At 39.5% G+C, this 72089-nt stretch overlaps 3 protein-coding genes and 1 pseudogene across 8 annotated transcripts in view; 1 reads left to right on the top strand and 3 right to left on the bottom strand.

Moving 5' to 3' along the window:
• The window catches only part of LOC147856224 (uncharacterized), an 8137-nt gene extending 271 nt beyond the window's left edge, over positions 1 to 7866 (top strand). Inside the window, exons 1-14 of one of the 5 annotated variants that reach the window (XR_015530695.1) lie at positions 1 to 157; positions 659 to 854; positions 965 to 1051; positions 1255 to 1345; positions 1615 to 1696; positions 2205 to 2247; positions 2507 to 2678; positions 2750 to 2848; positions 3436 to 3516; positions 4668 to 4806; positions 5875 to 6061; positions 6166 to 6319; positions 6457 to 6487; positions 7454 to 7562. The exon at positions 1 to 157 is cut by the window's left edge and continues 95 nt beyond it. Coding sequence is in view for 3 of the 5 variants with exons in the window: in XM_087329377.1 (XP_087185503.1) it covers positions 23 to 157; positions 659 to 854; positions 965 to 1051; positions 1255 to 1345; positions 1615 to 1696; positions 2205 to 2247; positions 2507 to 2678; positions 2750 to 2848; positions 3436 to 3516; positions 4668 to 4806; positions 5875 to 6061; positions 6159 to 6319; positions 6457 to 6487; positions 7454 to 7632 (1683 nt within the window). In the remaining 2 variants the exon portion in view is untranslated. Of the gene's footprint in view, positions 158 to 658; positions 855 to 964; positions 1052 to 1254; positions 1346 to 1614; positions 1697 to 2204; positions 2248 to 2506; positions 2679 to 2749; positions 2849 to 3435; positions 3517 to 4667; positions 4807 to 5874; positions 6062 to 6158; positions 6320 to 6456; positions 6488 to 7453 lie in introns of all 5 variants that reach the window. The other 4 variants (XM_087329377.1, XR_015530696.1, XM_087329378.1 and 1 more) reach the window with 4 other exon arrangements.
• Positions 7867 to 9743: 1877 nt separating this feature from the next.
• On the bottom strand, positions 9744 to 11666 carry LOC147856225 (putative pentatricopeptide repeat-containing protein At1g69350, mitochondrial). Its single transcript, XM_087329107.1, has one exon. It carries the CDS (start codon positions 11664 to 11666, stop codon positions 9744 to 9746), a length of 1923 nt encoding a protein of 640 aa, XP_087185233.1.
• A 10097-nt stretch (positions 11667 to 21763) lies between these two features.
• Positions 21764 to 27763, bottom strand: LOC147856226 (uncharacterized; annotated as a pseudogene). The gene is made up of 8 exons (XR_015530671.1): positions 27494 to 27763; positions 26691 to 26865; positions 24629 to 24707; positions 24378 to 24457; positions 23650 to 23716; positions 23041 to 23112; positions 22307 to 22546; positions 21764 to 21936 (listed from the first exon to the last, which is right to left on the bottom strand). The product of XR_015530671.1 is annotated as an uncharacterized LOC147856226 (transcript).
• A 6786-nt stretch (positions 27764 to 34549) lies between these two features.
• Positions 34550 to 37475, bottom strand: LOC147856227 (exocyst complex component EXO70B1-like). Its single transcript, XM_087329326.1, has one exon. It carries the CDS (start codon positions 37422 to 37424, stop codon positions 34794 to 34796), a length of 2631 nt encoding a protein of 876 aa, XP_087185452.1. The 5' UTR covers positions 37425 to 37475; the 3' UTR covers positions 34550 to 34793.
• Positions 37476 to 72089: the final 34614 nt, after the last annotated feature.

Below are 72089 nucleotides of genomic sequence, written 5' to 3' on the forward strand. Positions count from 1 at the left end.
TCGAAATCAGTTTGCAGGATTGATGGGTTTCATTGAAAATGGAAGAATCCAGGGTCTTATACCTGAAAAGACACTATTTGCAGTGAACTATCCTGGATATCCTTCTTCTCTCGATAGAGCTGTCGAGACATTGGGAGGCCAAGAAGCCATCTCGAAGGTTTGAATACTACATTCTCCATTATTCAATGAATTAGTCTGGGAAAATAGAGGTTGTTCAGGGATACCTACAGTATCATGTTGATATGAATTAGTATGGAAAAAAAAACAAGGGTATCATGTTGAGCTTTTAATAATCATTCAAGTGCCTTTTTCACAAACACAGATGCATACATTTTCATGTATCTTAACCACACTTATATGCCTGTGTCGGGAAAAAGGTGCTCACATTCACTAAAACATGGGTTAAATTTTGAGCTTCTTGACTGGAAATGTTTGGAAAGGGAAGGAAATCTGGTATTAAAATTTGTGGTGTTTTCTTTGGCATTCCATGTTATCTCCATAAACTAAAAGATGAAATCTATATCAAACTGTGTGGGAAAACATCAGTGTGCAACTCAAAGTAAACTGTGAGATCAGCCTTGTGATAATATCCTGTTATAAATCTGAAAAATTCGGATGTGAATAACCCAATGTTATTTACTAATGTAATTCGTTGTAGGCACGGTCATCTGAATCAAACTATCTAGAGCTCAGGTTTCGTCCTGAAGATCCCTTTGCTCATCCAGTCTTTGGAGAGCTCCGTGGTATATCAGGATTAGTTCTTGAACTCTCTAGGGATAAAGAGAATGAGAATTCAAGCCAAGAGGTCAGGGCTGACATTATTGCTAGAGTTGATCAATGTTATGAATTTAGTGGTCAGTTTCGAACCATCAGTTTCAGCTATCAAATGTCAATGCAAATCATTGATGAATTCATATTTAAAAAATTCATATCTGTAATGGTCCTTGAATAGTGTCAATTTCAGGAATGGCAGATTATCAATATGTTGCACCCATTCATGTGAAGCTTGAAAAGGGGAGGAAACGTCAGCGAATGCAGAGTCTTCATACTGGTCAGTTGTGGAAGTATTTCTATATAAGACACCTAGTCTCTAAAGGCTTTCCATATAATATAAACTTTTTGCAGAAAAGAACGCTTAAATGAGACCTTTTTGTCTAAAATAGACAATCATGATCTTGAAAGATGCTAATTTGAGAAGAAAGATTTAGTTATTCTTTTAATGGAACAATGTTTAAATTGGTGCTCCTGATTCAGATCCTGGGGGGTTTATGGATGTGGAGCAAGAGGAGATATTGTTACTTCCACCACCTTTATTCTCTGTAAAGGACATGCCTGAAGAACTTGTGTAAGTTTTGAAAGCCAGAATATGCTTCACATTATTGAAAAATAAGGCAACAATGTCGATAATGTAGTATAGAGCAAGGTAAGAGTGATGCTAAGGATTGTGCTTTTATTATAAATGTGTCGCAATTTTTTGTGGTTATCCTTTCCCTCACTTCCTCTTCATCCCTTACCTTGATGCTTGGCCGTTAGCTGTTTCGTGCTGAAAGCATCATGTCGTTTTATATATTTAGTTAAAAAATCGTTCAACAAATAAAACATTGGTTCTTGCAGTTTGCAACCATCTGATGTCTCAAGAGCATGTCATCGCCAAGCATTGCTTACTCAACAACCTTGGGAAATACAAGATTCTCAAGTATAAACTTCTATCTATTTAGAAATCATTTTATCATTTAACCAACAATTGTATTGTGTAAGCATTTTATCGAGAATTGAGTATCTTCTATCATCTAGTTTCCTGATAAATGCATAAATGAATAAGTGTAGTTTCTCTGATGAATTTGTTAAATATATCTCATCACCGTTGACAATGTCCTTACTCCGGAATAAGTTTCCCACAAGAATAAAAAGTTCTGTCATGACCTTTATGATTAGCAATCTATTGAAAATGTGAGATTAATTAAGTGTCTTTATAAATACATAGAAGATGAAAGCTGATCATTAATCAACTGGCCTCAGGAGTTTTAGTGTAACTCCTAATCCACGTCAATGCTCAAATCTAGGAGTGATTTGAAGCTGAAGTGTCTATAAAACACTTTATGCATGCTATAAAAGCATCAAAGCATCAATTTGATCAGGATTATATCATCATCCAACACCATAGACATACTGCAATTCCAACTGACAAATTAATTTGTGTGCAGACGGAGATTGTTCCTTGTTTCAACCTCGACTTCAAGATTAAAGATATCCAAAAAGTCTCAAATGGACAAGATTATGCGTTGTTTGCTTCTAATGGAAGTTGATTTATTATATATATATATATATATATACACACACATACATATATACATACATACATATATATATATATATATATATATATATATATATAGATATATATTTGGTTGGATACAGTCAAGGATGGAAGTTAATTTATTATATATATATATATATATATATTTGGTTTGATACAATCTATTGTTCAACCTTTACATAAGCTCACAGATACCCCCCAAGATAGACTGGGAAAACCGTCTTGATAAGAATTCTAGTGAATGGCACACACAATCAACTCTTTCAAACCTGTTTGAAGAGAGACCAATATGGGCAAAATCTACAATCAATGACCGGTTGATAGGAAAGGGGATTTGTATCACAGATGTGCAGTTACGAAGGTATATGTTTTTACACTTAAAAATTTATTTCTCTAAGCATTGGGGCTAATCTATGCAGAATTGTATTTCAGGTTTTTATTCAGGTTATCATATTACTTTGCCTATGGTCCTTTTCGAACATTATGGATAAGAAATGGATATGACCCTCGGAAAGATCCAGAATCAAGGATGTAAGTAATTTATGTGATATTTTTGTACATCCTCTACTAGCCCTTCCTTGCGTACCTTACATGTAAACTCAGGGGAGAAGGGGAAGGAGAGGTGGCCATCAGAATTTTCTTGGCATATGCATTGGATGCATGCAATTCTTTTTCTTTGCCTTTTCTCTCTTTTAGGAATTTTATTTGTGTTGCTCACTCATTCACGGAGGTATCCTCATTGTCACATTTTGCTTGGAGAGATATAAATGTTGATAAATATGTTCTATTCTGGAACCATACCATACACATTGCACATCTACCTTAGAATGTGTCGTATCCAGATTATTTGTGCTGTTGAATCATAATATCCAAGGATCTATTCTGGATTAAAGGTAGGTGCCTAAATATTTTTATCATGTACAGTGAAAGAACTACCTTGCATTTAGCATTTACTATACTTGCTCAAAAATGTTGCAATGGTTGGAATGTATAAGATATGTAACCTTCTACAAGAAAAGCTATTAGATTAGGTCTCTACGTAAAGGTTATGAATGGATGCCCTTGTGTCATATATTATTTATCTTTTGTGAATATATTTTTCTGATTTGGAATGATAGGTTTCAAATGGTTGACTTTCGTGTGCCCAAATCTGTGAGAAAGGAAGCCCAAGCATATTTGATTGAGAAGGGAGAGGCAGCGTGAGTATTTTCAAAATCTATCTTCATTAGATCATGAGCTTAAAAAGGGTCACAAATATTATTGAAGTCAAGAATGTTACTTGAAAATATAAATGGATAGAAACAATAATGCAAGCTAATATTCTTCTACAGTATGTAAATATCCTGCCTTTTTGTTTACTTACATTTTGGAATGCAATCATTTTCTTGCTCCACTACTATACTGTCAAAGTTGATTAATTCTTACATTGCTATTACTTTAGTGCAACCTTTAAGTAAATTACTTTCTCATCTACTAAAAGTCCATCTCACATTATTGTTGACACTATAGCCACCTTTTTTATGATAATAATAATATGACTGAGTTCATATGGGTAAGTGTGAGCTTCATATTACAACAATTTGGGGACTAGCATTGCATGTGTCCCCTGTGTAGAGCCCTATGGCCAAGAGTCAAGCAAATGTGAAATGTGAACATTGTTTCTGTGGCAAGTGAACAGTCAATAATGGAAGCCGATGAGCTTCCATCTTGTAGCTTATATAAAGGCATCCCTCTACGTCATAATCTCATTGTTCACTTTCTTGCCAATCTTCTCATGAAAGGCTCTAAGGTATACCCCCAAGTTCACATTGATACTAATGGAAACTTCTAAAGGATCAATGGTTTGTTAAAGGTAGCGATTTCTTCCCTAGATCATTTTCGTCACAAACTTGAGACAATTAGCTTAACCATGTATTGTGTCCAAATTCAATCTTAGCCTGATTATTGAGAGAATGATATGGTTGAGGCGAAGTTGTGATGAAGAATGGAGGTTGCAACATTGGTGGATTAAGTGGCAAGGGATTGGACTAATAATGGAGCAATGTTTAGGTAGGAGAAGGAGCAATAAGTGAATCAGGGAGTTAAGTAGATGCTATAATGACGATTATAATAATATCAAATGTGGGCTTCAGCATTTTCTACTCTTGATTTCCGTTCTTGAATTTTTAATGATAAATTTTCATAGTTTTTCTTCTTCAAAGGTTAATTAACTATATTGGTGAACTAATGGCTAATTACAGCACGCCACACCTCTCTATAGCTTACTTGCCACCATGCTTATCCCGTTGGCGTTCTAGAAATCATAGCTTAACTTGTGAAAATTTTAAGCATTCCCATTTTTCTTGTGCAGGGCATCCATCACTTGGAGTGATATTTGCTGTTTTAAGGAAGCTCCATTAAAAAAGTTTTCGTATTTGCAATTGTATGATCTTGATGATGAGTACATCCAAAGTCAGATCAGAATGCCTGCAGAGCAATCTACATGCAATGTAAGAGAGATTATCCTAATAATTGTCTCTTGACTAAAGGTTCAAATTTTGGGTACTTGATGACATAAGTTGATCTTTGAGATATGTTTCTTGGCCTGGAAACCAAACCAAACCGAGCATTTATTCATAACAAAACAAAACAAAACGAAACCGTTTAAGAACTACCAACCTAGTTAAACCAAATTGCTTAAGTAAAAGTGAAACCAAATGGAACCATTAAATCACAAATCTAAACCAAATCATTCAAGTCAATTAATTAATCCATCGATTTAATTAAACCATTGGAAAATAAAAAAAGTAAAGTAAAAAACTGATAAACCGAGTTTTAGAACCAACGCAGACTGAAACCAAACTGTTTGATGATATTTAAAAACCAAACCAAACCGTTTAATATTCCAATCAGTAAACCATTCAACCATGGCTTAACAGTTTGATTGGGTTTGAGTCGAACCAAGGCCCATAGCTACGTTGAGAGAACCTTAATGTCAAATCTAATTATGTAGAGAATATGTGTGAAAGTCATTGAGCTTCACAAGGCTTGATTGATCAGCCAATGGAAGAGGGTATTTTCTTGGGTTGAATCTCTCCTACAGTCTGCCAAAAAAAAGGAAAGGAAATTTTGACTTTGACTGAAATCACATGTCTATGTTTTGGTGGGCTTCTGATTCTAGTTATCAACATTAGCAGTATGCATAACCAATAGCTTCATCAAAAGCAGCAGATTTGAAAGCATAACATTGGAAGCCCCAATACAGCTCCTTGTTGAATGTGATCAACAAGATCGCATGCAAGAGGTGCTATTGATGAGGAGTTATATTTTCTTTAAATATCGATTTTTTGCAATAATTCTTAAGGTCATTTTACTAACATGAAGGATGTATTGAAGTCTATAGAACTGAGTTTATTATAGAACATTCCTTTGTTGGAAACAAATATCACATTCTTATATGTAAGATTTCGTATGTTACCTAATTCTTAGAAGTAATCAACCTAATGTATATTTTGATTGATTCTGTCAAAACATGTCTACATCAAAAAGAGGTTCATTTTATAGTCTGTTGCAAATAGGAATATACTGGGTGGTTTAGCCGTGCAACAATTATCAGGTTACGACATCATATAAGAGTACGTTTTCTCAGTCTGATACCAGGAGATACGGCAAAAGAACTTGAGCAGATGGAATCCAGAAAATTAGCCATACTGAAACGTCTAGCCATGATTCCAAGTAATCTTCCCAAAGCAAAAGCCGATGATGGTATGCTCAATACAATACCAACTGGAAGTGAATGCTCCCCAATAAGAGTCTAATGTTCAAATCCACCTTAATGATAATGAAAGTGTTTACTGCTTAGGTAACAGTGAATTACCACAAGAGGATGAATTACTTGCTGCCAATGTTGTTGGGATTGTTCCATCTGGAGCCGATCTACAAAATATGAATTTCATTGATAATGAAGAAGAGGATGAGGAGGAAGAAGAAGAGGAAGAGGAAGATGAATATCAGCCATTTGAGGTAAATTTCACATGTTTTTTGTTCTCTATCTCTGTTTCCATAAAAATGATACGTCTATGCTGGATGGAAACAATATAAATTTCTTTATAGATAATGCTGAACCCTAAATATAATACTCAAATCTTAAATATTTGCAGGAACTGCATTTTCAGAACAGTACAGACAGCTGTATCCTTTTCTATTGCTATGCATCAAAATCATAGATTACAAATTGGGTTCAGATTAAACGTCATATGTGATTGATGTGTACATACTATTTTCATGTAGTAGACCAAAAGTTGTATCATCCTGTCTAAAAGTTGTTGGTGCAACCTGATCTTGAAGTGTCATGGATATGAACACTTCTGTGCATGTACCGTCTGTCTGTGTAGCTGGTGGATTTATGCCCCAATAATTATCATAGATCCTGCTTTGGATTGGGAGTGCGTGTGTATATGATGTATTGTTGTGTCTATAAGTTGTAGGCTTGATGTGACTTGTCTAAATATGTCATAGCATCCTGTCTAAAAGTTGTTGGCGCAACCTGATCTTGATGCATCATGGATATGAACACTGATGTGCCTGTACTGTCTGTGTAGCTGGTGGATTTATACCCATGGTCATCATAGATCCTGCTTTGGATTGGGAGTGCGTGTGAAAATGTGATGTATTGTTGTGTCTATAACCTGTAGGAGATGTGACCTTTGATGTGTCAAGAATGGGAACATGTATGTGGATAGTGTCTTTGTGTAGTTGTGGCCTTAATGGTATGTGTGCTTTTATGTGATGTAGTGTTCTCCTCTGAAGTGGTGGACTCCATCCTCGATCTAGTGGCATCATGGATAGGAACATCATATGTGCACATAATGTCTGCTTGTAGTTGTGCCATAAAGCCTTATGAACGACCATTAGGACTAGGTGGGAAATAAATCCCAGTTACGTAGGGGGTGTGTACTTGTATGTAATGTAACATTTCTGTCAAGAAGTCATGGGGTTAATGTGCACCCCATGATCAACTACTGAACTAGGGAACCAGATCCCACTTTCTCAGTATGGTGCTCATAAATATATGTGATGTAGCATTGAAGGGTATTATCTATCATGTATGCATTTGATAAATCTGTCAACAATGTTGAATCTTTGATTGCATTTTAGATATGGATTCATTCGACAACATTCCGAAGAACTATCTGCAAGAGCTTTTAGAGAAGTTTCCTTTGAATAAAGGTGAGAATTTAGAGAGTATGAGAGACGTTGATCTCAGTGATGTAGAGACAGGTTATCCTATCTTTGAGCAAGATGATGAGGATGATGATGATGATGAAGATGATTAATTGCTTTTTGTGGAGTAGGGAAGTTCAGAAAAAAGAAGAAGACAGATATAGTTACGATGTCTGAAGGCAAAGAGGTTATTGACTTGTAATATGACAAGTCTCTTATCTTGTAGGCACATTGTGGTCACACAATTTCATGAATCCACTCATGTAGGTGTTGGCCATGAGCATGGATATGAAGACCATATGTTTGTAATTTTTTACATAAACAAAGAAATAAATGAGTTGATTGGAGCAAAAGCAACCATAGCAGATTTCACATGTGCAATATCAGTCATAAAAACAAATTTACATATACAACAGGCAACTAAGAAGGAAGAGTTTTTGGAAAAAAAATAAAATAAGGAAGATTATATTAATTATCATTTATAATATCGTCAGGAGATGCTTTTTGGCAGTACATCTTGTTCATGGTATCATACAGTATTCTATGCGAAATTTGTTATCATTCGCATAACATGGGGTTTCAATAAACCCTAAACTATTTTCTTCTCACAAACTTTGTTTTGGATGTTTCTTGATATAGTGTTAACATTTTTTGTCATAAGTGTTATATGGTTTTGCACATTTATTTTCATCTTTTTAGATGTTAACCTACCTCATGTAAATGATTTTTCATTATAGAATCTAATAATTGAAAACATGTGAAGAAATGTGTACATCTTAACATGTTTACACATTTGTAGCTCAAACCACTAGTAAAAACATGACTTTTTCTCCTTCACACAAAGCCTATGCTTTCAGCTGTTCAACAAAATGTATGGTACATTTTTCATTCATCTCTTCCAAGTCTTCAATTGTAGGCAAACCATTACATACATGAAAATAATTTTGCCACACAATTTCAATGCAAAATGGGGCGGGTTCAGCAGGGGATGTTCACATTCTGAACTATCAGAAACCAGCCCTCATTGTGTGAACTATGGCAACTCAGGGTTGTATGGACGTCTTGCTCAAACCTCTAATAGAGGCAATTAAACTTTTGCTCGCCTCAACAAGCAAGCAGGCAAGAAAGTTATCCCTTGAGGGAATCAAACCAGTTTCTTTGACATGAAAAGACAATGCCCTTACCTCTAGGGACCTGGCTTTGAAAGTCTAATGAAAACATGGTTGAATCAGCTCTATACCCAGCCAAATGCTTATGGCAAGAGGTTAAAGCACTATGTAACAATCCCATTGAGAGCAATGAGTAATTTAGCGATTTTGTGTATATATATTTCTGTTATGTATCAAACACATTATCAAACCACTTAAAACAAAAGGATAAAATTTCCTAGTATTTTGAAGACAAGTTTGATTGAAGATTGAAGCTTCCATTAGAAATGACAACTTTTAAAAGGATGTCTTTCCTTACTATACAATAAATTGAGGGAGTTGTCATCTAGTCTTGCACTTATAATCTGTATGAAAAAATTATTCACAAAAGTTAAGGGTAGAATTCACACCTTTTTCATTTGTAAATGTTTTCTAGATTTTAGGCTGTTTTTTTCATGTTATGAATTATGCTTGAAAAGTTTACCATTACATTTGTCAATGACAACCACCCTCCAATGTATATATATACATAAATAAGTGTGTACACCTAGTTTAAAATGTCTTGGTTATGGTATAGGCAGTGGATAATTTATTGATATATTTGAGTTCCATCATGATGGAATGGATAGATGATTGGTTGTTCGCAATAGATGATGCTAAATTGAGCATTTTCCTTGCCTGCTAGTTCTTATAAACTTATGTTACTTGGAAATTAATGATAATTGACATCAATATGTCATCAATTAATGTTATCGTTACATGATATTTATTAATGTTTTTACACAAATCATGTTAGTGGTAAATGGCTTCAATAGGTTAGCAATTCCAATGGTTATAATGTCTTCAAGTCCTATGTTTCAAGGTCCTTGATGAATTCATGTCACAAAAGACAAAACACAAAATTGCAAGTTGAATCTGTGAGGTTATTGATTGATTATACAATTTGAGACCAGAAATGTTAGGCTGTTGACGCCGTTAAAGAATTGTTGGTATACACGGTGTTAAAGCTTAATCCGAACAATTGATACGCATTGAAGCGATGCTAATCACAAATGTTGCTTTTCTTCAATTTAGGTCTATCCAGTCTCTTGCTTGTGTCTTAACTTTTGAAGCTCTTCAGCATAGTCATGCAAACCAGCTGATATGAGTATGTTAGACATGAAAATATATGCATTAGGTTGCTTGGGCTCCAGAGTGACTGCAAGATCAAATGCTTGTTTAGCAAGCTCAACATTTCCATGTGTGGAGCAAGCACCAAGCAAAAACCACAAGATTGCTAAATCTGGTTGAAATGGCATATTTTTAAGCAAATTCACTATCCGTTTGAAGTCTCCAGCACGCCCAAGGAGGTCTATCACTATACCATAATGCTTGATTTTTGGTGTTATTCCATAGTCATGTATCATTGACTCGAAGCATCCAAGAGCTTTTGTCACTAGCCCCATGTGACTAAATATCGTGAGGAGTGACATGAACATTATTTCATCAGGCAAAATACCTTCAATTTTTGATTCCTCAAAGATGCTCAAATCTTCTCCTTTACTTCTATGTGAAGCAATAAATGCTGTCCACGAAACGATATCAGGCTCCGTTAGTGCGTCATGAAGTGTTTTGGCCTCTAGCATGCTAGCACAACTTCCATATGTATGAATTAAAGTTGCTACCAGAGAAAGAAATCTCTCACACCCAGACGAGATCATGACAAAGTGAAGTTCTTTACATACTTCTAAGCTTCCAATGTCGTTACAAGCTTGCAAACTACAAATAATCGTGACGTCATCCATGCCTACATTCATCTTATGCATTTGTCTATACAATAACAGTACCTTCTCTCCTTCAGCTTGTTCGACATAGGCAGAGAGCATAGCATTCCAAGATACAAGATCCCGATGTATTACCTCATCAAACACACACTCCGCTTCATAAATGACACCACACTTGCCATACATACCAATGAGTGCAGTAGCTACTCTTTTGTCCGATATATACCCTTTCTTTTTAAGGTCAGATTGCAGTGCTTGGCCAATCTCGAGGGATTTCCGTTTAATTTCCCCTTCTTCTACAAAACAGCTAAGTTCTTTCTCTGCAAGGCAACCACATGCTTGAAGTGCAAGAATACATGAAACTTTATCTGGATCCACACCTTCCTTTTGCATTTGCATGTATGAAATCAAGGCCTTTTCTCCTTCACCATATTCAACATAAATTGAGAGGATGGCTGACCATGATACAACATCTCGTCGAGGTAACATATATAGAACATTCTCAGCTTGTAAAATATCCCCACACTTGCCATACATGCTCACAAGTGAATTATTAAGAAGAAATCCTCGGCACGTGAGCTTCTTCCTATTGGCATATGAATGTATAGCTTGCCCAATTTCAAGATAACCTATCTTGTGTGGTCTTGAACAAACTGAATTGTCACTAACAAAAAAATTTGAGTTTGAACTAATTGAATTGTTTATTTTTGGTCTAGCCAAATTGTTACGGTTTCGACTAACTGAATTGTCTTCATTATGATTTGGTTGAAGAGCACCACATGCTCGAACAACAAGAACTAAGGTAAATTCATCTGGGCTAACCCTCCCTTCCTCTTGCATTTGCCTAAAAAGTCTTAAGATCTTCTCTCCACAACCCTGTTCAGCATAGGCTGACAGCATCACATTCCACGATACAACACTGCGATCTGCCATGGCACAGAATGCATCTTCGGCTTCCACAATAGCACCACATTTGCCATACATACTTATAGCAGTGTTAATAACAAAGAGATTAGACGTGAACCCCCTGTTTTGTGCATCTCTATGAAGCTCTGTTGCTCGGGAAAGGTCTGATATGTCAGCACAAGCTTTGAAGAGGGATATAAAAGTGCGAGGGTTTGGGTCGACACCCGCGTCGAGCATAAGGATGTATGTACGCAGAGCATGGAGAGGGCGGCCATGGCGGAGGCAATCAGAGATCAGAGCATTCCAAGGTCGAAGAGTAACACATTTCATAGCATTTCAACAGAAACAGAGCATGCCTTCTCTATCTAACTGGGGGAAGGTTTTATGGTTTGATTCTTCATTAAAAGAAGAGGAAGAAAAGAAGACGCAAAAAGCAAAAAGCAAAAGCAAACACAATATACATATATATATAAAACCTTTGGTTGAATAATGTAAAGTGTAAGAAGTTTGGTTCTTGATGTCAGACATCTCTAGGCAATGGAGTTTAAAAGTGAAAACTCATACTTGAGATGCCACCCCCAAACTAAGGCGACAGAGCTTAAAAGTGAAAACTCATACTTGAGATGCCACCCCCAAACTAATGACAGGCAACTCCAAGGATTCTTGGGAGATATGCTAAGTGTTACTACAAATTCATAAAAAGGTTCGTCGAGAGAGAGGCATACCTCTCTGTTTAAAAATAAATAAATCGATGTTTGTTATTAAAACAAGAGCTATCTTCATTACTTCGTTAGTACTAGGTAGTGATACTTCAAGAGAAACCCTCTCAAGTGTTGTAAAACTAGATGACATAAGTTTATCTCCTCTTGGGACAATGTCCCCATACAACCTAATTGCGAAAATTGCCAAATCAACTTCCCTTTCATCCTACGCAATTGTTGTGTTACCCCAGGAAGTCCATCAAACAAGAAACCATTCCTCATGGTCCAATTAAACCACATCCCCCAATACCTAAGGTAGTCAAATACAACCTTATATGATGGTGTGGGCATAACTTTATTCTCATCAATAAAAACCCACTTAAAAGGTGACAAAATATTTCTTTTTATTGATGCCCAAATTTGTGATATAACCACCCAAATGGCTTTAGCAACGGGACATGTAATGAACCTATGTCTGGCATCTTCGTCAACCTCTCGACTAGACGAAGGCTCGCAAGAAAAAACTATATTGTTGTTTTGTGGACTTCCGCAAAGCCTTTGACATAGTCCCTAGGGAGTGGTTGTTTGATAGGCTTAAAAGCCGAGAGATACCAAATGACATGATTTGGGCCATCTATGCTTTATATGACAAGTCTCTGGGTGCATAAGATGCCTAGGTGGCCTATCCGATTGCTTCACCAACACCATTGGTGTAAAACAAGGTTGCCCCTATCGCCGACTCTTTTTGGGATCTACATTGATGAGATCACTGATTTTATTGCTCGTAAGAAAAGCAACAGAGTAATCATTGGGGGTATGCAAGTTAGTCTCTTACTCTATGCAAATGACATAGTTTTGCTCTTGGAGTTTGAACAAGACCTACAAAAGCATCTTAATGCCCTAGATGACTTTTGCACACAACGGGGATTGGTAGTGCACACATTGGCTCAAGTTAGGACAAAATGTCACTTAATCCTCTCTCGTAGACTAGTTGAGGTAGTTGGATCATATGTATATCTTGGAGTCACTTTTAGTGCTCGCTTAGATAAATTTTCGATGACACAAGCATCCAAAGATAGGCTAACGATAGGGTATGCATCCCTCTCACTCTTAGAGAGACAATGCCACCATGCATACTTTCAAGAGCCAGGACTAAGGGATGGCTCTTCGACTCATTAGTGATCCCTTCCCTCATGTATGCATTAGCAGTTTGGGCTCCAAGTCTACCATCTTTCATGTGGATGCAATTAGAGAGACCTTCGGTGACGATGTTATCATGTCAACTCCGAAGCAAATCAACAATACCACATGACATTATTAGAGCAGATTTCACTTTGCCCCCGATGTTAGTAGAAACACTTTTCCAACTTGTAGTTTTTATTCATAGGATACATGGCCAACCATAAGATAGGATATCTCGTCAAGCTTTTGAGGCATCCCGATCCCTATATGCGTTCGGAGATACTAGCTCTTGGTATAACACTGTAGTGAGTTGGCTGCTTGCAAATGGCATAAACATTAATAACCTACCTCCCCTTAAGTACAACCATGGGACTGATCAAACTTTAATCTCTCATGAGGACCGTAATAAAGTAAAATGCCAAGAAATATGACAAATTTACACTCGATATAAATGGATCACCCTACGAGAGCCACTCCCATCTAAAATGTTATTACACTATAAGGAACACTTCATGCACTTCTCTAAGTTAGGTTTATTACACGGCCAAATTATCTAGATACATTCTTATCAAATGCACTAAGGGTTGCCATTGGACATCTTAGGATATCATCTCACCAACTTGAGATTGAGAATGGTCGTACTAACAGAGTCCCTAGAGAGGAAAAGGATATGTAGACTATGTCACATAGAGATAGAGGATGAGTATCACTTTACATGCAAGTGTTCAACTTACGTCGAGATAAGGGTGAAGTACCAAGACATACTAGGACCCTCTCCCACCCTCTTCAAACTATTAGATACCCTAGATATAAAGAGACTAGATAGGTATATCTTAGAGCTAAAACAACATAGAGAGAATAAGCTACAAAATGTTAACCATAACCATTGAACTAATATTCACCAACATGTAACTAATGAAACATTTCAAGGACAAGGGGAGATGATGAATGTGGACACACCTACACCACTTGGCCTCTCCCTTGCTGAAGTAGAAAAGCAAAGAGCAATCAAACACCCTTGGATGTCGGGCTTCAAAGCAACTGATGTGTAGTAGAAACAATTAAGAAGATAAGGGACCGTGAGCTACGCCGCCTAGAAGCTATGGTTGGGGTACCTTTTACATTGGGACCACCGGCCACATCCACATCGAAACCCTTTGACCGCCCGCTTCTTTTCGAGAGACTTGGATGGAAACGAAACTAGGCCTAGTATAAAGCCATTTCCTTTATAGAACATGTTTTTTTACTAGAACTCTTTAGCTTAAGTTTTATTTTTACTTTCGATGAATGGGTAAATACCCCATTTTTGTTGTAAACCAATTGTCTCATGGGCCAATTTTGGTCTTAGAAGACGTTAACATAACCTCCAATAGTGAATTAGTAAATGATTGACTACTAGAGACCCTGTACATTTGACATCCCTTTCAGAATTAATGACATTCCACCAATTAGCTTCAACCTTACGTTTCCAAGTTTAATTCTGTTCTTCGCTGTATTAAATTATGCGACCATTTTTGTCCAAGGTTGTACACCATCAAACATAAATCGAATGAAAGTAAATCGATGAGCCACCATATGCTCATATAGATTCAATATTGATATGTCCAAGGTTGTACACCATCAAACATAAATCTAATGAAAGTAAATCGATGAGCCACCATATGCTCATATAGATTCAATATTGATATGTCCAAGGTTGTACACCATCAAACATAAATCGAATGAAAGTAAATCGATGAGCCACCATATGCTCATATAGATTCAATATTGATGCCCCACAAAGATGTTTCGGAGTACAAACATGATCCCATGCCAACCACGACAAGGCACTATTCCCTTTTCTTTTCCATAACAACATTCCATTGAGTGTGACACCATTTCAAGAGCTTTCTTCGACCATGGTAGCAAAGGAAGATAATAAGACACCATAGAGACCATAATCGATTGGACCACCTTAAGTCGTACATGAGAAGGCCACAATTGAGACATCCAATACATAAACTTATCCTCTAACCTTTTGGATACCCACTCAATAAGTTTCACATGAGAAACTTCCACTCCATTTGGATATCCAAGGTGACAACAAATAATATCACGATGTACTATCCTTCCTGACCACCCCAACCCCTAACACATCTTGTTCTATACATGAAACGAGGACAAATTTATGCATATTATTAATTCTCAACCCTGAAGCATTTGAAAACAATTCCAACACATATGTTGTCTCACTAATATTTTCCCGATTAGGTGCCAAAAACATAATATGATCATCAGCAAGAGCTTGAACCTTAGTCCAAGCAATTCTTCCTCCATAGCCATATTGTGTAACTTAACAAGAATAGTTCGATGTGTCCCAATAGTGAATAATAGAGGACTGTTCAGGCATCCTTGTCTAATTGATCTCCGAATAGAAATAGGTTATGTTACTCCTCCATTAAACATCACATGTGAAACCAAACCCTCCACTAATTTGTAAATCAACTTAGACATACGATCACCAAAACCCATATGAGACATCAATTGATTTATAAATGACCAATCCACATTATTGTAGGCTTTCTCGAGATCCAATTGTTGCAACACTAATTCTTGTTTAGACTCCTTTGCATAGTCAATTGCCATTTGAACATTTAAACTATTATGTAAAATATCTCTTTTTGCTAAGAACCCATATTGAGCATTATGAATAATAGAAGGTAAAAACTTATGCAATCTATTGACCCTCACTTTTGCAAAAATCTTGTACATTCCCCCCATCAATGAAATAGGCCTCCACTGAGCAAAGGAAGATGGAGAAGGCACCTTTGGCAAAAGCTTTATCAAACCAATCTTCCAAGAATGAGGCATTTCCCCTGATGTCCAAACCTTCTGAAATAAGACCGTTAAAAGCCTCCTTTAACTTAAATTACCTATTTCTTATATAATTTGTTTGTTAATCCATCCCACCCAAGACTCTTATCATTAGCAAGATATGACATGACATGTTCCACCTCATCCTCTGAAATATTGGCATCTAATGATTGTGCCAAATCATGCGATACATGATTTTTCACTCCATTAAAAAAATACATCTCTATCCTTTTTAATATTATCATTCATACACACTTGTACATCTAACAATTGTGTATCTATGCATTTCTTCACAATTTCTTGAGGATTGGAACACATGATATCATTTTCCTCTAACTTTACCACATTTTGTCGTGCATGTGATTCATGAAGGTCATGAAAAAACTTATGTGATTGACCATTAGCATCCTCCGCTTCTTGTCTTAGATGATGTAGTCTAGCATGTTGATAAATTTTCGCCATAAGATCATGCATCGCAGAAATTAATACCTCTTGATATCCCATCAACTCTACATCCGTTGGCCAATAAATTAACAATGAGTTGCATTTATCAAGCAAATTAACTAGGAGACTTAATTTCTTTCTCCTTATATTGAATTGATTGAAAGGTATAACCAGTTTCATCTCTCTTGATCCATTTTCGTACGTCCCTTAACATAACTTTTAGTATCAAAATCTCCCCATTCTTGAACCTCTGGTCCATCCATAATAGAGTGGATAGATGTTGATTGATTTGTCTCACAACAAACATTAAAATCTCCCATCAATAAACCCGGTCTACCATTATCAAGCATTGAATTTAGAGATTTCCATAACAATTTTCGTTCTTGTGAAACATTCGATGTATACACTCCAACTAACCAAAGAACTTGCCCTTCATAAATCTCAACCACGATAAATCTTCCAAATTCATTTGAAACAATTACATTTGGGTGAAATTAGTAAATCTTCCCAAAATAATCCCCATGACCATTTCTAGCATAATTGTTACGGGCATGACCATATAATATCTCGTGGTGAGAATTTACCGTAGTATTCTATACACGTGGATAAGTGTGAGGGTTAAACAAGAGTGTAAAGAAGGGGAGGATTACTTTTAATTCTCGAGATTGAGACAACCCATTAGGCCAAGTGTGAACTTGTCTGGGGGCCTTGGGGATCGCTATAAATAAGAGGCCTAGCTACCCTCATTTGATCATCTTTTGACTACGTCGAGACTCTATTTCGTGGTGGTTCAACTGTTGTAGCGAGCACGCCAGCACCAGGTACTACTCGACGCCACGACGATGGTATGGGACGTCGATCGAGGCTCGAGTCCGAGTCGATCCCTTCACTCGGGGGTGGTCGGGTAGATCAACACCCTTCTTTCTCTCTCTCCTTTCTATCTATCTATCTATCATTCTTTTATCCTTATCATATGCTTACATTAGGGCATATCTCTAATAATAACATAGTGTATAATCCATAGAATAACTAATTAATCCAACATTACGATTATCTTTATGCTCTACTGCACATAAAACATCCCATTGTTCACTTAACACAATCCTCCAAACCTCATGCATTCTCAATTTAGAACACAATCCCCTCACATTCCATGTGGTGATCTTCATACTTTATTTTTTTCTTTTTTCAAGAGATCTCCCTCTACTTCACTACTAATGTTTCTGCCATATCTTAAAATAAATCCCTTAAGATTGCATACGCATTACTATGGGAATGTAAAACTCCAGATCCCGATGGCTCCTCCTGTGAATGAGGCACTAGTTTTTGTTTATTCCAAGGAACTTGCAAATTACCTTTATTATCAAAAGACAATTTCTTTGGATAGTCCTCTTGACAACCCCATGGTTTATTCCACATGGAATTTGTTTGTTGAATCAATGACCTTCTCCATAGATACATTATGCCCAACATTCTTATTAAACTTCTTCATCTTTTGAGAAACTATTGACCATAACCTTTCATCCTCTAGAGTCTTTCCATCTTTGTCATTCACAATATGTGGTTCCTTTATTTGCTTTGAAATTGTCAAAGTTTGAATTTGATCATGATTTGTAGGGTCTTCATGTACCACTTCCACTATATTACTTCTTTTTTGAGGACATTCAACCATAAAATGCCCTAACACACCACAATGGAAACAATGTCCTGCAAATGTACCCCATTTAAGCCGAAAATACATAGGAGGCATACTAGAGCATGCAATTTGTAAACAAACTTGGTCTCTTTATAGCAGTATTCCAAAGAATACACATCAGATATCAATTTTAAGCATTCGCACTAGGAGGCACAAAGATCTTTCCCAACATTTCCATTGTTGATCATAATATTAGCTAGACCACTAAATATGTGCACTTTACCTCAACCCATATATGATACTCTTGCTTCAATATATCTTGGTATTCCACTAGTGGCCTCCACGGAACAATATGAACGAAACTTTTCTAATAAAAAACTAGCAATTTATTGAGTAATTTCTCTTTATACTCTTGTACTACCAAAACAACCTCATAAAACACAAGAGGACCGGTATAAACATCTTGAACACAATCAACTTGTAAAATCCCACGTAACCATTGTTTGACCCTCCAAAGGAGAGGTATCTTCCCTGTGAAAAACAATATCACCCCTCTATCAAAAAAATTGGCAAATGAGCCCAAAAACTCCTTATTGTCTATTTCTACCTTAGCCACTTCATTGTCAACAAACTTCTCAACAACTTTTACATTCTCCCTTATACAATTTTCCATTAGTAAATTTGTCATGCATCTTAAATGTTCCCAATGATTGTCATCCTTCTCAATATCATCTTGTTGCACTGCATCAACATAAGACATGTCATTACTATTATCTCCAATACATTGTTGTCTTTTACCATCCTCCCTTGGACTCGATACTGACTCAACCATGCATGCATCCTTTGAGGAATTCGAAGACTCATCCATATTCATGAAAACACTAACATCCATATGACAAAAAGTAGAGAGATCTCACTTAGTAGCAATTTTGTTGGAGAAGGAAACAAAGCAAGCAACCATGAGATGCATACAACCAAATAACGATTTTGCTTGTAACATTCTACAGAAATCACCAAATGAGACGTGCAACTACTGTTTAGAAAGTTTCTACAAGTTAAGAAACAAACACCCTACACCCTCCTCCTTGAGATGAGATCACTTCCCATTAAGATCATGGTCATGGAAAGGGTTGTTAAATACATGCTTAAGGTTCAAAAAGTCCCTCCCATCGACTTCTTAGAATTGCATGGGAAGCAAGCAAAAAGATCCAGAAGACGCATCAAAGCAAAATTTTGTGTTCCGATTGGATGCAAGATATGGAAAAATAGTTTGGTAGATGGGATGCAACACTCTTGCTTTATGATGCATCACTAGATTCCTTTGTAAATGAGGCCTTTTTGCAACGCCAATGTATCATGACATGGGGTAAATGTAGAGGCTCACGCTTCACAAATTATACTACACATGTTACACCTAAATATAAAACCATATTCTTCACGGAACAGGGAAACCGTACACACCGATACATGTTAGAGCCCATCATGTTATCTGCCATTTGAACCATTGTTCCATGCGACTTAGCTTATATGTATTGCGATGTGAGATGAGGCATTGGGGCACAAGTGATGAGAGTGGTTAGCTATGCACATTTTGCCCTAAACAAGTTTGAGAGTCTAAGTATCACACTTTCATAGAATGCTCTGCCTTTGATCATATTCGACCATGCTTTCCACATATCTTCGACCAAGCCCAATCCTTGCACGAATTTCTCTCACAACCACAATGTGCACTCTTGATTGCAACATTCATTGGTTGAACATCGAGAGTTGCTACTCACTTTCACACATATTATGTGCAATGCAATATTTTTTGTCTCATAGGTCATATTTGACCTTCGAAGATGATAATAGAATATCTCTCTTTGTGTACATTATTTGAAAAGTGTTTAAGTGGACTTGTTAGAAGTCAAAACCTTTTGACTTAATCAAGAGACACTTAACCCAAGCATGTACCCCTCAGATCACTAGACTAGGACAAGGAGCTCCTCATTGACACATTTGTTGTCATGAGCATACAAAAAGGTGATCCCTAATACATTCTAGGAAGACTCAATCTCATGTCCACTCTACTCATAGCATAGACCTTCCTCAATATGTAAACACCTAAAGTTTGTTCACTAGATGTTCCAACCAATATCAAAGAATAAATACTCCATAAACTTTGTCTTTCCTTCCATGTTGTAGATGAAATTCTCTTTTTGTATTATGAAGATGCTCATCAATAACATGTTTATTATTGTTATCATTGCCTAGAAATATTACTGCATTTGTTTAGGATTTTGAAAAGTTCGTGTATCAAGAAAAATTAGGAAAGCTAGAACTTGCAAGGTTAAGGAGCAAAGTTGGATAGCTTCAATATAAGATCACAAAAAAACACACACCATAATTAAGCAACATACTAAAGTTAAATTTTGTGGGAATTAACGTGATGTCATATGCAAATTATTGAACAAAAATATGATGCCTTAATATTTGGAATAATATCACCATTATTCAATTTCATGCTATCTAATTAAATTTCTTATTATGCTTAGTAGCATTACCCATTTGTCTGTGCGAAAAGGGTTGTTGGAGGCAAACTCAAGTGGACAATTTGTTTGCTTGATATCTTCATTTAGCCACTTGGACAGCCCAACATGTGAACATGCTACCTTGTATTGCTTTTCAATTTTGCCGAAAATGGAGGGGGGCTTAAGGCTTAAGACTTAAACAACACTCATGATTTTATGAGCATCACAAAACGATGTTCTAAAAAGAAGGTAGTGTGAAACATCACAATATGGATTCACCACTCAAAAGTAGAGCAATTTGATAAACTATTATATTGGCATCCAAGGACAAAGTAAAGCATCCATGTATAAAATTAGCATACTACATTCAAATTGCATGTATTCATGGAGTAACGTATTTCTAGCTATATTCCTTTTATAAATACTTTACTTCTGATCCTTGAATGCAACTTAATGACAATTAGATAACAATTCCCGTTGAAATATACACACATAAATGTTTCTATACAATAAATTATAGCGAATTCTACATGGTTGGTAGCTGCATGGCGTACACATTTTGGAACAAATTGCACACTTCCATAATCCAATATGGTTTCAACATTTCTGCATGTTTCATCTCTGTATTCTAAGGCAGGAGTCAATTTCTCTAAACTTACAGTGGCATTCTACACGGTAGCTGCATCACCTACATGATTAGGAACAAGTTGCACACATATAATCCAATATGGTTTTCAAGATTTCAATCTGAAGGCAGAAGTTAAATTCTTTGGAATTCTGAAAAGATTCTTTCAGGGAAATCAACTCTGAAAAGTATGAAGTAAATTTGTAACCCATAACAAGGTAAACGTGGAAGCACCAAACACTATCCACATATCGATACCAGAAGGTATGGTACAAATGGTCCTAGGAATGCTCCAGTTAGGTTCATATCTCGAGGTCATTATTTGTATATAATAAATAGCATTTACTAGCTAGCAAATACATACTATACTATAAAGGTATGAAATTGTGAACATTTTCAATATATCCTACCCTGTACAAGAGAAAGATCACAAATTTTAAATATAACGAATTGAGCCTATCCTGTTCAGTCTTCATTGTATTAAGAAATTCTCACCTATGCATCATCAGAGTTTGTTGATAAGCTCCCACTCCTCCGATCAGATTGTTTCGCACTCCTGATGTTTACTTTCAGAGAACTCCTAGGAGAACCCTTAGGAGAGGGACTATGAGGTTCAATGGACAAACTCCTCTTTCTTGAAGATATGTCCCTAAATCAAAGCAAGATGGGAAGCCATGAAATTAGACTTGATCAAGAACTCCATCTCAATTAAATATGGAAAACAATGAAAAAGGAAATTCTCCAAAATTTTCTTTATTTGCCCAACTGTCTTTGGGTTTTAGTTATTTCCCCAATAACCCTTAGTCAAATCTCGAAACAGAGGAAAAAGGATGAATGAAACATAAAATTGCTCAAATAGCACATATAGTTGAGAAAACAAGTATTAAATTATCATACAGTTCCTCGAAAATACTTAGGGGCATATGGAGAAATAAAGAACACCTTAGCAGTATTTCAGAGTTTCCCTCAAACAGACAATGTTAAAAAATTAGTGTAATAACAATAATTACAAGACTAACCTTTTATGATATGGTGATGCACTTCTGTCTGGGTTTCTGCCTCGAGGATTCCTTCTATCATTGTCTCTCATCTGACCATCTTCTGTTCTTCTCACCTCTTCTCTTGATCGCACTGGACTCTGAATTCGACTCCTGCTAGCGGTATGACTCCTATAGTGCCTCTTACTTGAGTTCCTATCGTGCCTATCATTAGTAGGACTGCTGCGATGATAATCATTTTCCTTTCGATCATCTCTGTACCTGTAAATGGCAACCCAGGAAAGGTGAACCACCCACTCTAGCAGCAACAATCCTATGTGCTACCTATGTTGATCAAAATGATTCTTATGAAGTATAGCTCCTTTCCCATAGTGAGATTTAAGACACAATGACATTCTCCTACTTAGATACATCTACTATGCTAAAATCTAGCTCCATACACAAGTGAAAATTGCTTGAAGACTAAAACGAAGGGTAAGGGCAAAAGCTTCCAAGCCTCCAGTTGTACAGAATGGAGATGGTATTGAATACACGGTGAGGCATATCATGACATGTCCCATATGATGAATCAAGATACACTTCCAAGTTTGGTATGTTTGGCTTAGGTTGCAAAAGAAGAAGACATTGAAGCTCTTAATTGATGCTTAAAAACAAGGGGTAAGAGTGAACTCTTCCAATGTGCAGGGTAGAATTTGTAAATCCATAGCATCAAAAACTTCAAAATCCTATGAACAATTACAATTCGATACACTAACCTGGAACGCCTTGGATTCCGACTTCGTGATTTTTTCCATTTAATGTTCTCCTGGGTGATTCTTCCCCTCTGGCTGTATATTGAATACAATGGTTAAAAACTCTGTTGACAAACACACTTCTATGTTTTTAAGTCTGGAGAAATTTAAAGGCAACATTACAAGTTTATATTGAAAAACACATACATGAACTTGTGTACTCTTCTTATCATATTGAAAACAGGACTATAATCACATTACAGTTGCAATAACGCATCTGACATCAGAGGCCGCACAAAAAATAATTGATTCTATTTGGAAGGCATTTCAAAGATGAGTGCAATATAAGGTGCACTTTGATTCATTGTGCCCATTATACGTGTCATAGACCCTAATCATAAGCAATAAGAAACTTGTGTTGCGTCCAAAAAATTCATGCAAATAGATCAAGGAAATCTAAATCCTTACTGTATAGAAGCGGTTTACAATTGCACACAAACTTATGATTCAGCCAAAACAAACCATGAAAACAACCAGTCCTCCCTGACATCATTTGTAAAGGTCCTAATGGAATAACTAACTACTTACTATTTTGTTTGTCCAATCAATAATAAGAAGATCAGTAAATCTCACATAGTCTCCATCTCTCAGCCATATTTAGCAAATTGAACAGAAATGTTCCGCCCATCAATGTTCTTGCCTGTAACATCCAGATCATGCCTCAATCAGTAGCAATAGACATGCATAAAGCTACCGTTATTCTGTATCTACATGCATAGGATCACATAACATTAATTCCGGAAGAAAGGATTACATGAGCAGCCATGGAAAGAGTATATCTCTGTGCAAAACAATCATTTGTGGACAATTGAACATTTTGAGAGTGGCTTGGAACATTTTTAATAACAAATATTGCTTTGATAGCTGTGGCATGAATAGATAAGGGAAATGGTGATGCAAATTATAAATAGTTCACATTCTCTTCGATAAGCCTGCTTTTACCAACGTACTCTTATTCACTTTATACTTTTGATTTATCCTTGTTCTACCTTTTTTAGATCTCAGAGGTAATACTGGCCTCCTTAGACCCTCTCTTTGTCCTTCTTTACTACATAGGTTTGCATGCACGCAATTATACAAATAGACACTCATATGGAGAGAAGCAAATATTGATATAAAATAATGGAAAGGAATGGTAATGTAGCATGTGTGTTTACTGCACTAACTTATGCATTACATATTTTTGCTTCTATGCTCCAGAAAATGCATAGTTGCATGGATGTCAACAGATTGTGTATATAGAAAAAAGCTTCTGGTAGGTTCTAGCTAGTACTTTTGCACAGAAAATAAATTCTAGTTACCATCCAATCGTTCAACGGCTTTTGATGTTTCATGTGAATGCTTATATCTAACAAAAGCAAATCCACGAGAATCTCCAGATCTGCCGCATAATTGTGACTATTAAAATAAGATAGAGAAATCTGTTACACAAGCATCATAGTTTTACTTTTAAGAAGCAGAAACAGAAGGCACAGCAATGAAAGTTGGAAGACATTTGGAATCTCTAAATTATGTACGTAAAATCTTTGGTGTATTGTACTTAATTACTGACCTTCTATCTCTAGGAATGAAGATATCGACTACTTTACCATATCTATCAAATAATGGGAAAAGATCATCTGCAGTTGTTTCTATTTCAATGAAAACAACCAATTAGATCCAAAGGACATGAAGTAGGATATATTTTTTTAATCAATGGCCAGTTTTGAATAGAACACATGCATGCACTTACATTATGGTCTATCTATTAGGTACTGCATAATCATCTTCCCTATGCTCCAACTTATTCTTTCCATATAAATTCAATGACATGATCAACTTGTCAGATAAAACTTTATAAGCACAACTTACAAGCCAAGAGTTTGAACTAACAAATAGTAGTAATGAGACCTCTAAACGAAAAAGAAAATGTCTTACTAAAATTCAAAGTAAAATGGATATGCAAACAAGCTCAATGAACAAGTACAAACTTCACAAATTCATTGTCCTGCTCAAAAAGAGTAAGATTACCAAACTAATCATGGAAAGCCATTTCTGCATTAATTAAGGCTTGCGCATCGAAAGCTATGTGCCTCAACTTTACCAATGTATATTTTCGCTTTTTACTGAGCACCATTCCAGTATTATAAACTATACTCGGGATAAAAATAAAGAGATGCCTACAAAAAAATAGTTGCATATTCTTTCTTCTGTGATTAGTCTTTGGTTAAGACCCTATATCAATTGTCACACAAGGTCTTCTCTGAGCTTCCATTTTAAATTCTATGATTATCATGTGATTTCAACATCATCTATACATAATACAACATTACAGTAAGATAAGACTCGCACCATTATGTTCTTCGCACGTCAAAAATTACAAATGACGAATTGACCTAATGAAGATGAGGCATGTATACATAAAGATTAGGGGCGACAACTGAACCAACTAAACAAGCTGTCACTGAAGATGTGCAGATGTGGCATCATTCTAAACTCAACATAAACACTGGTGGTTTAAGTGCAGTAACATCCAAACACATTACTCAAACTATAATTTCTAAAGCACTGGCAGATAGTAGAGTCCATACTGATACAAACATGGTGACATCAACTTGTTTTAAAATAAAGAGACAATATGAGTTTATATAAACTCCAGATGCAATGAAAACGCATTGCAAGATTAAGTATGTGGAGAGATAGAAAGAAAATATAGACATATAAAGACGCAAGAAAAAGAGATGGTTTCAATATCTGATATTTGGAATAAAAATAATGATCATAGTGCGTGAAGAGTTAAAAGAAAGAAGTGCAAATAAAGTGAATGATGTGGAATTATGAAGAAATGAAGGCAAACACATGTAATTGGTGCAAGAGATAGAACAAGTTTCAAGATTTGATCTGGAGGATCAAGATGACGCTCATATCAAGAGATGATTTCAGGGAAATAAGATCAAAACTCTGAGGATAATGAGAAAAGTGTGGCCTTCAGAGATAAGCCAGTATGGGTGCAACAACAAGATTCATACAGTTGACTCGAGTAAACAAGATGACGTTCATAATGTACGAAAATCTCAAAGAACGAAGATGAGAACACAGAAAATGATAATGAGCTAGATGAAAAATAAGTGGATGGCAAATATCTGAGAGAAGAGAGAAAACAAAATTTACTGAAACAACGACAGAGAATAACATGTAAATGCTGCAAGAAATACAAATTTCAAGATTTGACTTGAGTAGTCATGGTCAAGTGCACACAGTGTAAATATTTCAACAAATTAAGAAGATGATGATCAGAATGGATGGCACACGTAGCACCTAAAACATGCAAGAAAACCGAAAAGTTTGAACATTTGGCTTTCAACCAGTATCAAGTCCATACATTGTAAGGATTTCAATGAAATAATATCAAATCACACAGAGAATGACAAGCACTGCAGTGCAAAGTAAAAAAAAATCCGTAAAGCGTGAAAGAAAAACAAGTTTCAAGTTTTTGACCAAAGAAGTCGTATGAAGAAATCAAACAAAATAAGAACAAAATAAAGATAGTGCGAAAAACAACGGAAGGTCAAAATCAGAGAGGAGGAGGAGGAGGAGGAAGAAGAAGAAGAAGAAGAAGAAGAAGCGAAACTTACTGAAACTGATGTTGAGGATGAGGAGGGAGTACGTGTCGCGAATATCTGGAGGACCGGATCGCCCGAAATGAGACATATCAGAGATGGAGATGGAGATGGCGATGGCGATGGCGATGGCGATGGCGATGGCGATGAAAGGAGATGGCGATGGCGATGCAGACAGCAAAGATAAAAACTAAAAAGATTACAACAATGAAAAAGCAAAATTTGAAAACGGGGAGGGTTTTTTTTTCGCTCTTTTGGGGCCAACTTTTCGAAATTCCAACAATACCCCCCCCCCCCCCCCCCTCTTTCTCTCTTTGTTGGTAAAAGCACACAATTATATTACATATATTAATCGTTACTAAAATCCACTTGTTACAACACTTCTTTTAATTTCCTCTACCTACCTATAACCCATATGTAGGGAGACGGACATCCTGTAAAGCCATTAGAAAACCAGAATATGCACTTGAGGAAATGATCCCCATATGCACTAGTATTGGAACAATGCCCCCAACTAGTCATTTGGACTATATTTGAATATACTACGAATAACAACGGCTTAAAACTCGCCAAATATTAGATAAGTACTTCCAAATGATATATGTTATAGGACATTTAATGAACCTATGTGTATTGCCCTCCAACGGAATGGCGTAAAAGAATCATGTACTTGACCTTAGTCCTCGCCTCTTTAAGGCTGACCCTAATGGAAGCCCACCAATCATGATTGTCCATATGAATACCTTTGCTCGAAAAGGCAAATGGGAATGCCAACCACATTGCAAAATTTGCCACCACCTTGCATTTGACTTACATACATTCCACACCTTTTTTGCTTTAGGTGATACCCAAGATAATGATGCCATTGCATGGTGATACAAGATATTGTAATGACCTATATCAAAGCGTGTACCATCCTTTAATCGGCAATCCATCCAAGGTGCAACATTCATTTTTATCGGCAAAGATTCGTCAAACAATAGTATATCTTGTAATTGTTCCCAAATAAATCCATAATTTGGGGTAAAACATAACAATCGTTTGCCATCTTCAAATTGTGACAACCTTTGAGATTCATTATCAACCATATCACCCAATTCTACAACCCCCAAACGAAATAAACAATTGAATTGAGATCTCAACTTCTCTTTTCCATGCCAATGCGATACTCAAGAAGAAACAAGCAATTCATTTTGTAATGACAAAATATCCTCTCTCTCTCTCTCTCTCTCTCTCTCTCTCTCTCTCTCTCTCTCTCTCTCTCTCTCAATGCCCTTTGACTTCTTCCCAACACCATTTACTAGAGATTACCCATCATGGGTAGCAAACACTTCCATGCATTTGTTGCATGACTTGACCATTCCAATATAGAACCAGTTGTGGTCGTTTGCCGCCTCCCCATGCATCCCTTATCTAACATCTCATCTCCCCCAATGTCTCACCCTTGCATGTGCCTATCTAGTTGTTCATCGTATAACTTTGTTTCTGTGCTCATGTAATCAGTTCGTCCACCTTCTCTTGATACATGCTATTTTAACATTTGTTTCTATATGGACAATTCATCCCCCTCTTATCTTTCTCATTGAGAGAGGGCGAGGGGTTGACTCTAGGGCTCTTGGGGCATTTGTGGAAACATTAAAAAAATAGAGGGGCATTTTGTAGTTTTTCCCTTCTAAACTACAAAATTGTCCTAAAAGTAACTTATATCCACATAACCATCCTTTAGGTTGAACATCAATTGATGATCAACAAGGATAATTGTAGCCACTCTAAAGAGCCAATATGATGGCCTCAAGGGCAGCTCCGATAGAGTTGAAAGACAACGAATAGCCTTCATCCAACAATGGTCGTCCTCTCCCTTTCTTAAATCAGTGGGCATCCACATAAGATGGAACTATCGCGTCCCTACAGGGATTTGTACATAATCATCTTGTTTGTAAAATTTTATAACTAATGGAAGGAGTTTTTTTTGGGAAAAAACAAAAAAACATGTCTTTGGGTTTTTCTCATTGCATATCTTTCATCCATACAAAAAATGAATAATTTAATATTGCTACTACTAAACCAACATTTCTTGGCCTAAAGGCATGCATAATATGCCAATACATGCTATTGAGGTTGTTTAGGTCCCAATATACAATTTATAAGTACATGATATGTTTGATTTTGTACTCAAAACATATATGAGTGGAAGATGGGCATGATGGGGAATATTTTGATTTTGATTGTACTATATATTATCGACGTGTCTTCTTCAACCTTCTAAATAGAGGAGAGCCCAATGTGGAGCTAGTTAAATTACATCCCAATTACGTTGCATTGCTTTAAGAAGTAATGACCATTGTTTTCAACCATTTGGATATAGGTGATGAATTTGTAATATTCTTGGGTGAAATTGCCCGTGTGCATGAGGTTAAACAAAAAACTAAGAGATTTATTGTTTCAACCCTTATGTTGCATTGCACATGTTCTATACATCGAAAAGGTTTTAATCAAGCGAGCTCAAGAATCCATGATAAATGTTTTTGTTGTATGGAAAATGTCCTTGGTCACGAAAACGATATTTTGTCAATTCTAAAATGATGGTTTCTATGTGTGTTGTGCTAAGAAATGTAATCAACCCCTTTGTTAAAGTTTACTACATGGAGAATGATTATTTCGTGTTCTAGTAGCAAATATAGTGTTTTCATTTTGTTTATTATATTTCCTATATGACTTGGAAGTCATTAAAATTAATATAAAACAAAAGATTCCTACATCTCATGATCACAAACTAAAAAAATTGTAAGGCCCTCTTTAATACTTGAATTATTGAAAACTAAGCACTTATGACAATATGGAGAGAATTTAATGGCATGAAAGAGAAGAAAAGATGAAGTATTTTTTGGCAGAAATTAATTAAAAATATTGTTCAAAGTCAACAATTTTCTTGACAATCTTGGTTGATACTTAGTTACAATCAAGTGGTTTGGATTGCCACAATGGCTTGTATTTCGATCAAATTTTCTAAAATTCTTCAAAAAAGAACCTATTTGATCCCGAGCAAAACATCAAAACTTTAATTTGCCAATAAGCACATATCACTGAATATGTGTGCGCATTTTCATTGTGAACAATGTTACGATTCTTAAATTAGTAGTGTAGAAGAAAAATTACATTTCACAACCTTATGTCCTTCATCCACCCTTAGCCCGATGAGCGAAGCTTGATCACATTTGAATTGATTGGATCATGTAGTCAATGGTTGGAGTTTTGGTTTGTAAACCTTTGTATAACTCCCCTCTTTAATACTAGAATTATCGAAAAGTAAGCACAGATGACAATATGGAGAGAATTTAATGGCATGAAAGAGAAGAAAAGGTGAAGTATTTTTTGGCAGAAATTAATTAAAAATATTGTTCAAAGTCAACAAATTTCCTGACAATCTTGCTTGATTGATACTTAGTTACAATCAAGTGGTTTGGATTGCCACAATGACTTGTACTTCAATCAAATTTTCTAAAATAAGAACCTATTTGGCTCCAAGCAAAACATCAAAACTTTAATTTGCCAATAAGCACATATCACTGAATATGCGTGCGCATTTTCCTTATGAACAATGTTACGATTCTTTAGTAGTGTAGAAGAAAAATTACATTTCACAACCTTATGTCCCTTCATCCACCCTTAGCCAATGAGCGAAGCTTGATCACATTTGAACTTATTGGGTCATGTAGTCAATGGTTGGAGTCTTGGTTTGTAAACCTTTGTATAACTCCCAACACCCCCCCTTGATCACCTTGTCACCCTTCTAGTATTAATGGAGGAAAGTTGCCTTAGAGGTAAAGGTTTATATTGTTGCTTTGTAGACTTCAAGAAAGCTTTTGATATGGTACCTCGTGAGTATCTTTGGAGGCGAATGGAAGAACTCAAGGTGCCAAGTGAATATATGCTTACAATTTCCCGAATATATGAGAAGGTTATATGTTGTGTGCGTATGAGTAATAGACTTTCAGATTTTTTCAATTGCACTATTGGTGTTAAACAAGGATGTCCACTCTCACCAACACTATTTGGTCTATGCATTGATGAATTGGAAGAAATGGTTGCCAAGTTTGTAAAGGAAGAATGTGTTGACGAAGTTGCCATTGGGAATGTTGTCATTATGCTTTTGCTATATGGGGATGATGTAGTGTTTTTTGCAAATATGTTAGGAGATGCACAAAAACTTATGAAGGCATTGGAAAATTTTTGCATGCATACTAAATTAAGTGTTAATAGCTCTAAAACAAAGATTATGCTTGTGAAGAGTAAAAAAAGAGATAAACCATGCACTATTTACAATATATAAATGACTTGAATGTGTGGAAAGCTTCAAATATCTTGGCCTTGAAGTTCCTTCAAATCATAGATTGAATGAATGTGCTACACATAGCTTAGAGGCGGGTAAGCGAGCATATTATGCATTTGAGAACACATGCAATCATGGAGATATTAAGTGTTGGGTCCTTAGGAAATACATTTTCGACACTTTGATGACATCAGTGCTTCTCTATGGGGTGGAAGTATGAGGTGGTAGCATCCCTAAATCTATGTGGAAAGAGTTCGAAAATGCCCAAAAACATTTTCTTACAAAGTTTCTACAAGTTAAGAAACAAACGCCTTACACCCCCCTCCTTGAGACGGGATCGCTTCCCATTGAGATCATGGCCATGGAAAGGGTTGTTAAAGACATGCTTAAGGTTCAAAAAGTCCCTCACATCGACTTCCTAGAATTGCATGGGAAGCAAGCAAAAAGATACAAAAGACACATGAAAGCAAAATTTTGTGTTTTGGTTGGATGCGAGATATGGAAAAATGGTTTAGTAGAGATGGGATTCAACACACTTGCTTCATGATGCATCACTAGATTCCTCTGTAAATGAGGCCTTTTTGCAACGCCAAAATTTTGTGTTCCGGTTGGATGCAAGATATGGAAAATTGGTTTGGTAGTGATGGGATTCAACACACTTGCTTCATGATACATCACTAGATTCCTTTGTAAATGAGGCCTTTTTGCAATGCCAAAGTATCATCACATGGGACAAATGTGGAGGCTCACGCTTCACACATTATACCACACATGTTGCACATAACCACAAAACCATATTCTTCGTGGAATAGGGAAATCGTACACATCATTACATGTTAGAGCCCATCCTGTTGTCTGGTATTCGAACCATTGCCTCTATGTGACTTAGCTTACATGCATTGCGATGTGAGATGGGGCGTTGGGGCACAAGTGATGAGAGTGGTCGGCTATGCACACTTTGCCCTAAACAAGCTCGAGAGTCTAAGTATCACACTTTGATACAATGCTTTACCTTTGATCATATTCGACCATGCTTTCCACAAATCTTTGACCAAGCCCAATTCTTGCATGAATTTCTCTCACAACCAAAATGTGCACTCTCGATTGCAACATTCATTGGTAAAGTTCTTGAACATCAAGAGTCACTACTCACTTTCACATGTAGCACTAGAAATGTAATATTGTTGGTCTCATAGGTCATATTTGACCTCCGAAGGTGATAATAGAATCTATCTATCTATCATATATCTGTCTATTTATCTCAGCTTGGTGGTTTACATTGTAGCATTAGAAGTCATAAAATTGAGAGAACCCAAGTTTGATCCTTGTCATGGGCAAGGCCGTGTCTCATATATCGCAATTGGTCTCCTATCAACTTCAAAAAATCTATCTATGTTTCCATCTCTTTGTAATAAATGACACAATCAAAACAATTGTATGTAAAAACCACCACCATTGTTGCCCTCCCCACATAGGTAGAGGGGCATTCTAACCACCATCACAATATTGTTACCCTCCCCATATAGGTAGAGGGACATTCCCGAGTGCCTTAAAAATATTTGAGTACATGATAAACAATCCCCACATGTCGTTGCATCCACCAATTGTCGTAGAAGTATGCCTTTCAACTTTCTAATGTATAGATTTACACAATGTCTACTATCAACATGAAGGCATTGCACATATTCCAATTATGTTGCAATCCCCAATATCATTGAAATTGGAATATGATTTCCATCTCATCTTGAGGTTCATTTTACACATATTGGCTAAAGACCCATTGTCCAGGCATAAGACAATGAGAAGACAATACTTGCCATGTTTTTTATAATATTTCCATTGAATACAATGTGCAATGGGGAATGAATGAATCAATGTGTATTGTTTTCCAATTGAACAATACAAAAGAAACATATGCCTTATGCCAATCCTCTCATCTCGTGTGTTGAACCTCCCCCAATTATCACTCTCCAAACAAACACCTTGGATTAAAACAGAAATTGGGAATGCCAACTACGTTGCAACGTTTTCCGCCTCTGTTGCAATAGACTTCCTTACATTCCATTATTTTTTGTGTATTAGATGATAACCATGTAAATGATGCCACAACATATTACTGCTTCGCATTGACAATCTTGTACGACCCTTCAAAACCAATCTAACCAAGGTTAATGTTTTGTCCTCGTTTACAAGCAACATTGCAACAATGTTATGCTTTGCAACTTTTACCAAGTAAAACCATAATTTAGTGGAATACATAGCCATATTTTAGCATAACCAAACTCTAACAACGTTTGAGATTTTGTATCAATTATGCTACCCATTTCAAGAACCTCTAACTAAAACAAACAATTGAGCCAAGATCTTGACTTTTCCTTTCCTCACTATTGTAACGATGGACAAGTAACAAAAAATTACTTTTGTGATGAAATTACATTGCTCTCGACTATTTGATCATGCCTATTCAACATACGGAAAATATTATTCCCAATATATTACCAAGTCTTTAGCATAAATTGATGGTCATAGCTTTAAGAGGGATGCACCTATTGAAACAATTCCACCATGATGGCTTAGTCTTAGTTTCCCATGCACCAATCCTTCTTTCTCAATAAAGTGGCGCATCATATATAAACCAAAGAGGTTGCAAAATCTCTTGTAATCCTTATTCATCAAACAAATTAATTTGTAAAAGGTCTAGAAGAGTGAGTTCCAAAATACATTGCACCACTTTGAGTCACACATGAAATGACCATGATTGAGACTTCCAATATATAAAGTCGTCTTTCAACTTATTGTTGAGAATGAGGAGATTAAACAATATGGAAAGATTCGTAAGACTTTGTAAAGCCAAGCACAACTAAGATTTCCTTTCAAATCTATTCTAAAAATGATGAACTAAGAAATTATATCATAGCTCATGGATTTGAGCTTGTAGTATACCATTGTAGATAACATAAAAATCTTTTTCCGGTTTTAGACTCCAAGGTCTCCCTTGTCGAAGCACTACAATTGATATAGGTATTCATTTTATATGAGAGTACATCAAAGGTATTGTCCATGCCATTAACTCCTCCTGAGTACGTCAAGCCCATCAACATGGTGAGCTCAAAGGTATCCCTCCCCCAATTTCTGTTTAATCCTTGGCCATATACCTTAGCCCAACATTTACTCCCTACTTATATGAAATGTTCTCCCTATGTCTAAGTCTAAATGAGCCACAATCAAGTAAATGCTAAAAAATAGAATCTATGTGTGAATCCAAAGAATTTTTATCTTCAGATCCAAAGATGAAGAGTTCCAACACAAGAGCCACCATCACACCCTTCTCATATTGGATACCTAGGTGAGAGTTATGACTGGATTTTGTAAGCTCTCTACCCAAACTCGAGAATACATTATTTTTCATTGGTTGTTTGACTCCATTGCTTGCACAATTACGATCATTCATGAGCCATGGAATCACTCATCACTCACACAATAACATTTCACCTCAATTGCACAGAACAAATGAAATTTCAATCAATAGGATGGGCCACGAACATTCTTCTTAAAGCTCAAAATCTTATTAATAACATTAGATAAGACTCAATGATACAAAATTCAATGAAGAGGTAGGTCACTAAGAAATTTGCATATAGGAAAGTTGTGTCCTATGTAAATACCTGGCAAACAAAACAACATTGGTGATTGTGACCGATAAAATAATGTGATGGAGTATGTATAGGTTTCCAACCAAATTAGAGGAGATTAAGTTTAATGAAGAGAGAGGCCTTTCCTTCACCACCTTAGGAAGCTTTTTCAAACAAATTGCTCAAGTGGGATTCCAAATCGTCTGGTGTGTATTTGACGTACTTCTCTTTGTATTTCACCATATCCAAATGATTATGGAAGCGTGCATGGAATGATCGATAGGCAGGAAGGATCATCGCAGTGACAGAGATGGTCAATTCTACACAAAGTTGATGGTCTGAAACCATCAACCCACTATGAGTCCTCAAATTCTCCTCAAAAGCAACATTAAATGCCTTAAACCTATCCTTGATGAGGTTCCTTGTTGAGTTATCTATGTTAGTAGACCCCCTGCTTATGTTAAGGCCATCATCCTTCAATAAAGTGACGATATTTACCCATGTCCTCCTATAGGTGGTGTGGTATTGTTTGAGCTTCACATTGTTTTTTTTTATCCATTCATCCCCTAGTAGTTTCCTCAGGTTAGAGCTTTTCACCTTTTGACCAATGTAATGCAAATGGTTCATCAAGAATAGGTAAGAGAGACCCAAGTCCTTGTAAAGCTTGGACTTGGCATCAAGCTTTTTCTCTAGGGCTTCCATTAACCTCAACATTGACAATGATAGGGGTCTAAAATCTTGGTTACCGAGTCCAATGTCATCACCGGGTTGATCACCACTACTTGCTCTACTTGTACTCGACACACTACCAGTTTGGTCATCGTTTCTCTCCCACAAGAGTTGGTTCATGGGGTTCATAAAATCGGATAGGAACCTCAAGTAATTCATGACATATTCGACGAGACGGAGGCGTCCTCTGTCGCTTATGAGCATCTTCGACGGGTCGTCATGTCGGAGGACCATGGTTTCGAATGCCGAGAAAGTGATGCGGGCCGCGTTCCCAAGTCTACCTAGGGTTTCGGAGGCCTCGGTGGAAATGCCGGATGTCCCTACACTCCTCATAGAATGGCCATCCTCCTGTTGTTGTCCGAAGAGAGATCCGATGGCCGGGATGAGCGGATGGAGGCATTCGTACATATCGAGGATCTTGAATAGCTTCTCGTGGGAGCACTCGGTGATGGCGACGGCATCGGCGAAACTTAGGAGCTCTAGCATGGCCTTCTTGGTGATGCCTACGAAGCATGAGAGTGCGGTGCCGGCCGACCAATCCCCGAAGATGTAATGGCACAAGCGCTTCTCGGCCGGGAAGAGCAGCCCGACCGCTACCTTCATCGCCGAGATCCAGGCCACGATCTCCACCTGCAGATCCTGCCATGGCATCCTCTGCACCGCCTCGAACATGGCCGGACCCCCCCCTCCTCCTCCTCCTCCTCCTCCGTCTGCAGAGAGCAGGATGGTGCCTTGCAGTATGGTCCGATGCATGCTCTCCTCCAGGGTCGCCTTGCGGACAGGGACATAGACGTGAGCTAGCTCCATGCCATAGCCCGACCTCAGCATCCTCGTCGCGATGTCGTACAGGTCCGCGGCTATGTCGGATGGGATCATGGCTTCGGAGAAGACGGCATCAGACCCGGCCTCCAACGGAGCTTCTCCATCCATGGTGGTAGCCATAGATTCTTGTTTATCTTCCTCATCACCATCACCACCACCATCACCATGACCAGTTCTGGCATGAGGATTTGGAGGACCATTACCTGCGGTGTTTCGGTCAACGAAGCTATCGAAGCCGTCCATGACAAGATCGCCGAAGGACGATCGTGGATGACCACTTCTGCCTGATGCAAGGAAATCGGACATCGCCCCAGGATCCGTGCAGGGTTTGCTGTGGTATGTGAGGAGATGCCGGAATTCAGCCTCAAGCCGGAACATGGCGGATTGCATTAGGTTCTGAGCATGATCCAACATACTCATGGATGCAGCAGCATCATTTTGTCGCTTGGTTACATAGTTACGATCAAATGAAGAAGAAGAAGAAGAAGAAGAAGAAGACAGATCAAAATGGTAAGTAGAAGGAGAATGAGAAGGTGCAGAAGGCTCGAGAGGAGGAGGTCCAGAAGAAGAAGAAGAAGAAGAAGAGATTTGAGACAGGGTTTGGATTAGGTCATGGAGATCATCGGTAGCCTGAAGGTATGGAGGGATTTCTTCTCTTCTATCGGACCACAGGAAGATTAGATCTGTGTCGTTGGATTCATCCACATCCCATTGGGAGATGATCTTCTCTGCAGAAATCATCAGAGAGTGGGGGGGGAAAGGATCCATGGGCTGCTGCAGCGGCATCATACTACGAGAATTGTTCTCCGATGATCCAGCCGATTGATGGAGGCCGATCGCGATCCGGTTATCGAAATCAGAGAGAATCTGGACCATGTCATCGACTTGAGAAGGGCTAAGCGTCTGGAGGATCTGCTGGGCAATGTCCACCAGGCGGCCCGTATCGCCACCGCCACCGCCACCGCCACCGCCCGCCCGACTCGGGCTCCTATATTTGATCCTATTGTTATTGTTGTCGGTATGGGTATCGGTCTCAGTATCGTAAGCATCGACATTGGTCTTCTTCTTATAGGGGGAGGTCCTTGCATTAGGCCCATTGTTGTGGTTGGTTTTGATGGTAGGATTGCCATGTTTGTCATGGTCCCGGGTGTCGCGATGGGTGCTATGATCGCCGATGTTCTTGTGGTTGTCATTATCCGTGCTATAAAGTCCTTGTTTGTTGTTGGATTTGGACATAGCTAGGATGTAATTAATTGCTAGTGCTCTCCGATGGCGGCAAGGGGCGGCGATGGCACACCCTATAGTCTGCTATATGACTTTGGATTTTGTAAGAGTTGTCTTGGAAAAGATTGGATGGAAGATGATTTGGAGTGTTTTGAATTGCTGTATTAATGGAGGTGCAATGAAGGGGAAATATTTAATGAAGATAAGACAAAATAGTGAGACACACGAAGAGAATTAGTTAAATGTGTACACGCATTCTCTCTCTCTCTCGTGGCCCATGGGCCAAATTTGGCCTTAGAAGACGCTAATATTTCTTTCTTTCTATGTGATAAGGTCAAAAGGACCCTCTTTCTCTATATGGGATGGACTCCCTGATCCTTTTGCATTCCGCGAACACCACACAAGCCAGTAGGAAACATCCTTGCCCATGCTTCTGGTCGAACTAATCATCCCTTCATTGATGCCAATCACCCCAATGAAAATTTGTGCTCATGTCTGTCCAAGTTACTTCCTTGAGTCCATTTTCCTTATGATTTATGAGGAGTATATTTGACTCGAGTGGATTGTTTATTGTATGATACAATACCTTAGATCATATATCTTTCAAATTTAAAGCAGTCGTTTGGCCAATGTTCACGGTTAATAATGTAAACACATCGGAAGCTATATGAGAACGTGTTAATCCACGAATGCACGTAGTAAATTTGTAACAAGGGATGCATATAGGATAGGTAGATACAAATTCTTTGGTTCACAAAAGGCAAGAAGTTGTTTAATTTTACTAATCATGATTCCTATGTGATGATAGGATCCTTAACATGCATTTGCTTTTAACTGATGCTTCTCGATGCTAGACTTGAGTTTTCTCTCCTTCATCATAATTGCAAATTGCAATGATGGAGATCCAAGTTTAACGTAAAACCAACACCATGTTGCATATATAATCTGAGATAATATCTAGATATATTCTTGTTTTTAAGCATGGAAACTTTGCTTCATTGATTGGCTCATAGTATGAACCATACATACCATACGTTCATTCACATTCGCGAATGATTGAACCATTCGCGTAAGAAAAACACCCTCAAAGAATGATAAATACCATACTTTTGGATTATCTATTTATTATGAGGTAAATAAGCTTAAACAATGGAAAAAACAAAAAAAAACATTAAAAAAATGGGGAAAAACAAAAAAAAAACTCAAGAATGTTTGAATGACATTCGCATTCGTTTTCCAACGTAGGAAAACAAATGTTATGCTAGACGAACACGAATTTTACGTACTATGGATTGGCTCACAAGGCTTCCAATTTTGTCTAGTATATTCCTCCCTAACGACAAGCATCTTTTCTCTCAGTAACAAGTGAATCTACTTTCTCGCATGGTTGATCAAACCTGTAGCCCATTTAGATCCCATTTGTCTTATTGTTGTGGATTGTATAGATGCCAAAGTCTTTTTGGCATTTAACATGTTTTCGAATTTAAATTTAAGTAAACAATAGCAACAATACAATTTTTAGTTTCAAATCTTGTACTTTTACATGATCATTTATAAAATATCTAGGAGGGCTTTACCCTTTGCTAACATGATCAAACCACAATTAGAATTCATATGATCTTGCCTTAATGTAAGGTTCCTCGGATTCATATTCCAAATCCTTGTGCAAGGAAAGTCTTCTTTAGGTTAATAATGTGAGCAAACTCACATTTCGTGCTATTGTGCAAGAGTAAAATAAACAATTTAAAATCTCAAGAAACTATACAAAATTAGTGAAGACATTATAAACCAAACAATTGCGGGACATTCTTTTTGTGTATACTAGAAAATAATATTTACAGTTGAAATGTCTAAAGATGAAGATGTACTACTTAGTGAGAGATTTTAGAGTTCAACTAAATTTACCCTTTGAGTTTCATTATAAAACACAATCACATATTTAAATTCCACATTAATTCTGCAAAATCCAATGGTTTGAAAAACATTTGATAGGCTTAGAAATGATATTCATCATGACCGTAAAAGATATTGGCATATGCTTCATAGCATCACCATCATGAATATATTTAATAGAATTGTGTAGTCGATGCATAATATGTTGAAAATGTTACCAATTTCAACACTCACAATGAAAGAATTTTGAGCCGCGTGACGCAAATAATATTGAAAAGTCATGTGAACAGATCATTCCAACATGTAAGAGTGGATGCAACACTTACATATAGGGTATAAAGAGGAAACATGTATTTTTCTTCACTCAAAAGAGTGCACATTCTTCATCTTATCCCACCAAATATGGATTTGAAGGAAATGGACTTGCAATAACCAAAATAAAAAACAATGTATGGTAAATAGAGAATCATTTTCCTTCCTTTGAATGTACAACTTCAGACCATTTGAAGCCTTGGCATAGTTTTAAACTACTGCAACAATGTAAGCAAGTTTGCTTGCCTAAGAGAGCTTTTGTGTGGATGGCAAGGTTCAATTTGATGTGCACTAGATAGAAACATAGAAGGGTGTTGGCTTTGTTGGCTGGCTACAAGGGAGATACATAAACATATCCACAAATTATAGGGAAAAGTACCAAGATACCCCTGGAAGTTCGTCTATTTACCAGAATGCCCCTCAAAGTTCCAAATTTACCAAACTACCTTTGAGTGTATAATTACTTTATAAAGTGTAAATTTTTGGACATAGGGGTAGTTTGGTAAATTTGGAACTTCCAAGGGCATTCTGGTAAATGGACGAACTTCTAGGGGTATCTTGGTACTTTTCCCTAAATTATATAAAATGATTGGTCAATATGAGAAACACGGGTCTGATCAATATCTACATAGTTAATAAGTAAACTTCACAAGTACCCACATGTCCCGTTGACATTCTTTTTGCACTTGAATTATGCAAATATTAGTATAATAAATTTGTGTCCTAGAAAGTATCTCAAAATAATGTTATCACTAAGGAATATATCTCAATGTTGGTTCATCATGACAATTTGGGCCTAAACACTTCTCGAGTTATGCAAATTGACAATGTCAACAAAAGGCAAGAGGAAACTTCTCAAAAATCAATTCATATAGATGATAATTCCCTTGATAGAACGTTTCATTTATCATTTACATCCAATTGTGTTAAATTGTATTCTATTCATGGTACTTGACATAGACATGTTGTAAGTACTATTTATGTAAATAACTAAAAAGGTACGGAAAACCCTAAGATTTATCATAGATATATCATATATATATATGTACTTGTACACTCGCCTTTTTTGAAATAATGAAAGTAATTTTGTGTGCCCGCAACAATGTTTCACTCACTCACATTCTCTTTCTCTCTCTCTCTTTGGTGAAAACACACAATTATATTAATAAATGTGTGTAAAAAACACTACTTACAATGGGTGTGACAATGGAGTATGGTCACCCACTAACTACACTACATGGGTAGTGGAACATGTTGAATTGCCAATAGGCAAGATGGACACTCCACCGAGGAAAGAATTTCCAATTGCTCCAATAAAGAAAATTGTCACATTAGTACTCCCTTCAACATTCGTAGATATGCTTCCACTCCATGCCTACCATCGAATACAAAAGTATTGCGTTGTCGTAGTGTGAATCACACACTATGTGAAATATGTAAAATACTATATCCGATTTAAAGTACGTATAATAAATAAAATAAAATATTAAAAATATTTATTACATGCATAAGGCAAGATTCAAACCTTGTACCTCCACATAGACAAACCCCAACCTTACCATTGTACTAACTTATACCAAGTGTTTTAAGTATAGATTTAATACATATAATACCTTTATTTACGCCTTCCTTTATTAAAAGGTAAGTCATGCATTTTTTAGAATGCGTGAATACTTTATTTATAAGAAAAATGTACACCAATAAAAAATGACTCGTGCACATCTAACAAGCATGAGCACTATATTTAGGAAATAAAAGCATAATGTAAAAAGGCAACTCATGCACATTTAGTGTGCATGAACACTTTAGAAAAAACATGAAGCTATACTTAGCCTCTTCTTGTCAGGAATAGTACTAAACAGAGAGAGAATTAGTACTAGAGAAGAGAAGTACTATTAGTACTAAGAGGATGGGACTGTGTAAGATTCCCGAGAGAGGAAGAGAGAAGAGGAGAGAGAGAGAGATTGCGAGAATGAGAGAGAGAGAAAGATGATGACATTAGCTAATATATTATGTGAAAGATAAGTACAAAGTGGCTAAGAGGCTTAAGATTGGCGTTGAACCAATTTGGTTCAAAACAATGCCTTGTGCCTCCTTTTATAGTGTCTTTAGGAATAATCCTGAAGCTTCTAGAATGTTTTAGAGAGATCTGGAATATACATCAATTTTCTATGATAAAGCATAAATGAAAATAATATCCTACAAATTACAATTCATAGTTTAATGGTAAGAGCTCGACCCATGTAGCATAAGGTCATGGGTTCGAGTCTTGCCATATCATGACACTATCTTCCCCTTAAAAATGACGAGTGGAATGAGTCAACGCTTATTGCGGTGGAAATCAGCAAGAAGATCTTGAGCATTGGCAACATGCTCGACGGGTTCCCAAGTACGTTCGCTCGGACTATAACCGAGCCAATCGACCAAATAATAAAGTTTGGAATCGAGGATGGTAGCAACTTGAACTTCATACTCCGGGCCAACGTCCAACTCTAGCAGGGGCGGCGGTGGTGTAACACGATCGGGAATGGTGTTTGCTTTATAAGGTTCAAGAAGAGAACAATGGAAAACCGGATGTATCTGAAGTTACGGAGGGAGATCAAGGCGAACTGTGACATCATTAACCTTACCCGTAATATGGAAAGGATCGAGTCGTCGATAATCCAACTTGTCGCACGGTCGAGTAGTCTTGATGTGACGACGTAAGAGCCATACTTGACCTCCGATGGCAAAAGAGGAGGGAATCCGATGACGATCCGCATAAGTCTTCTGTGTGTGTTGAGCATGACGAAGGTGAGTAGAGAGATCCATCCGGATCTTGCGTAGCCTCTCCAAATGATTCTCGACACGAGGGTTGGTAGGTAGCTCTGGGGTGTCGATCACCGACCAGCGAGGATGGAAACCGGTATAAGGGAAAAATGGGGAGACCCGAGTCGACGAGTGAATAGCATTATTATACGCAAACTCCGCAAAGTGGAGAATCTCAGCCCAATCGTCTTGTTGATAACTTAGGAAACACCGAAGATATTGTTCTAGTGTTTGGTTTGTTCGTTCTGCCTGCCCATCGGTTTGGGGATGGTAGCCGGAGGAGAGGTTGCAAGAGACCTTGAGCATCTTGAAGAGATGTTGCCAAAATTTGGAGACGAATTGAGGTCCTCGGTCACTGATGATACTGTCTGGGAGGCCGTGCTGCCGAAATACCTCATGCATGACAAGGGCGACGGTTTCCTCACTAGTGATGGCCTTAGTACATGGCACAAAATGTGCCATCTTCGTATATCGATCGACGATGGTAAAGATAGCATCGAACCCCTTCGAGACCCGCAGATCGGTGATAAAATCAAGACAAATAGATTGCCACAGCTTACTTGGAATCGGTAAGGGTTCCAACAAGCCATATGGATGGTGTCGTGGCATCTTTGGTTGACAGCAAGCATCACAGGTCCGAACGTAGTCGTCGACAAAACGGCGTATGTGGGGCCACCAAAAAGATCGCTACACTAGATCCAACGTCTTAGTACTACCGAAATGTCCCGCTGTATGGGTGTCGTGACAATTCTGGACGATTTGAAGGCGACAGGAGCAATCGGGGACATATACGCGCTTTTTGAAGAATAACAAACCATCATGATATTCGAATTTTCGGTAGTCAATTCCTGGTTGTTGAGACTGAGAACAGGATGCCCGAGAAGTATCAATGTGCGCTAGGATGTCTTGAGCAAAACTATCCATCTTCAAGTTTGCACGTATATCATCGGTAATCCGTGAATCCATCGGGGTGTGAAAAATCCGCGTTGTGTGCAATCGTGTTGGTCCCAAGATTACTTGCTTTTGATTATCAAATGCTGGATCACCAGGACGAGGTGCAAGATATGAACGTCGTGATAGTGCATCTGCTTTTCCTTGCTACTTCCCCGGTCGATATGTGATTTTGAAGTCGAAACACGTGAGGAATTGAGCCCACCGAGCTTGTCGTCAATTTAGTACATGAGCGTTCTGGAAATAAGCAAGATTTTTATGATCACTAAAGACAATGACCTGATGTGGAGAGCCCTCTAAGAAATGCCGCCATTGCACAAATGAATCCATGATGGCTAATAACTCCTTGTCATGTATTTTGTAGTTGATTTTCGCGACATCAAATTTGCGCGAATGGAAAGCCACAGGATGTAACTCTTCTTTATCTCCTTGTTGAGAAAGGATGCTACCAAGGGTGAAATCTGATGCGTCGGCCTCCAGGATGAATGGTTTGCTTGTATCCACATGAGCTAGAATCGGTGCTGATGTAAAGGCTTTCTTAAGATGCCGAAAAGCCATATCTGCTTCATTGGACCAAAGAAATGCTTGTCCCTTCTTCATAAGTTGTGTGAGAGGTAAAATAATCTTCGAGTAATCCTGTATAAACTTACGATAGAAGTTAGCAAAACCTAGAAAACATTGTACATCTCGTACCGACCGTGGAATTTGCCACTCTAGTACTGTTTGGACTCTAGCTGGATCCATGGCGATGCCCTTTGAGGAGATGACGTAGCCTAGAAATTCCACTTGCTTGCAATCAAAGCTACATTTTTCTAGCTTGGCATAAAGACCATTCTCGCGGAGTTGCTTTAGTACTAATAGTACATGAGAATCGTGCTCTTCCTAGGTCTTCGAATAAATCAATAGATCATCTAGATAGATGATCAAACAGATATCCAAGAGGTCTCTGAATATATCATTTGCCATGTGTTGGAAGACTGCGGGTGCATTGGTTAGGCCGAACGGCATAACAATATACCCGAAATGCCCATATCGCGTGCGAAAGGCGGTCTTCCATTCATCTCCTGGTCGGATCCGCACGAGGTTATACCCTCCTCGTAGATTGATTTTGGTAAAAAACTTGGCACCATTAACTTGCTCTAAAAGACTTGATATAAGAGGAAGTGCATACCTATTCCGGATGGTGATCTTATTCAATCCGTGGTAATCAATGACGAGTTGAAGTGAGCCATCTTTCTTCTTGACAAAGAAGATGGGTGCACCGGCCGGAGATTTCGAATGATGGATGAACCTGCTTGCCAAGTTCTCCTCTATGTAGGCTCGAAGGACTTCTAACTCGGTGGGTGACAAGTTGTAAATTGGTCCCCATGGTGGCTCGGTTCCTGGTTGTAAATCGATGGGACAGTCATAGGGACGGTGATGAGGAAGGGTACCGGCTTTTACCTTGTCAAATACATCGGCATGAGGATGATATTTTGCCGGAAGTTGTACTGAGGATTCCTTCTTAATAGTGCTGGAAGGATGTACTGATATTGCAAATAGGAACATTGCCACCTTGTGTCCTTCTTCGCGTAATTGATGGAGTGAAATGGTCGAAACTCGGTGAGTAGATTCTTGGGGTTGTCGATATCGGACTTCTTTTGTTCTCCAATCTATGGCTGGATTATGTAATTCAAACCAAGGTAATCCTTGGACAATGGGATGTTCTGGACTACTAATTATATTAAATGATACTACACACACAAAACTACCTAGGGCAACTTGAATGGGTTCTGATTCTTCTACAATATTCCCGGTAGCAATGGGACGACCATCAATGATTACTACAGATGCGGGACAAAGAATTTTTCTTAAGGATATTTGAGAAGCTTGGGCAAAATTTCGATCCATGAAACAGGAATTAGCTCTGGAATCTAAAAGTGCTAGGACGGGTACTGGGGGAGTACTTTTAGTACTAACAATGACTTGGGCTAGGAACACATTGCTAACTTGCTTGGAAGGAATGGAACCACTAATGGGCTGTACAGATCTAGGGCTGCTGTCCAACCAAACGACTCCTATTTCGGCTGGACTCAATCGTTTAACTCTTCATCTAATTGACTAAGGATTTCAAATTTGTTTGAGATACTTGGGCTATTAGTACTATGAATACTATCTGACACTCTATTTGTACTATTAATACTATCAAACACTCCGAAGGGAAGAATTGACTCGGGTTTAATACAGGCGACGATTTGATTTACTTGTCTTCTTGGCCTATGGGGACAATTGATGGCGATATGCCCTAGTTCACCGCAATAAAGACATAATCGATTGGCACATCGTCATTGCTTTTCTTCTTCTGATAACGGGCCGCGTCGACGCATGGTGTTGATCTCCATTGGTGTCGGAATATTGGCTTGAGGTACGTCGCGTGCAAATGGTTTAGCCGTGACTGAGGCGTATGTGGGTTCCGGCCGAGAGCATGGTATTTGTAACTGACGTTCCGAACGCCGTTTGAAAAGGCGGTTATCGCATCGAACCGCTCGGCTGATTGCCTCTGTAAGAGACTTTGGTTCTTCGGGGAAGGTTAAAAGCAAGTCTTTGACATCGTTGCGCAAGCCGTAGCGAAACTGCTCCATGAGGGCATGATCATCCCAGGGGATATCTGAGGCGAGTAGACGGAAATCCGCCGCGTAGGCAGAGGCTGGACGATCGCCTTGATGCAATCTTCGGATTTTGTTGATCGCCGTCCTGATGCTGTCGGTATCTCCAAAGCAGGCTTTAAACTCACTAATAAAATCTTCAAAGTTATTAAGCAAGGGCGATTGTTTTTCTAGAAGCGGAGCGAACCATGCCAAGGCTGAGCGCTAAGTAACGCGCCTATTAGGCCGACTCGAGATGCATCAGTGGGATATCGGGAAGGATGCATCTGGATGACTAAGCGTACCTGATTAAGGAATCCCCGGAATTGCGATCACGTTCCATCAAATTTCACAGGAAGTCCAATCTTGGGCTCTTTATGACATCCTTGGGGACTTGATCCTTGTTGTTGCAACGCTGCTTCGAGTTGTTATACCTGTTGTCGGGGTAGTTGTGGTTCGTGCGGCGAAGTCGCAGGGACTAAGGTTAAGGGGGAGTTGAAGGAACTTTTATAAGGCTTGCGCACAAATGTTAGGAAGATTAAGGATAAAAAGAATAAGAGTTTAAAGTAATGTGTGAGAGAGAGAGACAAGTATAGATAAAGGATAGAGACAATGTATGATTCCAGAAGCAAGATAGAGACAAAGTATGATTTAAGGAATTAAAGTATATGATATGAACATGATGTATATTACGAATACAAGATTTTACCAACTTTACAATGCTTGATAGCAAGATGGACCCTTTCTCTACCAACTCTTGATTCGAACCCTTGACTCCAACTTGGAAACACGAGCCTCTTTACCAACAAGCTAACTTATTATTTATTTCTTTGATTATCTTATTTCTCTAACTTTCTCTTCATTGATTGATTACCCTGTTTTTTCTTTCCTTCATCCCTTAATTCCTTACCTCTCTTTATAGGTTCTCTCATGCATATGATGATATGGGGGTGCATGGCATGCATGTAATGCATGTGATGCATGTGATGCATGGTTGCCATTTGGCGCACATGCTTTACATGTGATGCATGATAGCCATCATGCTCATCTAAGCTCTAATGTATGAAGGTACACATGTCATAAGTATGGTGATAAAAGCATAACTATAGAAAATAACTTATCCTAATGGTATATGCTTCGTCCTTGGTGTGTGAGGTTATGGGTTCAAGTCTCTCAAATGTTACTTAATACAATATTCAAGTTTACTTTTATATCGTGAAGCAAATCCTTCACGACACCGTTGTCGTGCCTTTCGGCTCCAGATCGTTGCGTGAGTCGGGTGGGAACTGCTGGGGTTTTGGACTAGGAAGAGGAGAGTTTTAAGGCTAATAAGAATATAAATATGTTGTAAGAAAGAGTTATAGCAAACTCGTGAATCCCACGAGTGTATTGTATTAGATTAATCAATATGAATATAAGAATATAAACTTCGGTTGAAAGAGAATGATATAGAATTCTCGTGAATCCCACGAGTATAGTTTATTAATTGGTGTTTTTTAGAAACATATCTAGTTTCCAAATATTTTTCACACACAATTACATTGTGCTCCCCATCCTTATGTAGTGATGAGGAAGTCTTAGTAATCCATGCTTTTTTCTCTAACTATAGACCCCATGCTTTTCCTATAGATAGACTATATGCTTTATCTAAAGTGATCATGCTTTTTCTAACTTGTGCGTTTTTTATCATGCACGCTAGATGTGTATGTGTAGCTTTTTCTTTTGTTATGCGTTTTTCTAATGTTTATCCTAGCGTGAATTTACCTTTCTATGTGGGACATCTATGCTTTAACACTAATGAAATGCTAGTGTAATGGTAAGACATTACATTATTAACATGGAGGTGCAAGGTTCGAATCTTGCCCTATGCATGTTTCATTTATTTTGCTATTTTCTTCTATTTCTTCATTTTTTATTGAATCTAATACTATATACGTTTTTCACGTAGTGTACAAAATACACTACGACACTCACCCCCTCCAAACCCGCACATCCTCCGGTATGTGCCGAAGTTGTTGGTGTTTGTTAGTCTCCTCCGTCCGGTCTCTACCCGATTGGTTTCGTTGCCGGCTCGTAGTACCCTCGACTTCTCTTGTTATGTTGACTTTGTCTCTCCATTTGGAGCACATCCATTCTTTCCACCCGAACCATTGTCGACATCCGATCCACCATAGTCTTCGTTCGCTTTTTGCATGGCCCGCTTGGTCCTTGTCATCCGCGGTAGTATCTTTTCTTGCCCTCTTTCTTTTCTTCATCAATCTCGACTTCTTTTCGGATTTTCGGTTTAGTCGGATTAGCTTACTTCCGATTCGGTCTCGTCGGATCGTCTTTCGTTTAGTTCGGCTTCCTTTCCGATTTGTATTCGGTCGATCCGGACTCGGTTGATCGGTTTTTACCGATTCAGTGCTCTTTCGGGTCGGTTTCTTTTCTTTTCTTTTCGTCCGGATTTGCTTTCTTTTCTTCGTTTTCACCTGCCTTGTCCGGTTCGACTTTCGGCACTTCTTTCCGTTGTTCGCTACGTAGGTCCTCCGATATGTGCTCGTTGTTCGGTCCTTGTGTGGTTGTAATGCATGCTTCTTTTCTCGCCGTAGCGCGTGCTTCTTTATTCGCCATAACACGCGTTTCTTTATTCGCCGTAGAGCGTGCTCTGTATTACGCGCTTCTCCCGTCGTAGACCCGACCTCCGCATTATCGCACTTTCTTTTAGATTGGAATTTCGGATGGATCATTTTCCATCCGAACCGACTTCCGGCTTTACCTTCCTCGCCGCCATCTCCCGTCTCTCCGGTCTCACGTTGGTTCTCGGACACAACCGCCGAAGTCTCTAGATATTGTTGGCATGAATCCTCGGTATTACCTTCTTTCGTAGTTTCACCCTTAGCATTCTTCTCGGCTATCTCTTCATCGTATTCGTCGGCTTCGACATTCGTTTTCTCTCCGCCACCTTCCGTCTCTTCGGTCTCACGTTGCCTTTCGATCGCAACCGCCGGAGTCTCTGGAATCAACGGTGGAGAAGTCTCGATATGGCAATCCGCCATTGATTCGTCCATAGCCACCTCCGATTCGATTTCGTCTTTTGTGGCTACCTCCTTAATCACATCCGCTTCACACTCTTTATCTGCATCAATTATGCAAACATCTATTATGCTTACCCCTTTTTGACCCGATGTCTCGGGCACTTGTATCCCGAAATTTCCTTCTACACTTGAATTATCGGCCTTATCCTTCGCCATCGTTCTTTCACAAGACAAGAGGGTAGCTTGTTTTACACTCTCTTCTGTCGCACCATCATGTTGTATTTCAGCCTTCATATCGGCTCCATCGTTTGTCTTCAATCGACCATCCTTCATCGGCCATGTCGTTGACAAGATTCTCATCTTCCTCTCATCATGTCTCCGGCATACCCTTTGGACTTCGGCCCAATCTTCGGTAAGACCATTCGTACCGTCATCGTCTTCAAGTTCAATCCCGATGTCCATCCTTTCTTTTCGATCGATCGATTTTACGAACATTAGGACTTTATCCTCCCCCACTAATCGTTGTTCCCGCTCCGAGAGTCGAGCAAAACGATTCTCGAACTCTAGGAATGCTTGTGTTGCACTTCGGTGGGTCTTCTCCGATGCCACCCATTCGTCGAATTGTCGCCGATCTTTTCCCTTCGATCTCTTGTAATCATATGCCTCTCGTAAAGGTTCTTCGAATGACCCCCATGTCGAGTTTTGTTGCCGTATCTTGTGGATTCTCTCTTGTAACTCATCCGTGGCTACCCGATTGAAGGATGTCACTTGCAATCCTTCTCGTATCCCACATCGTATCATCTCCGCCTTGTAGTCACGTAGATAGCATGACACATCGTTTCCGTTGAATTGTCCGTTTCGTTGTACGAGCCGCTTTACTGCCCCCGTGATCTTCGACATCACTCGTTGTTCTTGTAGCATCCGCTCGAACATCATCATCATCGTTATGCTCATTGCCTCTTGTTGATTCTCCATCTCCTTGCCACCCGCCTTCACGTCGGGTTCACCAACTGTGTCGTGCCTTTCGGCTCCAGATCGTTGCGTGAGTCGGGTGGGAACTGCTGGGGTTTTGGACTAGGAAGAGGAGAGTTTTAAGGCTAATAAGAATATAAATATGTTGTAAGAAAGAGTTATAGCAAACTCGTGAATCCCACGAGTGTATTGTATTAGATTAATCAATATGAATATAAGAATATAAACTTCGGTTGAAAGAGAATGATATAGAATTCTCGTGAATCCCACGAGTATAGTTTATTAATTGGTGTTTTTTAGAAACATATCTAGTTTCCAAATATTTTTCACACACAATTACATTGTGCTCCCCATCCTTATGTAGTGATGAGGAAGTCTTAGTAATCCATGCTTTTTTCTCTAACTATAGACCCCATGCTTTTCCTATAGATAGACTATATGCTTTATCTAAAGTGATCATGCTTTTTCTAACTTGTGCGTTTTTTATCATGCACGCTAGATGTGTATGTGTAGCTTTTTCTTTTGTTATGCGTTTTTCTAATGTTTATCCTAGCGTGAATTTACCTTTCTATGTGGGACATCTATGCTTTAACACTAATGAAATGCTAGTGTAATGGTAAGACATTACATTATTAACATGGAGGTGCAAGGTTCGAATCTTGCCCTATGCATGTTTCATTTATTTTGCTATTTTCTTCTATTTCTTCATTTTTTATTGAATCTAATACTATATACGTTTTTCACGTAGTGTACAAAATACACTACGACACCGTAACCCTAACTCCCCATGTTGTTGTTGCGTTTGTTGTTTTTCTAGAGCGATTTGTTGCAGATCCCCTGTCAACCATTGGTTTTCTTGTTCCAGGGCAACAAACTTTTCTTTTAGAAATTGTAGCTCAGAGAAAACGGATTGATATTCTTGGGCGCTAACAGTAACCATAGTATAGAAAAAGGATAGGAGGAGGAGGGAAAACAACAAGTAGACTTGAGGGAGACCAAAATTGGTTCAAACTGTCAGGAATAGTACTAAACAGAGAGAGAATTAGTACTAGAGAAGAGAAGTACTATTAGTACTAAGAGGACGGGACTGTGTAAGATTCCCGAGAGAGGAAGAGAGAAGAGGAGAGAGAGAGAGAGAGAAAGATGATGACAATAGCTAATATATTATGTGAAAGATAAGTACAAAGTGGCTAAGAGGCTTAAGACTGGCGTTGAACCAATTTGGTTCAAAACAATGCCTTGTGCCTCCTTTTATAGTGTCTTTAGGAATAATCCTGAAGCTTCTAGAATGTTTTAGAGAGATCTGGAATATACATCAATTTTCTATGATAAAGCATAAATGAAAATAATATCCTACAAATTACAATTCATAGTTTAATGGTAAGAGCTCGACCCATGTAGCATAAGGTCATGGGTTTGAGTCTTGCATGACACTTCCATCCTTATATAAGGAGGAGAGAAAGATGTATGGGGGGTTGTTGATTATTTTACAAGTATTTTGATCAATCTAATATATTCGTGGGATTCACGATTTTTTCCATCTATTTCTCTCTTACATTCTAAGTATCAATTAATACACTATACTCGTGGGATTCACGAGTTTCATATCTTCCTTCAAATATTTCTCTTTCTTGCAATCCATTCATAAGGAGCCTTATCTCATATTCTTCTTTCTCCTAGTCCAAAACCTCAGTGGTTCCCACCCGACTTACGCAACGATCCGGAGCCGAAAGGCACGACAACGCATGTTCCAATTATGACGCAATCCCCAATATCTCAGAAATAGAAAAATGATCTCCATCTTTGATTTTGGGTCAACATTTGTAAATTGTGCAAACACCCACCCCACCGTCTAGGTGTCAAATAACACCATGATAAGACTTGCCAAATTTGAGAAATGTAACTCCAAATTTGACAAGCAATCAGACATTGTATAAATCGATGAGGACTATCTTCCATTTGAACAGTGCAAAAAAAGCAATTACCCGTTGCTAGTCCACGACACTTTAGAGCTAATCACAAAGGCAATTCTCCAATCAAAACTCTCCAAATGAAGACCTTTGCTACAAGTGGCAATTTAGAATGGCAACTACGTTGTAAGATCTGCCACCATCCATGATCAGATTTGTGTATTTTCCATTCTTCCTCAACCTTAGATGATAACCATCCAAGAGACTCAATAGAGCAATGATACAAAAGATTAGTAGTCACTTTTAACGACGATGTTTGACCCCGTAAACACCAATCAATCCACAATTGTTCCTTTGTTTGTAGAGGTAAGGGACCTTGCATCAATGCAATATTTTGTAGTTGTTGCCAAATAAACCCATACCTAGGTGGGATGCATAATAATTGCCGCGTTTCAACAAACTTCAAATTCTTTTAGATGGAGCCTCAACTATATCTCCCACCTCTTTGACCCCCAAACAAAACAAACGATTAAATTGAGAGCGCAATCTCTCCTTTCCAGGCCAACATAATAACCGAGAAGACACAAGTAACTCTTTTCGCAAAGAACTACAATGCTCTCTACTAGATATTGATTTCCATACACATAATAAGAGTGCTTCTTGCCATGTAGTAACCAAGTGTTGAACACATGAAGAGCCCGAAATCCTAAGTGTAATACATCCATTCAGTAATTGCCACCATGCAGCCTTAATCATTGTCCTCCCATGTGTTAAAACCTTATTCTCAATGAAATATTGAACAATAGACATCTGTGGTTGTGTGTTTGAACACATGTCTTGTAATAATGAAAATCTATGAGCCATCATATGCATAGATAAGTTCAATATTCCAGCTACACCCAAGTGCTTAGGGTTGTTAGATGTTCCAAGCAACCCAAGTGATTTCCATCTTATCCCTCTTCTTCCACAACAAATATCAAAGAGGTTGCAAAATAGAATGCAATTCCTTCTTTGTCCATGGCAACAATGGCAAGTAATATAATATCATGGGTTCCATAATACATTGTACAACCTTCAAGCATACATGAAATGGCCAAGATTGTGACTTCCAATACATGAACTTACCCCTCAACTTACTAGACATCCATTCAATCAATTGACCATTTGTAACATTCATTCCTAATGGATAGCCCAAGTGTCGAAAAATAGAGCATTTCTTCACCACAGATCCTTGCCATCCTAAACATTCCAAATCCCTTTACGTACATGATATGAGACTAGACTTCTTCCAATTAATATGTAATCCGGAAGCCAATGCAAATTGGTCCCATACAAGCATCCCCTTCTCAAGATTCTCTTGTGAGGCTTGTAAAAACATGAAAGAATCATCAGCCAAAGCTTGTGCTACTAATTACCCTCCAGACGGAAGGTGTAGACCCACAATGTCACCACTTGTTGCAAGCCTTGATAACATCACTAACAAGGGATGAGTAACAATAGCAAACAATAATGGGCTAAGAAGGCATCCTTGATGAACAAATCTTGTGAGGGAAATATCTAATGTAACTCCCCCATGAAGCATTACTCGAGACACTGCATCTTGTCCTAATAAAAATATGAGGTGAGACATACGAGGTCCAAAGCCCATTGTATGCATTAACTCAGAAACAAAGGACCAATTAACATGATCATAAGCTTTCTCTAGATCTAATTGCACTATAATCAATTCATGATGAGTGTTTCAAGCATAATCCATAGCCATTTGAATATTCAACACATTATGCAATATTTTCCTACCTGCAATAAAACCATATTGGGTGGGATGTATGAAATTTGGCAAATACTTTTGTAATCTATTTGCCAAGACCTTTGTAAATATCCTATACAACCCCCCATCAGAGAAATAGGTCTCCATTGATGAAATTACTTGGGAGATGCCACCTTTGGAACAAATTTAATTAGACCAACCTTCCAAGCTTGAGGCATATGACCAGAATCCCAAGAATGTTGAAACATCAAAGTTGTCACATCCCTCAGTTGTTGCATCTTTACATAACGATAACTTTGGCATTGTAACTGAGAAATAATAACATGCATTTGACTTTGGATATCCAAAAGCTCCTCATCTAATGGTGCATGTATCAATAATACATTACACCTGGAGAGAACTTGTGAGAATTGTCGAAGAAGACCTCTTCTTCGTTGAGCATTAGTTACTCCATACATACGATGAATGATCGTAATGTTTCGTAACGTTATATCCCATGCTTTAACTCCTTTAAGATTCACTTCTTGTGAAAAATTTACCAAAATTTGCTCCATGAGAGAATCAAAGTGAGGTTGAAGCAAAAGAGAAGAGTTAAAGTGTAACAGAGGCTTTCCAAGTAAGGATTTATACATGTCAATTGTATGACTACAAACCTCCAAACAAATAGGAAAGTGATCTCAAGTTCCTACATCTTGTAGAACTATCATACGAAGTGATGTTGGTAAAAAAGAATCATTTGAAGTGATGTCGGTATTCTATCTAACCGACTCCCTGTTTGTCTATGTTGAGCAGATTGGAAAGTAAAACCTGGACCATTCCCATGCAACCATGTCGAAACATCCAACTTCAAAACCTCCATAGCTAATGAATCCCAAGTAAGTTGCTCAAGACCATCCATGATTGAATGTTCAGACATAGATTGAGATGCATCAACACACATGTTAAAATCACCCATAAGTAATCTTGGACGACCCACACAGGGTTTGAAGGAGTGAGCCCCATACTGTAATATGTTGAGTGGCTTGGTTAGGGGCATAAATCCCAACCACCCACACAACCTCACCAAAAAAAGTGATTTCTAGAACCAAAACCCGACCATAAGGATCATTATGCACCACTTGAGGATAATATTTATCTTTCACGATTAATACCACACTTGAATAATCATTATTACGATGTCCTACATAGAATGATGAATATCCACGCAAATGAACTGTGGATCCTTCTAACTCATGACACTTATGCTCAAGTGCACATACTACATCCCATTCTCTACTTAACAAAGTTTCCCATAATATATACTTCTTATGAGGAGAACATGGACCTCTCATATTCCATGTTACCACTTTCATTCAATAAACAATGTTATGGGTGCACTTGCTCCTTTAGAGCAACCGATGTCATGAAACTAGTCAGAGCATATTCCAATGTTGCATATGGATTCTCATGCACCACATCCTTACGGTTGTCTATCGAAATCTTTTGTTTAGGTCCTCTTGCTTGACGAAAACCTCGAGAATTCGATGAATTTACAACCCGTCCCAATGAATCAAATTGAAGATGAGGGATAATCCCTTATCCCTAAATTGTTGTTGCCAAGGAACTTTTTGAGGACTCTCCGTTGTTCTTGAATTACCTTGCCAAGTAGTCTCACAAGTAGTGGGCAAACTATCACATTGCGGATTCATTGATTTCCCCTTCAACTTGCCCTTAACCTAATGCTAATCTTTGTCAACAACGTCACTACTAGCTCTATCCAATGATTTCCCCCCCTTATCTATAACCATGAAACTTTGTTTTTCCAATATCCATATATTGAGTTCCCTTATTCTTAGGGCCCAAACCTTGAAGTGAGACCTCTTTATAACCTACTCTAGATGATGTTCCTTCATCCATGACAACCATAATATCTTACACACCAACATCTCTCCCAACTCCGTTCATACCATTCCCTTCATTAAGAACCTCTATAGTTGAAGGACAATGATGATGGCATTCCGCCATAAAGTGACCCCATTCATCACATCCAAAACAATGACCTGCAAATGTCTCCCACTTCAATTTAAAACAAAGTCTTTTCATACTAGGTGTGTTCATACACACCCATCCTGGCCTCTTATGACTTGTATACCATAACACACAATTTGAAATTATTTGTAGCATTTGCATGTGGAAATACCAACACTTTACCCATTTGACTCATCAACTCTAGTAAAAGTGACCATAATCCACTGTTGCCCAAACATGGCATTCTTGTTTTAACAAATCGTGATAGTCCACTATGGGGAACCATTGCATTACATATACCAACCGTTTATAAAAAACATGGGAACTTTAGCTAACAATGCACTTCGATGTTCCGATGAACGAAATACAACATCATAAAACCCTCGTGGTCCTGCATATTATATATTTTCAACACAATTTAGTGACATGATTGTGTTCAACCATTGTTTAATCCAATTAATGTATGGGAGTTTCCCGATAAAAAATAATATAACCGCACGATCATACAATACATCAAAAACACTGCCTTAGCATCAACTTCCACATCATGCACATCCTCATCAATCCATTATTTTGCTTCATTTTCATTTTCTTCCACAATATTAGACAACAAGGTATTGACAATTCCCCATAAATTATCCCAATTACAATGATCCTTGTCAATCTCATCTACATGTATTACTTCGGCATATGTAAATTTTTTCTCATTAGTTTTCCTCAATACCCTTAAACCTCTTAGAGCTTCCAATGTCTTCCCTTTCACGATTACATTCAACCATCACATTACTCTTTTTCCGATCAATTGTTTCCATATCGATGTCCCCCACAATTTGTGAGGAATTCATGAAGAATTCATGTTTATATCCATTATTCTTGTTGATGGAAAATTGTTTGAAACAATTTTCCATCAACAAGAGAGAACCGGAACTCACATGATTGAAGAAGTCGAAGATGATAGAAGACCCGCATTGTGTCTTGAGTATGTGGATGTCGACAATACACAATTCTTTATTTCTATCATTACTTCTCGTACAAACCACCAAATTTAACTAAGTTGCTATATCTCCTTAAGAAGCTCTAATTGAGAGCTTTCTAACGCTTATGTTTGTGCCCAATTCCGTTGCTAATAGAGAGTGCAACAACAAAAACAAATTCGCTTCTTCTTCTTCCCCTCTCCACTCTTGCTTCTCTCTCTCTCTCTCTCTTAAATAATGGCTTTCATTATGAAAGAAAAAACACAACCATGAGTAACTTACTACAAAGTATAGAACCCTTCTAGGGAGCTAAATACAACTACGCCAACAAACTCAACGCCACCGTATGCACCAATTAAAATGGTGAGTATGATGATATGTGACGTTGCAGAGTTCTCTCTCTTCATGGTTGAGATTTCGTGACTTCTCTAGCACTATCAATTGCCACTAAAGAAGTCATTTTAACTTTACAACATCTTTTCTCACCCCAATCTGTGAATCAAAAGTAAAGGCATTCCATATATTCCAATTGAACCATAACCCCCAATACATCAAGCACTCAAAAATAATTTGGAAATGAGGCCTTAGTTCATTGTTTTTTTTATCGTAATTACCTTACCCTAGTGGTAAGTTAGCACTGCAAGAACTGCGTTGTGGGTTCGAAACCCAACTTCCTCACCTCTCTCTTATATATCTCTGAATTAACTAGACGCCACTGTGGATTGTAGGGGTTGAACCCATGACCACCCGGTTTCCATTGGGCAACCTTACCAACTGAGCTACATCCATCTAGGCCTTAGTTCATTGTTCTCCATATGTGCAAAAACCTAACTAAAAGAAGATAGGATTACTCCAGTTAGATACGTCCACACTAAATTGATAAACCTGTAAACCATTCTAGCCATCAATCATGAAAGAAATCAATGTTTACTATGTTCCAATTCCACTGAACAAAAGAAACACGTTCCTCTAGCAATGTTTATTTTTTTTAATGCATCCTCCAATGATAAAGATCTAACCATAACTCTCCAAATGAATACCTTAGCTCGTAGCATCAATCGAGAACACCAACCTCCCTTGATCACATGAAACCACTAGGTAATGGGTTTACGAAAACCCCGTATCTTTATAACCCTTTCTTCCATCTACTTATATTTGTCAATCAACTTATGATAAACATATTTGTTGAGATCATAGTCAATCTCTATTTCCAAAAAATGTCCAATCAAGCTCTTGAGATCCCCCATCTAAATTAGGATTTGGTCCATACGAAAATAGTAATTGCTGCAACTTATCCCAAATAAAGATATTACCTTTTGGAATATGAAATGTTGATCTTGGTGTTCGAAAGGCCATTTGTTGAGATATCAAGCTCAACTAAGTTTAGCCATTTTAATTAGTTAACTGTCACGTGCAATATTAAGACAGAGAAGTACTGTCAAGAACAGTACTAAGACAGAGAAGGAATTAGTACTAAAAGATGAGGATTAGTACTAAGGGAGGTGTAGAACTCTCGAGAGAATGAAAGAGTGTGTGTGTGTGTGAGAGAGAATGAGGATAACAAAAGATATATATTATGTTAAGGGAATATACAATAGTAGTTAAGAGGCTTAAGACTGACGTTGAACCGATTTGGTTCGAAATAATGCCTTGTGCCTCCTTTTATAGTGTTCTAAGGAGTACTCTTGAAGTTTCTAGAATGTTCAAGAGAAATCTGGAATATACATCAACTTTCTATAGTAAAACTTAAATGAAAATAATATCCTTTGTATTAGAATACATAGCTTAATGGTAAGAGCTCGACCCATGTAACATAAGATCATGGGTTCGAGTCTTGCCATATCATGACACTATCCCCCTTTTAAAACGACGAGTGTCAAGAGTCGTTTTGGATTGAGGACCTGGTTTGTCTGGATATTGACGATGGAAGTCTTCAAGAAGAGCATGAGCATTGGTCACATTCTCTATCGGTTCCCAAGTACGCTCGTTGGGACTATATCCTAACCAATCGACTAAATAGTAGAGCTTGTTGCGAACAATCTTGGAATCGAGGATGGTGGCAACCTCGTACTCAAGTCCACCTTCAAGTTCGATTGGGGGTGGAGGTGGTTTAATATGACCTGTGATGGTGTTGTCCTAATAGGGTTCTAGGAGAGAACTATGGAACACCAGATGTATCTATAGCTGTGGAGGTAGATTGAGGCGAAAAACAACATCATTAATCTTTCCGATAATATGGAAAGGACCTAATCGCCGGCGAGTACTCTTGATGTGTCGTCGTAGTAGCCACACCTGATCTCCAATGTCAAAACTGGATGGAAGCCGATGACGATTTGCGTAAACCTTGTGTGTTTGTTCAGCTTGTTGTAGATGAGTAGATAAATCCGCTTGTATCTTACGTAACCGCTCCAAACGATCCTCTGCACAAGGATTTGTAGGTAACTCTAGGGTTTCAAATACACACCACCGGGGGTGATAGCCCGTGTAAGCATAAAATGGTGTCACCTTTGTTGATGAGTGGATAGAGTTATTATACGCAAATTCGGCGAAGTGGAGAATATTCGCCTAGTCATCTTGATGATAGCTTAAAAAGCACCGAAGATACTGCTCCAGCATTTGATTTATTCGTTCTACTTGGCCGTCTGTTTGCGGGTGGTAGTCGGAGGAGAGGTTACACGTGACCTTAAGCATTTTAAAGAGGTGCTTCCAGAACTTCGAGACGAACTAGGGTCCACGGTCGCTGATGATACTATCGGGAAGGCCATGATGGGTTCACGCATGACAATTTCGGCAGTTTCTTCATTAGAGATTTCCTTAGTACATGGCAGGAAATGGGCCATCTTCGTATATCGATCTACTACTGTTAAGATCGCATTGAATCCCTTAGAGACCGGAAGATCTGTGATGAAATCTAGGGCAATGGATTGCCATGGCTTCCTTGGAATTGGTAATGGTTCTAATAAACCATATGGATGATGCCTTGGCATTTTTGCTCTGCAACATGTATCACAAGTCCGAACAAAATCTTCGACAAATTGTCGCATATGGGGCCACCAGAATGATCGTTGTACTAAATCTAGTGTTTTAGTACTACCAAAATGCCCAGTTGTATATGTTTCATGACAGTTTTGGAATACTTGAAGGCGACAAGTACCATTAGGAACATACAAGAGATTCTTAAAGAATAGTAATCCATCATGACATTCGAATTGTCAATAGTCCATACATGGTTATTGCAACTGTGAACAAGATGCTCGAGAGGGATCAATTTGTGCTAGAATGGCTTGAGCGAAAGCATTTGTCTTCAAGTCCTCACGTATGGTATCGATAACGTGGGAATCCAAGGGCATACCGAAGACCTGCATTGTTTGCAGTCGTGCCGGTCCCAGGATTACTTGCTTTTCGTTATCGAAAGCCGGCTCACCGGGACGCGATGCTACATACGAGCTCCGTGATAATGCATCTACCTTCCCTTGTTGCTTCCCTGGACGATATGTAATTTTGAAGTCGAAACGAGTGAGGAATTGGGCCCACCGAGCTTGACGTCGATTTAACACAGGAGCATTTTGAAAGTAGGCAAGGTTTTTGTGATCACTAAATACGATGACTTGATAAAAAAACCCCTCTAGAAAATGCCTCCACTGCATAAAAGATTCCACTATTGCTAATAACTCCTTATCATGAATTTCATAGTTGATTTTCGCAACGTCAAACTTGCGTAATGGAAAGCCACAGGATGTAGCTTTTCATCATCGCCTTGTTGAGACAGAATGCTACCCAAGGCGAAATCTGACACGTCTGTTTCAATGATGAATGGTTTTTCTGGATCAACATGAGCTAAAATAGGAGTTGATGTAAATGCCTTCTTAAGACTCTCAAAAGCCATGTTTGTTTCTTCAGACCAAACGAATGGTTGTCCCTTCCTGGTAAGTTGTGTGAGAGGCAGAACAAGCTTTGAGTAATCCGGTATGAGCTTGCGGTAAAAATTGGCAAAGCTTAAAAAGCATTGCACATCTCGCAATGAACGCGGAGTTTGCCACTCTACCACCGTTTTGACCTTAGTTGGATCCATGGAGATGCCTTCCGAGGAAATGACATAGCTCAAAAATTCTACATGGTTGCACCCGAAACTACATTTTCCCAGCTTTGCATAAAGACCATGTTCTCAAAGTCGTTTTAGTACTAACAGTACATGAGAATCATGCTCTTCTTGGGTCTACGAATAAACCAGCAGATCATCCAAATAGATGATCAAAAAATCATCCAAGAGATCTTGGAATATATCATTTGCCATGTGTTGGAAGACTGTTGGCGCATTAGTGAGGTCGAATGGCATGACCGTATACTCGAAGTGGCCATATCTAGTGTGAAATGCAGTCTTCCATTCATCTCCTGGTTGGATCCGTACAAGGTTATATGCTCCTCATAAGTCGAACTTTGTGAAGAACCTTGCACCATTGATCCGTTCTAAAAGACTTGAGATAAGGGGAAGTGCATACCTATTCCTGATAGTGACTTTATTCAATCCACGGTAATCTATGATGAGATGAAGTGATCCATCCTTTTTCTTGACGAAGAAAGTGGGTGTGCTAGTTGGAGATTTCGAATGTCGAATGAAACCATTTGCCAAATTCTCCTCTATATAGGCTCGAAGGACTTCTAGCTCGTTGGTGACAAATTGTAGATCGGTCCCCATGGTGGCTCTTTTCCCGGTTGTAAATTGATGGGGCAATCATACGGTTGATGGTGAGGAAGCGTATTGACTCGTACTTTATCAAACACATCGGCATAATGACGATACTTCTCTGGAAGTTGAACGGTGGACTCCTCTTTATTGACATTAAATATATAACTTAGTAGTTACTTAAATAGAATCTAGTTAGTGTATTGACCTTAAAGCCTTAAATAGGACCTTGTACTTAAGTGGGATACATTCTAGATCCTCCACTCCCAAGTACATTTAATATAGGACTTACATCCTTGTACCTATATTCTTCTCACACATGTGCACCCTTGCACATGAGATCTATATATACCTCATTGTCGGTATTTTTGTAACTTTATGCTTATTAATATAGAGAAAGGTCTTTAATTACACTCTTGTTAATCATCCCCCGTTTTATCGTATTGTTCATAAGTGTAACTTCTGTTAGGATTTGACGCTTTCAAAACCTTCACCTCTCGGCCACAACCGAGGAAACACGAGTCAATGCAGAAGTAAATCAAAAACACAGAGAGAGACTCGAATGCACAGGGTTTAGCGTGGAAAACCCTAGACGGGAAAAACCACGGGAGTGCAAGACTCCAACTATCGCTATACGCAGGGAATGTACAATGGCGAGCTGCAAGGCGACGACCTTGAGCTCGCTATCCTCGCCACAGGCGGCGGTATTACACAGAGGCGTCGACCTCTTCCTTTCTCTCTCTCTCACTCTCTCTCTCGGCTGCTCTCACTTCGCTCCCTCTAAATGGAAAACAGAAAAATGAGCAACAACACCAAAACTGTTTGCCCTAAGTCATATTTATACACATATGACTTTCGGGCTATTTACAAATATAGCCTAGAGGGCCCTTGGCAAACATATTCACAAATATGTCCCCGCATCCGGATCTCTCTCCGGGTACATTCGTCATCCGGCTCTGTAGCCGGGGTCTTCATCATCCGGGTCTTCATTCCCGATTCCCGGACATCTGACCATCCTATCCGGAGGGACCGTAATCCCAACAAACTCCCCCTTCACTTCGGCATGGGATGTCTTTCCAGTCCGACCCTCTTCCGGCACGCTTCCAGCTTGTCGAGTGTGAGCACTTTGGTCAGCATATCTGACCCGTTCTCGTCCGTGTGGATCTTCGTCAGCACGAACTGCTGGTCTTCTATCCTTTCCCGGATCCAGTGATATCTTCGCTGGATGTGCTTCGTCCGGGAGTGATAGGCCGCATTCTTCGCAAGGTGGATGGCACTCTGACTGTCGCAGTACAGTCGGTACTCCTCCTGCCGGATACCGAGCTCTCTAATGAAGTCCTTCATCCATATTATTTCCTTGCCGGCTTCAACAGCCGCCATGTACTCCGCCTCTGTGGTTGACAACGCAACCGTCTTCTGCAGCCTCGACTGCCACGAAACGGCTCCCCCTGCATACGTCATCACATACCCTGATGTGGACCGGCTGGTATCTGCATCAGCCGACATATCCGAATCGGTAAAGCTGTCGAGTTCGGGCTTACCGGAGCCGAATCGGAGGCACACGTTTGCCGTGCCCTTCAGGTATCGGAGTATCCACTTGGCTGCGTTCCAGTGCTCTTTGCCGGGATTGCTCATGTACCGGCTCACCACTCCGACTGCATATCCTATGTCCGGTCTTGTACACACCATTGCGTACATCAAGCTTCCGACGGCAGAGGCATATGGTACTTTCATCATGTCCTCCTTCTCAGCCTTTGTCTTGGGGCTTTGCTTGCTGGACAACTTGCAGTTTGCCGGGAGGGTTGACCCGACCGGTCTTGCTTCCGACATGTTGAACCGGTGAAGCACCTTTGTCACGTACTTCTCCTGTGACAGCCACAACTGCTTCTTCTTCCGGTCCCGGATGATGTGCATCCCTAGTATTTGCCTCGCCGGACCCAGGTCCTTCATTGAGAAGGTTCGGTGAAGGGCTTTCTTCAGCATCCGTATCTTGACCTGGTCCCGTCCGACGATCAACATGTCGTCCACGTACAGGAGGAGTATTAGAAAGTCTCCTCCTTCGAACTTCTTCACAAACACGCAGTGATCGGACTGCGTTTTGTGGTACCCTTCGTCGGTCATGAAAGAGTCGAACTTCCGGTACCATTGCCGGGGAGCCTGCTTCAGTCCGTAAAGGCTCTTCTTCAACCGGCATACCAGGTGCTCCTTCCCTTTCTTCTCGAATCCTTCCGGTTGCTGCATGTAGATCTCTTCTTCGAGGTCACCGTGAAGGAATGCCGTCTTCACGTCCATCTGTTCTACCTCGAGGTCCATGCTTGCCGTTATGCTCAGCACCGTCCGGATGGAGGTCATCTTCACTACCGGGGCAAATATCTCGTCGAAGTCCACGCCCTTCTTCTGCTGGAACCCCTTCACCACGATCCTGGCTTTGTATCTCGGGGGGTTTCCGGCATCTCCCGGTTTCAGCTTGAACACCCACTTGTTTCGAAGTGCCCGCTTTCCTTTCGGCAACTCCACAAGTTCATATGTGTGGTTCTCATGCAGGGAATCCATCTCCTCCTGCATGGCACTTAACCACCTGCGGCTATGGGTGTCAAGCTTTGCTTCTTCAAAACTCTCCGGCTCCCCCTCGTCGGTTAGCAGCACGTGCTCTGGTTCCGGAAATCTCCGGGGAGCCCTTCTCTCTCTTAGAGGATATCTCTGTTCCGGAGCTTCGGTAACCGGCTCCTCCGTTTCCTCTTCATCCGAATCCATTTCGGGATCGGGGCCGGTTCCGGTATCAGTTTCATCTTCCTCGGCCGGTTCTGTTTCTTCACCGTCTTCGGCCGGATCCTCGAGTGCTAACCGGTCCCTTGCCGGTCGGGACTGCTCCTCGTAGAGTTGATCCTCACCGGTCGACTTGGAGCTCTTCATTTTCTTCTTCGACTCCCAGTCGGCGAGTGGCTTGTCCTCCATGAAGATGATATCACGACTCCGGAATATCTTTTTGTCGACCGGGTCCCATACTCGGTAGCCGAACTCGTCATCGCCGTAACCGAGGAATATGCATGGCCGGGTCTTTGGATCTAGCTTCCGGTCCTTTGCCACATGCACATATGCGAGACACCCGAACACCTTCAGATGCCGGTAGGATACTTCCCTACCGGTCCACACTCTCTGCGGCGTGTCTCCGTCCAAAGGTACTGAGGGTGATCTGTTTATCACGTATGTCACCGTCGACATTGCCTCAGCCCAAAACCCCTTGGGTAATTTCGCATGCGCCAGCATACTCCGGACCCTCTCCATTATGGTCCGGTTCATCCTCTCGGCCAGCCCGTTCAGTTCCGGCGTCTTCGACACAGTAAACTCGAGCGGATTCCCTTCGAGCGACAGTACTCCTCGAACTGCCCCCGGTATTCCCCTCCGTTATCCGCTCGTATCGCTTTCAGCTTCTTGCCGGATTCCCTTTCCACTCTCGCGTGGAGTTCTTTGAAGACGCACAACACTTGGTCCTTTGTCTTCAACGGTGCCGTCCACAGCTTCCGGCTGTGGTCATCAATGAATGTCACGAAGTACTGGGCTCCGCCATGTGACTTCGTTTCTACTTGACACACGTCAGTGTGCACCAACTCCAATGGTGCGCTACGTCTCGTCGGTGGCCTTGAGTGGAAGGAGGTTTGGTTCTGCTTACCGGCCAGGCAATCGGTGCACTTCTCCAGGTGCACATGCTTCACTGGGATAAGGTTGTCTTCTGCAAGCCTCTTCATCCCCTTCTCACTCATGTGGCACAGTCTCTTGTGCCACAGCTCACCGGCACTGTCGGCTGCCACGTTCAACTCCTCCGGACACAACCAGGCATTCATAAGGTACAGTGTGTTGACCTTCCGGGCCCGAGCCACTATCAGGCTCCCCTTGCTGAACTTCATTACGCAGTTCCGGATGCTACCTGTGTAGCCTTCATCGTCTAGCCTCCCGGCCGAAATCAGGTTCAATCGAACCTCCGGAACGTGTCGGACATCCTTCAGCAACATTTTGCATCCGGTCGAGGTTGTCAACCACACGTCTCCTATGCCGGCAATCCGGCACGTACCTTCATTTCCCATCCGAACACAGCCATGCTCACCGGCTGTGTAGGATGAGAAGTATCTTCTTTCCGGGGTCAGGTGGAACGACGCTCCGGAATCGACCACCCAGGTAGTCTCATCGCCGGCAATGTTTAGTTCACCTTCTTCGGTGATGAGCATGATCTCCTCTTCACTTGCCGCGAGTGCCGTCGTTCCTTTCCGGTCCTGCCCTCGCCGATCCGAACCATTCCGGTTCGTGGCTCCCCGGTAAGCACCGTTCCGTTCCAAAGACTTCTTCGAATCGGTGTCGTCGGCTCCGTTGTCTTTTCGGTAATGCCGACAATTCTTTCGGAAGTGCCCCGGCTTCCCACAGTGGAAGCATGCGGGCCTTCCTCTTGACTGCGACCGGGTCCCCGACTTCTCCCGTCTTTGCGGACTCCGGTTCCGTTGTCTTCCCCGATCCGATTCGGTAAGCAGCATCTTCGGATCGGAGGCCGGTTCTTTATCTCTCCGACGCGCTTCTTCGTTCAAAATGCTTGTCTTTACCGTTTGTAGGGACAAGTTATCTTCGGTGCAGGAGGTGCTGAGAGTCACCACCAAGTTCTCCCAGCTTTCCGGCAATGTACACATCAGCATGATGGCTTGCATTGCATCCTCCAACGGGAACTTGATCGCCACAAGCTGGTTCACGAATCCCATGAACGTGCTTACGTGTTCCACCATACTCTCGCCGTCCCGGTACTTGAGGTTCACTATCTTCCTCATCAGGGAGGTCCGGTTCAACGCATTCTTCCTCTCATAGAGGCCCGACAGCTTCTGCCACATCTCATATGCGTTGGTGTCGTTCGCCACATGTTGTAGAACGCTCACGTCGACGTATTGCCGAATGGTTGCAACGGCTTTCCGGTTCAGAAGCCTCCATTCCGTCTCAAGTACCCCCTTGGGTATTTCCGACCTGTCGATCGGTTCATACAGGTCCCGAACGATGAGCAGATCCTCCATCTTTATCTTCCAGTCGGCGTAGTTCTGCGCATTCAGCACCATCATCCCCGGCTGCCCGCTGCTGCCGCCTTCCATTTTCTGCACTGCAGTCGCTCTGATACCAGATTGTTAGGATTTGACGCTTTCAAAACCTTCGTCTCTCGGCCACAACCGAGGAAACACGAGTCAATGCAGAAGTAAATCAAAAACACAGAGAGAGACTCGAATGCACAGGGTTTAGCGTGGAAAACCCTAGACGGGAAAAACCACGGGAGTGCAAGACTCCAACTATCGCTATACGCAGGGAATGTACAATGGCGAGCTGCAAGGCGACGACCTTGAGCTCGCTGTCCTCGCCACAGGCGGCGGTATTACACAGAGGCGTCAACCTCTTCCTTTCTCTCTCTCTCACTCTCTCTCTCGGCTGCTCTCACTTCGCTCCCTCTAAATGGAAAACAGAAAAATGAGCAACAACACCAAAACTGTTTGCCCTAAGTCATATTTATACACATATGACTTTCGGGCTATTTACAAATATAGCCTAGAGGGCCCTTGGCAAACATATTCACAAATATGTCCCCGCATCCGGATCTCTCTCCGGGTACATTCGTCATCCGGCTCCGTAGCCGGGGTCTTCATCATCCGGCTCCGTAGCCGGGGTCTTCATCAACTTCCTCTCTCTCTTTCCCTCTCATATACGCACACATATACATCACATAATCTTCCGTTGCTTAATCACATACGTGATCAACTACTTGCATAATTAGACATTAATTAACCCTTAGTTAATTACCTAATTATTAACATGGTATTAGAGCGTGTGGTTTAGCATTTCCACTAACCCCACCCAACTCATAGTGATTGTGTGTTCGATACACCAATGACAAATCCGGCTATCCACTACTGTAGTACCGTTGTGTAGCACGTGTACGTGACCGACGGAAGAAAAGCCAAAAAGGAAGACTCAAAATCAACATGAACACACAAATGGGTAGCTCGCTCCCTAGTGAAAAGCTAGACCGGAGCAATTTTTCATCTTGGGAGTACAAGATGAACCAATACCTAGTACGCCAAGGGTATTGGAGCTACATCAACGGTGTACTCGAAAACAAACCTGGCATCACAAACGCCAACTACCCAACATGGGAGCAAGGAGAAAGTCGGGTAATGTATTGTTTGGAAACATGTGTCCATGATCACATGCTTAGCCACATTCAAGACGTCGAAACGCTTAAAGAAGTGTGGGAGAACTTAAAGAAAACCTTCGTTGCCAACACGACCGCCTGCAACCTTCAACTCCGACAAGATGAAGAGCATTTGTGACTCACTTAACTCTATCAACATAAACATTGAAGAGGACGAAATGGTGAAGTGTGCTTGGGCAGCTTCACACAACGATTCGATCCGATAAGGATGGCAATCTTGGCAAGAGAAAATCCTCCTTCATTCTTTGACTTCAATCAATCTTATTGGTTAAAGAAAACCACATCCAAACCAAGAGTAAGACGTCGAAAGGACAAATGTTCTTCTCGAATTCAGATGGTGGCCGAGGACGAGGTCGCGACAGTAGAAGATATTGATTCGGCCGTCTCAGAAAGGGAACTCGAACCTTCGACAAGAAGACGGAAGACATCGAGGAATCTTCGGAAGAAGGGGGAGCTTCCATGCCGGACAAGGTCGGCAAACCATGCCACTTACCTACAACTATTGTGGGAAGATCAGCCATCACGAAGAGGAGTGCCGAAAGAAGAGAAGTGATTCAACTTCCACAAGCCGACAACTAAAAAACTACGCCACTAACTTCGAATACAACGACTGTGGTGGATTTTTCGTCATGTGACATAAGGCTAACTCTATGTCAGCATCCGACTCCACGAACACCTCTAATTCGGAAGATGTGTGGTTCGTCGACTTCGATGCCTCAAATCATATGACGTCACACCAAGCATGGTTTCGTGACTTAATAACATCGGATCGGCCCGTCTACATAGAGACAGGAGACGACACCACACATCCCATTCGACACATTGACAACGTCCTATTTGACAAAAACAACAAAAATAATTGCATCAAGAATGTCTTGTACATTCCTATAATAACAAAGAATTTGGACTCAGTCGGCCAAATCGGGGAGCAAGGCATGCAAGTTCGTTTCAACAATGAAGGATGCTTCATAGAAAAGAATGGTCGACTCATAGCTAGAGGAAGAAAAGAAGGTCGAATATTTATTCTCGATTTGGACGAGGTAAAATCAGCCATGTATGCCAAAGGTTTCAAAACCGAGATGAACATCGAGTTGTGTCACAAGAAAATCGGCCACATCAATCTCCAATGGCTTCGAGCGATCCAATCAAAGGGAGTCGTCATCGGACTTCCGACATTTGAGTCGAAATGAGTCGACCAAGTGTGTGAAGCATGTCAACTCGGCAAGAACATCGACTCTGATTCCCAAAGGAAAGAGCTACGTAAGCAACGGCCTCCTTGACGTAATCCACTCGGATGTATGGGGACCAACTCAAAAGCCGATCATCAAAGGATGCCAGTACTACGTCACCTTCATCGACAACTACTCCTGCTACACATGGATCTTCCCGATAAAGAAGAAGAGTGAAGTGCTCTCCCACTTCCAAAAGCTCAAGAGTCAAGTGGAGAAAGAAACAGGTTGGCATATTCGATGTCTACGATCGGATGGAGGAAAGGAGTACTTCTCCAATGAATTCATCTCCTACCTCCAAGGTGCAGGCATCTGGACAGAATTCTCATGCTGACACACACCCCAATAAAATGGAGTAGCTAAAAGAAAGAATCGGCACATACTCAAGGTAGCACGCACCATGTTGCATGAGAAGCACATGCCGAATTTCTATTGGGCCGAAGTGGCATCCACAACCGTCTATCTCATGAATCGGTGCACCACTAATGGAACACATTAGCTAACTGCAAATGAGATCTTTGTTGGAAGGACGCCAATCCTTTCGCACCTCAAAGTGTTCGGAAGTATTGCGTATGTCACATCCCGAACGAAAAACAATAGAAGCTCGACGTGAAGTCGGAGAAATGCATCCTCGTAGGATACTCATCCGAGCAAAAGGGATACAAGTGCTTCAACCCTTCAACCGGGCGGTTCGGGTAAGTCGGGACGTCGTTTTCGACGAATCAGTATCATGGTATGAGCCCAATTCAGCTCCATCTGAATCGACTGAGGAAGAGTTGGACGTCAACTCGGATGACGATGTTTGGCCAAGTCCTTTACCAAAGGACAGTCCAAGCTCTACCGAGCTAAGTGGACCAGACGAGCCTTCATGCATTCCAAGTACGTCTCGACCAGCGGCCGGATCGGACAAAGGCAAAGGTAAGATGCCCGAGTATGAAGTTGACCACCCCAACAAAAGTGATTCGGATGTGTCTGCTCGCTCACTAGACAATGAATTTGGAGTACCCATTATGCGGACACCAAGAGTCCCCCTAGAGTAAAAAAGGCACTCACATCGACAAACGAAAAACTCTAACGCTCATCTCGACAGAAGAACCCAATCACTCGGTTCGGCTACAATGAGTATATGACCCATCATTATGCCTTCACGATGAAGGTCACAGTTGAACAAGAGCCTGAAAGCTTTACGAAAACGCCTTGTAACCCCCGATGGATGGAAGCCATGCATGAAGAGATGCAAGCACTCGGCCTTCGACCCTTTAACACCATAAGCCTTCATCACAAGCTTGAGGGGGAGGAACCGAAATTACTCCGCAAAGGTAGAAGAAAACCGAAAGTCGAACGCCGAAAGCAAAACGGGCCATCAGACGCCTTATACTTCAGCTTGAGGGGGCGTGTTTAGATATGAACCTCAACTAAGTTTAACCATTTAGTTAACCACGTTACTTAGTAGTTACCTAAATAGAATCTAGTTAGTGTATTGACCTTAAAGCCTTACATAGGACCTTGTACTTAAGTGGGATATATTCTAGATCCTCCACTCCCAAGTACATTTAATATAGGACTTACATCCTTGTACCTATATTCTCCTCACACATGTGCACCCTTGCACATGAGATCTATATATACCTCATTGTGGGTATTTTTGTAACTTGATGCTAATTAATATAGAGAAAGGTCTTTAACTACACTTTTGTTAATCATCCCCCATTTTATCGTATTGTTCATAAGTGTAACTTCCTCTCTCTCTTTCCCTCTCACATACGCACACACGTCACATAATCTTCCGTTGCTTAATCACATACATGATCAACTACTTGCACAATAGACACTAATTAACCCTTAGTTAATTACTAATTATTAGCACCATTAATATTCTTTGTGACACCAACACAACATCCTTGACTGTTACCAAACCTAATATAGTCATCTAATTCAATTGAAGGTTAAGATTTGTTTACCTTCCCACCTCAACAACCTTGATGTCACCAAAATATTCATTTGTAATGAATTGGCACATCCCTTTTTCTTGTGGAGGATGCCAATCCACAAAATCCAATACGCTTTTCCAATATGTGAACAAATGATTAATTATCAGAGACCCTACACATTTGACGCCCCTTTCAGAATAATGACATTCCACTAATTCGCTTCACCTGTCATGTTTCACGCTTAATTCCTTTCTTCTCTATAAAGTATGCCACTATTTTTGTCCACGGTTGTACACCCTCAAACATAAATCGAATGAAAGTAAATCGATGAGCCACCATATACTCATATAAATTCTATTGCAAATAAAATTGAGTATTATTGCAAAACACATGAATACACGATATTGAGCAGAAAAAGAGAATTTGTCACCTATGTTGCCTCAACATACCAAATTCAAAACAACATGTCAATTTGGAATGCCTTGCATATGAGGATATCAGGCAAGATTTTCAGAAATTTCTATAATGTTGTACTGGCTTTGAGGAAATAAGGACTGAACCATCACTGACAACATTAGACATGCTCTTTGCTTGTGCATTGAACCAAAGAACCAAACTTTGGCATATCTGATGAAATAAAATTTCGCAACTAGCTTTCTTTCTCTTTCAGCTTTTACATTTACCTTTTGTTCTACCATTTTAAAATCGCCCACCTATATTGTTCAGGAGAGTGTTTTGTGATGATGTCACAGTGGTGCACTGTGGAAGTTAATATCATCATCATTAATGCTTCCATTAGCTATGTTCCCATTAACAATCATCGCAAAAATGCGGCTTAACGGTTTAAACTGTTTCATGGTTTAAAAAATTGTTTTTAAACAATCTTTTCATTTTTGTGCCTTATTCTCACATTTTAGGAAAATCTCTAAATTTTAAATAATAAAAATTTTGAAATTTTGACCTAAGTTGAAAACCGAAACTGAACCACAAAATTGTGGTTTTAGCGGTTTAATGGCTTAACAATTTGAAAAAAAAATTATTGGTTCGCTTTGACAGTTTCCTGGTACATTTCGGTTTAGTTCAGGTTTCAAAAATTTTAAATAGTTCGGTTTGGACCCTCTCAAACTGAACCGTTGCCAATTATTAGTTCCCATGTTAAGATCATCATCATCTATGTAAAAAATAAGATGTGGAAGCTCGTAGACAGACACAATTGGTTGAACCGGACAATTCGTATCCAACAGTTAGACATTTAGGTAAACACAAAGATGGAATTAGAATTAGAATTCGAATTTTTATCGTCCATAAAGAGGCCAATTTTGACATATGGGACCAGAGTATACATGTGTTCTTGATATGTGTCTCCTC

The sequence above is a fragment of the Azolla caroliniana genome, unplaced genomic scaffold (assembly GCF_043228905.1).
Source record: "Azolla caroliniana isolate FFs.n. ecotype wild unplaced genomic scaffold, voAzoCaro1.0.p SCAF_13, whole genome shotgun sequence".
In the NCBI taxonomy this organism is placed as follows: Eukaryota; Viridiplantae; Streptophyta; class Polypodiopsida; order Salviniales; family Salviniaceae; genus Azolla; species Azolla caroliniana.

What these genes read in the sequence shown, in the direction of transcription:
- LOC147856225 (XM_087329107.1), bottom strand. Translation starts at nt 11,666, where the DNA reads ATGAAATGTGTTACTCTTCGACCTTGGAATGCTCTGATCTCTGATTGC.
- LOC147856227 (XM_087329326.1), bottom strand. Translation starts at nt 37,424, where the DNA reads ATGTCCAAATCCAACAACAAACAAGGACTTTATAGCACGGATAATGAC.